Genomic DNA, 72,089 nt, shown 5'->3' on the forward strand with positions numbered 1-72,089 from the left:
ATCAATAGATTTATAATTATCTACTCAGTGGATTTTCTCCACATTCTTCCTTCAGGAACACACTCATCACTGAATGTAGTATTTTGAATGTTGTCTACTTGATCAGGGAGCTGTGGATAGTAACTAATGACAACTGAAAAAACAAACAGAGCAAAAGTAATTTAATAGCTGGGCAGTCAGAAACAGTTGATCACTGGACTCTCCACTAAATGCAAAGACAATACAGAGTGAAGCAGATTTTTCATACAAAAAACAAGTAACCAAAAAAGACTAATGAATTATAGAAATTTAATGTTATTATAAGATATTATATTATGATGCAATATTATAACATAGTATTACCAATACCATTCATCACAATTAAACAGACTCAAATGTGAAACATAAAGCAAGTGGTAGAGAAAAAAGCATTCATCTTCCTAAATATATGACTTTACCAGAAAGATGAGTGTTTATTGCTTCTTCAGTGTCCTGAGAAGAATGAAAAACAGAGAAGAATTATCAGAAGTAAAAATGACGAGGACAAAAATAAAATAACAAATAAAATAAAATATAAACATAATAAAAATAAAATAACAAAAATAAAATCACCTAATGCATTGTGATCTATAGAAGGAGCAGGTTTTTTCCATTTGTCCAAATGTCTTTTTCTTGATCTTAGTTGCAGCAGAAGTGACCAGAACACTTGGAAGAGATCTTCTTAGGCTAGCTGAAATCCACCAATTCGCTAAAAACTCTTAATGCAGGTAGACTTCATCTCCAGGATGGAAATCATTCAGTGAAAAGTGTGGGCAGAGGTCCCAAACATGCGGCAGAGGTCCCAAACATGAGACAGAGGTCCCAAACATGCTAGCCACGTCAGGACTCTCTGTCCATTGTGCCCTGCTTATCTCTACCTTCACCTATTTGCTTAAATATGCTTTAACCTTGCTTCCAAATCCAATAATAAACCTCTTTCATCAATCTTAAAAAAAAAAAGAAAGAAAAGTGTGGAGGGCCAGTTCATACTGCAGCTCCTGCACAGATATTTCTTTGTTGCTCTGCTGAAGTTTCTATATCTAAGAGGCGATAGCATTTTCAACAATGTTCTCAGAACCTGTAACTTTAACATCACTTCTCTAAATATGAAGGGGGATTTCAGGAGCATTATGGGTTGCTGTCTCACCCTATTGTTTATATCTCAAAGTTACCATTTCCTAAGATTACCAAATTATTAAATGGAAAAAATACATGTTTAACTACATAAATATGCTTATGTCTGTAAAGAGATATATGATTGTTTGGACTGTGTGTCAATTCTGCAATGCACTTCCCTTGACATTTACCTCAAAGGTTCTCTCTACTCGTTATAGAAACTACTCACACACCATATCCATATAAAATATTTCCACATCCTCAGACACTAGGGCTATCTATGTCTTTCACACTAGTTTATATCTACCCCCTTCATGTCATTATTTGTAGTGATCCTGTTCCATACTTATTTGACCTAAACACCCACCTATGTACAAATTTTACTTGAAAAACTGAAAGTTCCTTTAGCATCTTTCTGACTTTCTATCCAAAGGAGTTCCATAAAGCGTAGCCAACGTTGGATGCCTCACAAATGTTCATCACTGCTCATGCACCAGAGAGGATCAGCAACTTCAATCATGTGTCACCGCCCTTTTCCTTCCAACAAGAATGAAAATTAAGTCAATCATATTTTTACAGAAGTAAAGGGCTAATTATTTACTACTTTCCAGTGTCTCCACTCAGAATTGTGAGCCCAAGGCTACCCAGGAAAGAGCTATCTTGCTGAGAAGCAGACTCTTTCCTACTATATCCATCTATTTCAAATTCAGTCCCTCTTATATCCAGCCCACATTCCCCAAATCTCACTTTATGCCTTTGGGAATTTCACTTTGGTTATTAATAAGCTTCCACCCCAAAATCATTCTGCATAAATACCTTGTACTGACAAGTATACTTCAATATATTTTTACCCTCATCAAGACAGCATAAGCTCCATAAGGACAATTCTGTCTCTCTTGTCTTTACATTCGCAGCACCTGGATTAATAAATGGTCATAAAGACCCATGACCTGGAACTTGTCTAGGGAGGATTTTAGGCAGAAAAGTGTTGAGTCATAATATATAGGAATCCCAGCTCAATTATATGTTGGCCCCAAGGACTCTCAAGACATCCTTGTCAAGAGAAAACATTCAGGATAGGTACAATGGCTGATGGAAACACCAACAGAAAGGTCAGTTCTACTATGTCTGTCTACTATGACTGGCCATTCCAGGGTTAAAAGGTGCTGCATTATAGTGTTTTACAGGAGATGCTGTAACTGAGGCCTTTAAATACCTGGAAGTGAAATACAAAAAAGTCTACAGTATTTGGTGACAGATTCATGACTTCAACTAATTTAGAGTGAGAAAGACATGAGTTCATATTTTACCTTGGACATTTATTAGCTCTGTGAATCTAGGCAACTAATTTAACCTCTGGAGATGATATAGAACTTTTCTTCCATTTTTGTGACAATTACATGATATGTGTAAAGTGCTATACAAAATGGAAAGTGCTGTATAAATGATAGTCATTGTTGTTGTCATTGCTGTTGTTCTTTTTTTATGTTATTCATCCTAAGAAAGCAGAAGATGAGGCTTTGTTTTTAATATGTTTCTTCTAAGGAACAAATTGTGTGTGCTCATTTGCTTATCCAATCTGTCATTCTTTTTTTAATTTTCTTAAATTTTTATTATCTTTTCATTTAAAATTCTGAGGGTTAGGTTTCTATTTTCCTCCATTTATTTTACTGTTTTACACAAATTTAATTTTAAGTATTCCAATATAAATACAGAATAATATATCATCAGTTATTTTACCTTAATCTGCTTTAATGTACTCCACTTTTTATCAGTTCCCTTTGCCTCATCCTCAAAACCTACTCCTACAAAATTAACAAATGGGAGCCATTTTTGAATATGGTATAGAAATGTTGTGGGATATTATTGTTCTATAAAAAAATAATCAGCAGGATAATTTCAGAAAGGCCAGGAAAGATTTACATGAACCGATGTCAAGTGAAGTGAATAGAGTCAAGAGAATGTTACATACAACAACAAGAGTATACAATGACAATTCTGATGGACATGGCTTCCTTCAACCGCAAAGTGATTCAGGCCAGTTCCAATGGTCTTCAGATGGAGAGAGACATCAGCAACTAGAGAGATGACTGGGGGGACTAAGTGTGGATCATATGACATTTTCACTTTTTGCTATTTGCTAGTATTTAATTTTCTCATATTGTTCCCTTTTTATCTGATTTTACTTATCATTTTTCATGATACTTGTAGAAACATGTACTGAAGAATTGCACATGTTTAAGTGAGAGTAGTGCATTAACCTGCAAAATGATAGGGCATAGAAGCTCATTCAGAAACATATTTTTGTGTTCGCCAGTAAAGTATAACCTCCATAAAGGAGTGTCCTTTCTCAATGCATTCCCATCATCTCCAAAGAGGAGATGACAAATTGCAACCTGGTCATTGAGTATGATCTGGGTCTTGTCTAGGTGGGATGCGCCCCATCTAATGGAATTCTGAGCCAGAAAAGTATTGAGTAATGAGGGGCAAGGCAAGCCAGAATAGTCAGTGATGTCCTGATTGACTCCTGAGATGTCCTGGTCAAGGCTCTATTGTCAGGGTATGTGCAATGACTGACCATAGAGCAATTGGAGCAGCAAAGACTAAGGCTGGCCAATCCTTGATTGAAAAGTGTGCCCATTATAGCCCAAAGAAATACTAAAGAAGGGAAAGGGACCTGTATGTGCCAAAATGTTTGTAGCAGCCCTATTTGTAGTGGCTAGAAACTGGAAAATGAATGGATGCCCATCCATTGGAGAATGGCTGGGTAAATTGTGGTATATGAATGTTATGGAATATTATTGTTCTGTAAGAAATGACCAGCAGGATGAATACAGAGAGGACTGGCGAGACTTACATGAACTGATGCTAAGTGAGATGAGCAGAACCAGGAGATCATTATACACTTCGACAACGATATTGTATGAGGACATATTTTGATGGAAGTGGATTTCTTTGACAAAGAGACCTAACTAAGTTTCAATTGATAAATGACTGACAAAAGCAGCTACACCCAAAGAACGAACACTGGGAAACGAATGTGAACTATCTGCATTTTTGTTTTTCTTCCCGGGTTATTTATACCTTCTGAATCCAATTCTCCCTATGCAACAAGAGATCTGTTCGGTTCTGCAAACATATATTGTATCTAGGATATACTGCAACATATCCAACATATAAAGGACTGCTTGTCATCCAGGGGAGGGGGTGAAGGGAGGGAGGGGGAAAAAATCGGAAAAGAAACGAGTGCAAGGGATAATGTTGTCGATATAAAGTAATCATTAAATAAAAATTAAAAAAAAGAAAGAAAAGTGTGCCCACTGTGGTATCCTACAGGAGGTGCAGTCACTGAGCCATTTATATACATGGAAATAAAGGGCAACAGATTCCTACATTATTTGCTTGATTTATGATTTTAACTTACTGAAAATCAGAAAAGGCTGAGTTCAAAACTTCACTTTTATAGTTATAAGCTGTGTGAGCTGAGACCAAAAAATTAACTCTGTGCCTCAGTTTTCTCATCTGTCAAATGGGGACAACATAGACTCTGCATTCTAGGCTGCTCAAATATGTTGAGAACATATTTGTAAAACATTTGCCAAAATGAAAGTAGTATAGAAATGATATCCATCGTTATTGCTTTGTTGTTGTGCTTGTATTGTGGATGACAAGGTTCACACCAAGACAGCAGGAAACAACAGAGACAGAAGTCATACTATGCATGGAACATGTACTCACCCTCCACCTGAGCCAAGGGTCTGAGGTCAGGTGCTGGGGCTGTGGTGTTAAGCCTTTGAGCCCAATCTTGGTAATTTCAGGGAGAGGCTACTTAAGGGAGATGCTGGTCGTTTCATGAAATAGTGAGGCATTTGTGGAGACCCCATATGCCCTTCAGTTATCTTTAACACTAAATAGTCATAAGTTTCCTTGCCAGGCTCCATTTACCATAAGCCACCCTGATTCCCTCAGAACTCAGCCTTGAAGGACCATGGTCCCTTTCATCAGTATAAGAGCGGAAACTGTGGGGCCTGCGTTAAAGGGGCGTGAGGAAGCAGGGCTGGCCACCACATCCTGGGCCAGCCTCCATTTGGCCTGCCTTTTCCGCTCTGCACAGTTAGGCTACACAGCCCAAGACAGAGCTAATGACCCACCATGGACTCCACAGTGACTTTTCTGATCTCCATTGGTGAGTCTCAAGGGTCAAACGTGGGCAGGGAGGGATATTGTGAAAAGACCCTGGACAGTTGACCTGACATAAAGGGAGTTAACTGAAGGAGGACCCAGAAGCACCGAGAGTGAAGCAGGACCTAGTTTCTGTTCAAATGGCTCTTCCTTCATAGTCTGACCAAGGCAGAATTAGAAGTTATGGGGCTTTACAAGAGCCAGGGATGGAGTCAGAGTGGGATGGAGGGAACCATCGGTCACCAGAGTTTCTCTTACAGGACTGTGCCTACACTGGGAAGCTAGGACACAAATGGGTGAGTCCTGCCCCCAACATCCCACTGTTCTTTTTTCATGTTTTATCCCAAAATAACTCAGGAATTTACTCACGGGGTAGAAGCTTCAGAGGCAAGAGGTGAAAGATTTATGGGCTAAGAGAAATCCCGAAAAATCTGGAACCTTCTTGCTTCACAGGCACTCTTCCCAGGCCCTTCCTTTGGGCTGACCCAAGTCCTGTGGTCCATAAAGAAGCAAATGTGACCCTCCGGTGCCAGGGCCGACCAGGGAGTGACAGATTCCAGCTATGGATGGATGGAGAGCTCAGAGAGGAGAGAAATGACTCATGGTCACAGGCAGACTTTGTGCTCAGGAGGGTGGATGACTTCAATGATGCGAGAAGCTACAGGTGCCGCTCTGGGCAGGGGACCTTGTGGTCAGAGCTCAGTGACCCCCTGGCCCTGGTGGTGGTGACAGGTGAGAGGGGGCTAGTATAAAACCATCCTTGAGCACAAGGAGTAACACCTGAAAAAGGAGACCCAGGTCCCTCTTTATAGAGTCAAGTTATAAATGGGGCAAACTCTCAGTTTTCCTATCTTCCTCCCCTTACCAGCCACAACTTGCAATGTTTTAAAAAACCCATTGTTCGTGACCTCACAGTTTGGATTTTGAAATCTTTCTCCTCAGTAACTCTATGGGGAGGAGAGTTCTTTTCTTTTCTCTTGTAGATATAGAGAAACTGAGGCCTGAAGAGGAGGTAAAGTGACTTGAACAAGGCAGAAGGTTCTTTAGTGTCAAGGTCAGGATTTAAATCCATGTCTCCTACCTCCAAATCCAGAGATTTTCCCCTACCTGCCCAGTGTTGCCTGATAATGCAGCCATGAGAGCCATGCTGCTCCTCCCTCAGAGGATGCACAGCAGCCTTTTGGAGAAGGGGTGCACAGCTTTTCTATGGCCCAACCTGCCAACAGCCGGCCTGTTCAGTTTTGTCTCCCATTTTCTCTTCTGTCCTCCCTACATTCCCACCAGCCTGGACAGATAGCCCACCCACATCCCATCATGTCCCATCACACTTTGCAAACACAGTTGTCTCTGCCTGTGATACCTTTACTGCATTCACCCTCATTTTCCTCCACATGCTTAAACAGGTCTAACTCTGGATGCCCCAGGATATGGTCCCTGATGGTATCATGTGGCAACATGCTGGCCCAGTATGCTGCCTTCAGTTCTCTCTCGTGCCCACTCTAGCACTGGGGCCATTCCCAGCACTCCAGGCTGCCGTCCATCTGGCTGTGTTAGAAGGCAACCTCTTGAAGGAGGAAAGTGCCTAATATTGGGAGTCTGAGAGAGGGGGCTCACAATCTGCTCCCCCCAATCCGGGCTGGGTGACTGTGGCCCAATTCCTGACTTTGTGCACCTCGGGCTACCACTTCCAAAGCGTGAAGCTCATGGGCACAATTCTATAATAGGGTCATTTGAGCTCAAACCCCTGTGACTGGGAGCTCTTTGAAAGTCTTTCTGATGACCTGGGAGCCGAGTTACTGAGCAATTAACAGGCCGACAGGACTGGACACAGAGGCATGGCCAGGAATCCGCAGCCCAACCTTCCCTTTCTCAGCTCTGTTTCAGGCAATGATATGAAGGATTGACGGTGAAAGCTCCGGTCTCTAACTTCCTTTCTCCTTTCACAGAACTCCTCCCCAGACCCAGCATTTCAGTCTCACCTCGCTCCATAATATCTGCAAGCACAACAGTGAACATCTGCTGCTCCTTCCAATCACTGTCATCCTCTCAGAGCTACAGTTTTGCCCTCCTGGAGGCAAAGAGCCTGGAGCCCTTACAGCTACAGAACATTACAGGAAAACAGGCTGCTTTCTCACTTCCATCTGTGAGGACCGAGGACAGTGGGAGCTACAGCTGTATTTACTACAGGAAGACACCCCCCTACAGGGGGTCATATCCCAGCCATGCCCTGGAGCTGACTGTGTTGGGTGACTACATGAAAACCCCCTAATTCTCCAATTCCATCCCCACGTAGGAGGGCCCACAGAGCTATGGGGACAGCATAAAATCCAGGGGTAATTGAAGGGATAGTTTGGGGGAGAGGAAACCCTAGAACCTTCTCTGGTTCTATATAGACTCAGCTTGGGGCCTCAAGAAAATAAAGGTGTTCCCAGCTCAAACAGGCTCCAGACCAGAAAGTGAAAACCGGGGCAAAATTTCAGCCACACCCTTCAATGGGGGGTGAAGGGAGGAGGCCTAGAAATGACATCTCATCTTGACCTCTGTCACTCTCTTCTCCTCAGGACCACTCCCCAAGCCCACTCTGTGGACCCACACTGACCTTGTGGTGATACCAAGGACCAACATCACTCTGTGGTGCTCCAGACCCAGGCTATCTTCTCTTCAAGAGGTGACTTTCATTCTGTGGAAGTCTGGGACCCAGGAACCCTTACAACAGCAGCCCACAGCAGATCTCTGGACTGACTTCTCCCTCTCCTCTCTGAGCCCTGAGGACACTGGGAGCTACAGGTGTGCTTACAGGACAGTCTCTGGGACAGAATCAGAGCCCAGTGATGCCCTGGAGCTGGTGGTGCCAGGTGAGGGGTGTGGGGGCCCCAGAATAATTCTGACTATGATCCCCCTGCTCTCTGCCCAAAGAGGGGTGACACTGGGACAAAGCCACGGTCCCTACACAGCCAGCTCTGCCCTGGGGCAAGCTGACTCAGGGGTCTTGGAAGACATGAGATATGCCTGTTGTGATTTAAAATATTCAGGAAAAGCTAAAGATGGAACCAGAGTTGGGGTTTAGGGGAACAGTCACAAAATCCAGAACTTAAAGGGTGTTGGAGGCTCTTGAAAAAAAATCCTCCCATTACAAATGAGCAAATGAGGTCCTGAGGGAGAAAAGGATTTGTCCAAGATCACAAAAAGAGTGAGAGACAGAGACCAGAGATAGGTCTTTGCTTTCTCCCACCTGGACCCTGATCTGAGGTCGGAATTTAGGCTGAGCTCTGGGGCTGTCTGTGATAGCCCAGAGAAGGAGGGAAGGGCCATGATCTTCCCTGTCAGGAGGCATCAGATGCATGAGATCACAGGCCAGGTGAGTTCCCTCCAGTTTCACAGGCTCCTCACATCCCTGGCAAGCTCCATTTAGATATCTGTACAAAAGATTTAAATAAAGGTCATGGGTCAGGGATAGAAGCTGGGCTGGGAGTTTGGAAGACTCATCTTCCTATATTCAAATCTGACCTCCATGCCATTAGTACCTGTGTGACCCAGAACACATCATTTCACTCTGTTGGTCTCAGTTTCCTCATCTGCAACATGAGTTAGAGAACTGGCAAAGCTTTTTCTCCAATATCTTTGCCAAGAAAACTTTAAATGGGGTCCTAACAATTGAATACGATTGAAAAACAACTGAATAACCAGATTGAGACTCGGATAGGCACAGTGAATGAACCATGGCAACATGGGGACTGGGAGGAAGGGCAGGGTGCCTTTGGTGTCCTGATCTCCAGCCTCTTCCCCCACCCCACCTTGTTCCCCTCACAGGATCTCTGCCCAAGCCTTCCCTCTCAGCCCTCCCAGGCCAGGTGTTGGAGCCTAGGAAACATGTGACTCTCCAGTGCAGGCAGCCCCCTCGGTCAGCACTCTGGAGAGCGACATTCACTCTGCTGAAGGTGGGCAGCCCTCCACCCCTGCAGAACCAGAGTCCAGCTGGGACTTCAGCTGACTTCCCCCTCCTGTCTGTGAGGGCCCAGGATGTTGGCAACTACACCTGTGTCTACTATAGTAGGACATCTCCATACCAGGTCTCTGAGCCCAGTGATGCCCTAGAGATCTGGGTGACAGGTAAAGGTTGTTCATGTTCCAAGGGCATAAAATAGAGGGGTGGGAGGTAGGATTGAGAGATAGCCAAGAAATTCTGGGAAGACATATTTGGGGCTCATTTTATCATCCTGAAGTAGGGGTTCAGACAAAAATGGGTGTCTCTTAGGAAACAGAGAGAAAAGGTGGGAAAATGGACCTGCTCAGGTACTGCACCACTCTCAGGGGACAAGAATGGAAGGAGAAACTACCTCTTTATTCCTGGATAGCTCCAAAGAACACCTAAAGTTTAATATCTCTGGCGGTTCAGGGAAACAGACTTAGAGGAATGAATAGTCAGAGTTAGTGGAAGCAAGAGCCGATGGTCAGGGAATTATTCAGAGCTCTCAATAGTCTTACTCCCCTTCCATCCTCCATCATCACAACTATGGGGTGGGGAGGGATTTCAGGATCTCTACTCTCTCTTTGTGTTTCCAGATGAGCTCCCCAAGCCTTCCCTCTCAGCCTCACCTGGACTAGAGGTGGTCTCAGGAACCAATGTGACCTTCCTTTGCTGGGGACCTTCATGGGCTACTAAATTTGTTCTGTACAAGGAGGGAGTTGAAGAAATCCTGCACGGCATGGGAGCCCATGAAGATCGGGGTCAGTTCCTCTTGACTCGTGTGACCCCCAAGGACTCTGGCAAATACAGCTGCAGCTATCATCTGGGCATCAATGAAAGTCTCTGGAAGCAGCCTAGTGATGCCCTGGAGCTTCTAGTGAGAGGTGAGAGCAGGATAATGGGAAGATATCAATAAGCACTCCATTCCTCTGGTCCTACAAAGAAAGGAAAGCATGGCCTTGGTTCTGGCTCGGAAATACAGGGTAAAGTCTGCAAAGACTTTGACATTGTCCTCATTTCCAGGCCAGTGAAGACTCAGTGTGTGAGCTGAGACATAAGGCTTTTTTCCTTATTCCTTTTCACACACACACACACACACACACACACACACACACACCTTTATTCTGGCTTCTGTTTATCTCACTCTGATTCCAAGAGATAAACCCTCTCTGAACAGGATTTGTAGCAAACTGTTTAATGATGGTGATGGGAGGTTGTAGAGGGGATAAGAGGAAAAAGTCACAGATGACTATGTGGGAAGGATGAGCATTCCTTAGCAAAATTATTTATTATGATTCTTCTCTCCACCCTAATTCATGTTCAGAGTCAAGTAACAACCTCCTCATCATCCTCAGATATGTTTCCTATCTCCTCCTCCTGTGCCTTCTATGGCTTGCATTCCTCTGCCATGGATCCATCCTTATGGGTGAGTTTGGGGAAGACAAGAAAAAACATAAATGGATGAGGACCAGATCTCTTTTTCTTCCTTTGAGGATCTGACTTTATTTTTCTTCCCATGTCTCTCACCAGGGCCTCTGCAAGGATACAGCCCTCAGAGGTAAGGAAACTTGACTGCTCTACCCATTACTTCCTGTTCCTTCTTTTCCATGTAACCTGAACTCTGAACTGGAAAGGGATTCTGGTAAAGAGAGGAAGCTGACAGAACTTCCCAGAGTGAACTCCATCTCCTTATGCTATTTCTTCCCTTTCTCCCTACTGTAGCTGTTTGCGTTGCTCTTATCTTCCTTGGAGGACCTGCCTGCCTAATCATCCTGAGGCACCCAGAGAGGAAAGCCCATGTAAGTTATCTTGTAAGGAAGGTGGTAGGGTGCTGAATTGGGGGAATAGAAATGGTAGAAGGGAATACTGGCCCTGGGATATTAGGAATGACCCTCTACCTCGAATATAGAAGTGGCCGAGAAGCAACAAAGGGAACTACTGGTGAATTAATTCCCTCTTCCTTAGTTTTTTGCCTCCTCCATTACAATGCCTCTAAAAGAGAATTTCTTTAATTATTAGGAATATTTACATAGTACTTTCATAACTGCAGTTCCCTAGCATTTATTTCCTTCATAATTCTTTGCCGTATATTCCATGTATCTAAAGGTATGAGGTTGAGAAAGCATCTATAGCTTTTACCAGATGAGCCATCAAAACTTTCATGACATTAATAAATTAAGAACTGCAGAGGGATCACTCTTCATTCCCTCTTGTATTTCTCCTTCAGGTGCCCATGGCTGAAGAACCTCAGGGAGTGACATACACTCAGCTGAACATAAGAACCTTGAGTAAGAGGAAAACTGACCCCAAAAAGACTCCCACAGAAGACACGCTCTATGCCAGTTTATATTTATACTGAACATTTGGGCACCTTTTCACAAAGGAATTCTCCACTTCTGCTTTTCTTCCATATCTTCTCCTCTCCCTCACCCTTATTTCATCTGTTCCCTAATGTACCTTTCCCAAATTCCCATTATGGAGGAGCCATGATAACTATTAAGAATGTCCACTGGGGCATAGACTTGGGCAACCCCAGTGCATCAGTCTAAAGGTGGTTGAGAAGGGAGGATGGGAAGAGAATCTGGAATTAAAATTTTAAGAAACACCTTATTGAAATTTTGAAATGGCAACAAAGACAGTGAATTTTATTTTTGTTCATTGTTGGTGGGTTAAAAAAATTAATAATAATAAGTATTATCATTATTACTATTTTCCCCTCCTGTAACAAGTAAACACCTTGCTTTGTGGCCAATGTTAGATAAAAGAGAGAATAAAAAGCTTTTATAGTGGTGGGGAAAGTGGTGGCTACATGGGAATGACCTTACTATCATCAGTACTGGCTCAAAGAGGGAATAGCATACACATTCAATTGGGCATAAAATTCTATCTTATCCTATAGAAAATTGGAGAAGAGGATAAGAGAAGAAAAGGGAATAATAGAAAGGAGGGAAAACTGGGGAAGAGTTAGTCAGATTCAAAAAGATTCTTTCATCAGATTATCTGAAGAAAGCAAACAGAGAATAGAATAAAATGGGATCCAAATTTGAGGGAAATACTGTTTTCCAAAGTAATTGTCAAAAAAAATTTTTTTTGAAGCAAGTTTCCTGATAAAGGCTTCATGTCTCAAACATATAAAAAACTGAGTCCATTTTATAAACTTCAGAGCCATTCCTCAATTGACAAATGATTAAAAAATACGAACAGCCACAGATGCTTTAAGTCACTATTTATTAAAGAAATGCAAATTAAAACAATTCTGAGGTACTCCCTCATATTTATGAGACTGACTAATAGGACAGAATAGGAAAATGACAAGTGGTAGAGGACATGTAGCAAAAATGAAACATTAGTGCTCTATTGGCAGAGCTGTGTCTCGATTCAACCATTCTATAGAGTAACTTGGAACTATGCCCAAAAGGCTACAAAAACATACATATCCTTTGAGCTAAAAAATACCACTTCTAAACCTGTATTGGAAAAAAGTAGGAAAAATCAAAAAGAAGGATTTAGGATGAAAATTGCTGTCCATCCCCAGAGAAAGAACTGGTGCTGTCTAAATACAGAATAAAGCAGACATTTTTATTTAATTGACATTTCTTGAGGGGCTTTTTTGGTCCTTTACAACATGATTGCCTTTTACAACATGATTATTGTGGAAATATTTTGCATGACTACACACGTGTATCCTCTATTGAATTATCTGGCCTGGGAAAGCAAAGTTGAACTTGGAGGAAAGGAAAAATAATTGGAACTCAAGGTTTTAAAAATAAATGTTTATAATTGTTTTACAAATAAGTAGGGAAATAAAATACTAAATGAAAGGGAAAAGGAATAGGAAAATATTAATCAAATTTTTATTCTCTTCAAAGAATCAGCTTCCAGATTTATTAATCATTCCTATAGATAGTTTTGTTTCACTTTATTTGTTTCTCCTCTAGTTTTTATGTCTCCTCTTTTGTGGTTATTTGATATTTATTTCTTGAGTTTTTAATGTTTTGTGATTATATGCAGTTAATTAACCCTTCTCTTTCCTATTGTATTAAGATATCTTTGAAGAGACATGACTTTTCCCAAGCAGACTTCTTTAGCTGTGTCTCAATAACTATGGCATGGCTTTTCATCACCTTCTTTTATGTAATTATTACGTCTTTAATTTCTTCTTTGACTCCTCATTATTTAGGATTTCATTGTTAAGCCTTTATATGAATTTGGGTCTTTCCTAATACATGGACCAATTTATCATTTCTATTGCTATGGTCAATAAATAATTCATTTTATTGCTTCTGAATTTTTGCTACAGTTTGTGATATCTCTGTGAATTTGTACAATTCATTCAATACCAAGAGAACAAGAGACAACAAAATACCCTGTTGTTTCTTTGTTATTATCTATATATTCTTATATTAATATTTCTTTTAGGAATTTAACTGCTAAGACAATTGGGAAAATATTTTAATATTCATTTGTGTTTATTGTCTATAAGCTTCTTTTAGGGTAATGTGCTTTCTCTATTTAATGCTCTTTGTGTTATAAGCATTTGTTTTTGATAATTTTTAAGGCATAACCACAGTTCCTGCTTTTTTAATTTCACTTAATGCATAATAAATTTTTCATTCCTTTATGTTTATTCTGTTTATAGATGAGAGGGTTGTTAATGTGTTTCCTCTAAAAAGACAAATTGTGGGTGGGTGTTTACTTGCCCAATCTGTAATTCTTTTTTGATTTTCTTAAGTTTTTATTATCTCCACATTTAAAATTCTGAGATTTAATTTATATTTTCCTCCATTTGTTTTATTTTTTGCTCAAGTGGAATTTTAACATTTTCAAAAATAAATACAGACTTAAGTATATTCAGTTATTTTACTTAAATTTATTTTAATGCATTTCACTTTTTAACAGTTTTCTTCACCTCAGTTTCAACATCTACCTCAATACATTTAGCAAATGGTAGTCTCTTATCCTTGAATGTGATGGGTGAAGTCTTCTCAGTGTCACTAGGATAAATTTGTTCAAACTCGAGGCCTCAGTATCATGTACCAAAAATCTGACTTAGAAACGTGAACTCCAAATTTCCATCCCCTAACTGCTATTGTGAAATGTTGCCACATCAGCAGTAGTTATACCAAATAATATTATGAATGCTTTTATGATTTTGTTCCCTTATTCTTTGTATCTGGGATAGTTTAGATTACAAACCAGTCTCTCCCCAACCCCAGTCACTTTAATTGAGTGCCAATGGTGGGTGGGGGATCTTCAAGGTAGGGGTATAAAATTTGGTATTTTCCTTCTGTAACTTTCCTCTCCTTGCTTGACTGCTTGTTGGGAGGGAGACACCCTTTCTCAAGAGATAGAAATAAAATTACATTTTGCTTCTATTTTGAGAAATCTTTGATTTATTTGAGCCAGCTATCTTTGTACCACACATAAGCAAAACTTATGACTTCCCTTTTCTTCCTTTTATTTAGTTATTTAATTTCCCCCCTCTCTTTTCCTCTCAGATAAGTAATTAAGGTGTGGTCCATTCCTCTGCTGACTTTCAACTTCTTTTTTAGTACTTCAAGTATTATTTTCTGGAAATTACTCTAAAATACGATACATTTCTCTCTTTCTCTTTATCACTAATTAATATTTCTGTCTTTTGCTCTTGGCCACAAGATACCATAATACCAGATTTGGACTTTCTTTCACATTCTACAACTATCCTGGAAATAGTAGTGATAGTGATGATAAGTGACAGCCATGATTGGAACTCAGGACTCCCTGAGAAGCACTGAGGAAGGAAAGCATCAAGACTCTTCAATGCCCAGGAAGAAAATTTACAAAATAACTAAAGAAAATTCCTCAAATGGAAAAATTTCTATATTTCTAGTCACTGGAAACACTATTACACCTTTTGGGATATGGGTTCTCTAAACTTGCACCTATTTTACATTGGACCCTATTAATACAGATGAGAGGATTTGTCAAAGATATTTGAGGGAGTGATATATGTGCCAAATATTAATATTCTTTCACATGAACAAAAACTCTTTCCATAAAGTTAATTTACGTGGCTATTTGAAAGCCACTGATAATATGAAGACACACTGATGGGGACTCATGAACAATAGAACTCCAAACTATACCTCTGCACTTGTTATGTCTCTCACTCAAAAGCTCTGGTTATATTTACAGACTTGGAATATTCCTTCCTCTCTTCTTTTTTTTTTAATTTTATTTTATTTAATAATAACTTTGTATTGACAGAATCCATGCCAGGGTAATTTTTTACAACATTATCTCTTGCACTCGCTTATGTTTCATTTTTTCCCCTCCTCTCTTCTTTCAATTTTAGAATCACCTTCTTCTCCTCTGAGATTCACAATAACCAAATAATTTTCTCAACCAAAATTAGTTGTCCTTCTGTACTACTTACCAAAGCATTAACCTTCTTCATTGAATTTCATTCTGACCATCTTTTTTTCCTTTTCCTAATTATTCCAGTTCAGAAATACTCAGGTAAAAGTTGAGCAGATATTCCTAGCCCACTCACCTGCAAAGATGAATTTGGTACATTGGACATTTTCAAGCATCTATATAGTATTGACTGGGTTTGATACATTACTTCTTTTTTTCTATTTTTCCTTTAAAATATCATTGATTTTATGGGAAGATGCTTAAGAAGTTTCAAAGGTATACTGAAAGAAATTCTGAAGACGAAAAAACTCAAAAAGATTAATAAAAATCTATGTTAACAATAAAGATACCAAGCTAAATATATCTCACTTCTTTTAGTCTGCCTCCAAAGAAATGATATTCCATTTTCTAGCACTGAATATGTTATTGATATTTCCTCATTGGTAAACATGAAGATATTGGAATAAGAGCATCAGTGAGCTTGTTTCTACCAGGAGATTTATGATCAACAATCATTCAGATCATCTCACATAGAATTTTTCCTCATTTCTTCATGTTGTTCCTACAGGATCACAATCCCCACTAAGCAAAATACTTTGATTATAGCATGGAATAAGTAGAGCACAGTAGCGCTATCACAGCCTAGGTTTGGAATACCTTTTCTTAAAATTCATGTGACTGATCTCAATAATGTTTGGAACTGTTGTGTCACCACATTGTTCACATCTCAAATTTTTCATTCACTAAAACCACAAGATGGTTAGATGAAAAATGGACTTTGATGTATGTGAATGTGTACATATATATCTGTATCTACATAGAGATAGTCCATCTCCCATATTTATAATGCTTTCCCCCCTGACCATTGTTTAACAGATCTTCAATTCATTCAGGAATCTATTCACATATCACTGCGATATCACATATCTCTCTACCCACAAACATATATTTATTTTATATTGAGCCTGTATATATTTATTCTGCATAAACATACCCCAAACATCTGTTGTCTGACATGAGGGAATGGAAGGTCTTTGTTATCACTCCCAAGTTTTTTCAGTTTTCATATTGAAATTGTTCTGTCTTTGAATCCCCAGGAGGTAACTTAAAGCCTGGTCAATGTTTAAGATTGATTGTGCATTGGACAGGATCAGTGACTCTCTCATCCATGTTGCAAATGTGTATTCATCTTTTTTTCCATCTACAGTGAATGAAAATTTGCCAATCTTACTTTTTACTGAGCTAACTATGTACTACCCATAAGGGTACCCATATGCCTGCACTCAGGATTCTGAACCATGCACTGCCCAGGTCAAACCTCTCTACTCTCTGGACTTTCTTCTACCCTGCTTAATTGTCTTAACTTCAGAGCCCTTGAGGAGCAGCCCTCTATCCATGACTTTTTCTTTGTGCCCTCTGGAAGTCCTATTCTGGCTTTAACAAACATTTATTAAGAGAGAGTGATGCCTTACCCTGCAAAGTCATCAGCTCCCCTTTCCGAGGCATGAAGCTCATGGGCAGAATCTTCTAATGGGGCTGTTTGAGCTGAGCCCCTGTGATCACTGGGACTGTGAACCCCTGGTGGTAGCAGGGATGGTGCATTCCCTTAACCTTCCAGCTCTCCCATCATGTAGCAGAAGATGGTTCATATATGATGAGTGGGGGCAGGAGAACCAGAGAATGTGTAATTCCTCATAAATCAATCCAGAGGGAGCGCCTGTCCTCCTTAGTAGTGTTCTGCCCTCCCCATCCTGAGCCACACAGCCCTGCCAGCTCTGCTCTCATTTCACTAAGGGATGGACAAGCAGTAACAGGACAAGGATCAGTCACCATGTAGCAGTATGAGAAATGGGTAGGGCCTTTTCTCAGAAATTGTTTCTCTCTACCCACACCCAAACCAACCCACTTATGTGTGGTGTTCTCTTCTTTTTTATAACATAATGGTTCTCTGTGTGAGCAGGTTTCTTGGGGAGGTTTCTTGGAGGCAGCCTTAGTTTCCATTCCAAGTAATAGTCATTTCAAATGCAGCCAGCTGATAAAATGCAAACATTTGTTTTCTCCTTCCTTGGACCTGGGTAGCTTTCTTAGAGGCCTCAGCTTTCCTTGGTTCCGAGAGCTCTCATTGCTAATCTTTTGCCTCTGCCAGCTTCAGCTTCTCTTCTTCCAAATATCTCCAGCCGGCACCAAGGTGAAAGTTGGAATGAATCTGACTCCACCTCCGAGACTGGGCTTCTTCTGAACTGCCCTGACTGGCTCACTGAAGCTCTATTTATGCTGGGTCTAAAAGGTTGACTCCTCCTCCAAGGGAGGGATTAAGGGAGGTGTGAATTCACAAAGTTACAAAGTTCTCTTTGTGAATCTCCCATACTTGTGAACTCCAATGAGTACTTAAATACATTAGTGAGCTAGAGGATTTGCTAAGTACCATGCTAAATTAGGCAACTGACTTATCACTTTGTAAGGATTCTAACACTCATGGAATTATTTTTTTTAAAAGAGCATTCCAAACCACAAAGAAAGATCTGAATTTGTCAGTGATAGTGCATTAAGATCCTGCCTTGGTCCAGCAGCCCAGCTGTAGGGCCAAGGCTGGGTACTTTGGAGTAGGTGAGAAGGGTGAGGAGGGAGAGGGTGATCACCTCTAACCATGTCACTTCTCCTCCCATACAAAGGTGTACATTCACAACCTTCCTGGACCTAGAACACATTTCTGGTGACCCCGGGAGCCAAGTTACTGAGCAATGAATAGGCCTACAGGACTGGTCCAGACACATGGCCAGGGACCCTCAGCCCACCCTACCCCTTCTCAGGCAATAATGTGAGGGGCTGATGTGAGAGATTAGATCTCTTACTTCCTCCTTTCATAGGAGCCCTGCCCAAACCTAGCATTTCAAACTGAACTGGTTCCATAAAAACCCGAGGGAAAAGAGTAACCATTTAGAGCCAAATGCCATCATGTCACCCTCTCGGGACTACTGTTGTGCCCTCCTGGAAGCAAAGAGTCTGGAGCCCTTATAGCTATAGAGCCTTACAGAAAACAGCCATTTGCTCACTTCCATCTGTGAGGGTCAAAGACACTGGGAGCTTAGCTGTATTCACTACAGGAAGACATCCCCCTATACAGGGTCATACCACAGCCAACCCTTGAAGATGACTGTATTTGGGGAGTAGATACGGAAATTCCCTAAGTCTCCAATTTTATCCTCTACAAAGGAAAGCCCACAGAACTATGAGGACAGCATAAAAGCCAGGGATTGTTAAAAAGGATGATTTGATGGAGGGGGAGACCTAGGACTCTCTTGTTCTAGATCTCTTAAACTCAGATTTGTGTCTCATGATAATAAGGGTATTCCCAAATCAAGCAGACCCCAGACAAGAAAGTGAAAACAAAGGCAAAATTTCTGCTACATCTTTCTTGGGGGCTAAAGGGAGTAGGCCTAGAAATAACATCAGACTCTAAACTCTAGAGCTCTTTATTCCTCAGGACAATTCCCCAAAGCCACTCTGTGGGCCCAATCTGGCCTTGTGATAGTCCCAGGACCAACATCACTCTGTGGTGCTGAAGGCCCAGACTATCTTAAAGAAGTGAATTTCACTCTGTGGAAGGCTGAGATTCAGAAACCCTTACAGCCACAGACCTCAGCAGATTTCTGGACTGACTTCTCCTTCTCCTGTATGAGACCTGAGGAGACACTAGGAACTACAGCCATACTTACAAGGACAGATCATCCTCTAGTGGAGAATCAGAGTCCAGTGATTCCCTGGAGCTGGGGATGCTGGGTGATGGGTGTGGGGGACACAGAATAGTGCTAAGAATAACCCCTCTGTGCTCTGCCAGAAAGGAGCTTCACAAAGACAAGGGAATGGTATCTATGCAAGCATTTCTGCCTTGGATCTATCCTTAATCAGGGGCATAGGAAGACAAAGATATTTCTGTTGTGATCTAGACTATTGGGTAAAAACTTATGGTGGGGCTGTTAGGGCTTAGGGAAAAAATCACAGAGACCCAGAGCTGAAAGAGGCCTTGGAGGTTCTTGAGGCCCAAACCCTCCTTTTATCAATGAGCAAATGAGGAACTGAGAAGAGAAGCCTTGTCTGGGGTCACAGCAAGACTGAGGGACAGAGCCTGGAGAGAAGTCTGAGCCTTCTCACTCCTGAATTATGACCTAAGCCCTGGTTTTAGGCTAAGCCTGGGCCTGTCTATGATAGCCCAGATTAGGAAGGAGGGGCAATGATTTTTCTTCTTTGAGTCATCACATGTATGAGACCATAGGTTGGGTGGTCTCCCCTGAATGTGACAGTCTCCTTAGATTTATGGCTAGCTCCAGCTAGAAAGTTTCAAGAGATATTCAAGTTGAACTTCTCATGTAAGAGGACTTAAATGAAACTCAGGACTTAGAAGATAGAAGCTGGGCTTGGAAGTTGAAAGACTCATATTTCTGAATTCAAATATAGCCTCCATATCATTACTACCTGTACAGCCTGAACTCATTATTTAACTCAATTGGTCTCATTTTTTTCATCTCTAAAATGAACTATGGAAGAACACGGCAAAGCTCTACAATCTTTCCCAAGAAAATAGTAAATGAGGTCCTAACAACCGGATATGAGTGAAAAACAACTGAACAACCAAACTTAGACTCCAACAGACCAAATGATTAAACCACTGTCAGAGAAGAACTGAGAGGCAGAGAAGGAATTTGACCCAGGTGTCTTCACCCCCACCATATATTCTTCCCTTCAGAGGGTTTCTTCTCAAGCCATCCCTCTCAGCATTACCATTCCTAGTGATGGGGCCTAGGAAGCATGTGACTCTCCAATGCAGGCAGCTCCCTTATTCAGCACTCTGGAGAGCGACATTCACTATGCAGAAGGCGGGCAGTCCTCAGTCCCTGCAGAGCCAAAGCCCAACTGGGACCTCAATTAACTCTCCCCTTCTCGCTGTGAGCTGCGAGGATCCTGGCAGGATACTGGTAACTATAGCTGTGTCTACTATAGGAAGATGGCTCCATATCAGGTGTCTGAACCCAGTATAGTCCTAGAGATCTGGATGACAGGTGAGGGTGTGTTCAAGTTCTCAAAGCATACAATGGAGGGAGGGAATTAGGATAGAGAGGCTTCCTGAAAATCTGGGAGGACATATTTTCCAGGCTCATTTGAACAGTATGAACTAGAAGTTGAGATAAGTACTGCATGTCCTTTCAGAAGCAAAGGGAAAGTTAGAATGATAGATCAGCTCAAGTGCTGCACCAAAGGCAATAAATGGGCACAGTCAGAGGAAGCAGGAGCTGATAGTCAGGGAGTTCCTTGGAGACCTCTACAATCTTGCTCTCCATCCACCCCCCCCCATCACAACACTTAAGGGAACCTTGATCCTATTTGGGTTTCCAGATGCACTTCCCAAGTCTTCCCTCTCAGCCTGGACCGGCCTAGAGGTAGGCTCAGACACCAAGATGACCTTCCTATGCTAGGGAAATTCATGGGCTACATACAGGTTTGTTCTGAACAAGGGGAGAAGTTGAGAAAATCCTGCATCAGGCTGGAAATCCATGAAGATACAGCCCAGTTCTTCTTAACTCATGTGATCCCCAAGCACTCAGGCAATTACAACTACAGCTATGAATTTGGTTCCAATAGAAATCTCTGGAAACAGCCCAGTGATACCCTGGAGCTTCTAGTAAGAAGTGAAAGGAAGGCAACAGGAGGGTGCCAATAACCACTCCATTCCTCAGCCCTACAAGAAAATGAAAGCATGGCCTTGGTTCTGCCCAAAAGAGACAATGTAAGAGTGTACAAAGACTTTGACATTGTTCTCAGCTCCAGGCCAATGGAGACCCAGTGTGTGAGCTGAGACATGAAGAATTTCCACTTGCTTCCTTACCCACACATTTTTTTTTCTTATTTTAAGAAATTGTCACAGCTATTTCTCTTTTTTTATAATAACTTTATATTGACAGAACCCATGCCAGGGTAATTTTTTTACAACATTATCCCTTGCACTCGCTTCTGTTCCGATTTTTCCCCTCCCTCCCTCCACTCCTCCCCTAGATGGCAAGCAGTCCTATATATGTTAGATATGTTGCAGTATATACTAGATACAATATATGTGTGCAGAACCGAACAGTTCTCTTGTTGCACAGGGAGAATTGGATTCAGAAAGTAAAAATAATCCAGGAAGAAAAACAAAAATGCAAATAGTTCACATTCATTTCCCAGTGTTCTTTCTTTGGATGTAGCTGCTTCTGTCCATCATTTATCAATTGAAACTGAGTTAGGTCTCTTTGTCAAAGAAATCCACTTCCATCCGAATACATCCTTATACAATATCGTTGTTGAAGTATGTAATGATTCCTGGTTCTGCTCATTTCACTTAGCATCAGTTCATGTAAGTCTCTCCAAGCCTCTCTGTATTCATCCTGCTGGTCATTTCTTACAGAACAATAATATTCCATAACATTCATATACCACAATTTACCCAGCCATTCTCCAATTGATGGGCATCCATTCATTTTCCAGTTTCTAGCCACTACAAAGAGGGCTGCCACAAACATTTTGGAACATAGAGGTCCCTTTCCCTTCGTTACTTACCCACACATTTATACTCTAGTTTCTTTTTTTCTCACTCCTATTGACAGGAACAGTCAACATATCTGTTCAATGTCAAAGATGTCTGAAAATATATGCAATATCTATCAATTGATAGCTCCATTCGCTTTGAATCAGCAAGATGGGAGTGTCTATTCGTATCATTTTCGTTGTCTCTCAGTGACTGATTTCTATTTTATTGATCGTCTCTATTTTTAACCAATAGCAGATGATTCCATAATTACTGCTGTGTAACATAATTTGAAGACTGGAAGTGCTATTCTCCCTTCACTTTTATCTCTTTTTACCAGTTCATTGGTAAAAAATTAACTTTTTTTATTTTTCTCAGAGAATTTTACTATTTTTTGTTAAGGTCTTTAACATGAAAAATATTAATCAACTTTGAAAGTAATGTCACTATTTTGGCACATATTAAAACTGTTTAGTCATGAGCACTAAACAGTCCTCCAGATATTTATATTTTTATATTTTAAGGAGAATATTGTAATTGAAATTATCATAAAAGATTTTTATATAAAAATTGGTAGTTTATCCCCAGATATTTTATGTGCTTTGGAGTTATTTGAAAAGATACCATTTTTATTGCTTCTTGAGTTTTGATATTAATTAGAAAAGTAGTAGATTTTTGTGAGTTTTTTTAACATGAAGTGTTTCTTAAATTGTCTTAATATCGTGGCTGGTTCCCCAGGATTTAAGTAAACTCCTTACATTATCAGCACATGTTGATAGTTCTATAATCTCTTTACCTAAACTTATGCCTTTAATTTTGGTCTCTTTCATGCCATCTATTGGTAATAATTCCACACCTGTATCAAATAAAACTAAGAAGAATAAATATTCATCCTTAATTTTTATATTTAATAGGAAAGTTTCCTCATTGTATATGATATATGCATTTTTTTACAGATAGACATTTCATGATATTAAAAAAAAAACTTCTGCTAATCTTTGGAGAGTTTTTAGAACACAAAAGTGCTGTATTCTAACCAAGGTATTTTCCATGTCTATTGAGTTAAATCATATAATTTTGGACTTTTTTTATTTGTTTTTCAAACAATCATAATGTTTGTTTTTTTAATGTCGAACTATCATTCCATCTCAAATATAAATTCAACTTGAACACAACAAATGATTTCTTGGGGAAATTGCTACAGTCCATTTATCACACTTTTATTTAAAAATTTAAAATTAAATATTATTATTGATATTAGTTAATATTCTCTTCTTATGTATATTTCCCTGGTTAAGATATAAAAATTGTATGTTTTCCATGAAAGGAAGCTACTAGGGAATTTTTGTCAAATTTGAGAATAATTTGAGAATTAAGTAGACTAATTATTTCAAAAAGCTTGAACATTTCCTGTGAATCCCTTAGGACCAGAGAGTTCCTTCCCCTAACATCTGCTGCTTTGGCAATTCCTTCTTATTTAATGCCATTTATTTTTCTGAGATTGGATGATTTAAGATATTTATTGGATCATCTGTCAATTTGGCTACTTTTTGTTGTAGATGATAACTTCCTATTTGTTCCTATTTGTTCTCAGCTTTTTTAACATGTAACTACAAATAATAGATTCAGAAAAAAATTATTTATTCTATTTCAAGGTGATTTCATATTGTTATTTCAATTGACATTTTATTAATTTGATTTTCTACCATCTTCCCTTTAACCAATTTGACTAAGAATTCAGCAGGTTTATTGGTATTTCAAAGAACAGATTTCAGTTTTATTTATCATTTCTATGGGGTTTTTTTATTTCCAATTCATTTCTCCTCTAATTATTGTTTCATCTTTTGTGGTTGTTTTATACTTCTTTGTTTGTGGCCTCTTGAAGTTACAACGAATATTCAGTCAAACTTTCTCTTTCTTATTTCCTTAATGTATACTCATAGATATGTTTTCTAGCATGCAGACTATTTTAGACACATCTAGTTTATTTGGCATATATTCATCATTAAAATTTTCTTTCATATAAATAGTGTTTCTTTTATTTGTTCTTTGACTCATTCATTATTTAGAATTCCATTATGTAATTTTTATTTTGGCTTATGTCTTCTGTTTGAGATACCTCAACCAATTACCATTTTATTGTCATCGTATTTTTGACTTCTGTATTTTTGCTTTTTTTTTCAGTTCTCTGAGAATTAACATATATCAATTTTATTGACTGGTTATTGTCCTTCATTCTTAAAGAAGACCAAAATTGCATCACTATGTTGGGTTCAAGGCATAGTTTGTCTTTCTATGTCTGTTCAGACCAAGATGAACTCAGAAGTTATTACAACAGACTGGGTACAAAAAGTTCGTGTTAACACTTAGAAAATGAAGTTGTCCCTAAATTTTAGCATTTATGATATTTTATAGATCACAGAGCCTTCTTTGATGTGGACATACAATGCTAGAGGCCCACTGTTTCCCATGTCTCACGATGAATTCAAAAATTCCTCAGAGAAACCTTAAGAAGTGTCTCAGGCATACTGGAAGAAACTCTGAGCATACATAAATTAAAACATATTAATAGAAATATATCTTTAAAAATAAAGATTAATGTTGCCTCACCAGTCTTTTATAAATCAGGCTGAATATAACCAATTATTTTTTCCTATCTTCATGTGGAATGGTCTTCCCTTATTTAACATTTAGCATATCACTTAAATTCCCTGGGCCAGAATTTCCTGAGCTGCAAAATGAGGGGACTGGAATAGATCATCACTGAGCTCCTTCCTATCAATAGATTTATTATTATGTACTGTGGATTTTCTCCACATTCTTCCTTCAGGAACACATTCATCACTGAATGTAGTGTTTTGAATGTTGTCTACTTGATTAGGGAGCTGTGGATAGTAACTAATGACAACTGAGAAAACAAACAGAGCAAAAGTAATTTAATAGCTGGGCAGTCAGAAACAGCTGATCACTGGACTCTCCACTAAATGCAAAGACAATACAGAGTGAAGCAGATTTTTCATACAAAAAAAAGTAACCAAAAAAGACTAATGAATTATAGAAATTTAATGTTATTATAAGATATTATATTATGATGTAATATTATAACATAGTATTTAATATGTAATAATATAGAAGGCCAGTATTGAATAAGTCCATGTACAAGAAGAATCAGATCCAGATGTTACTAGAGATGTGCTTTCTGTAAGGACTCACTTCAAAGCACTGTCTCCTGTAACTATGAATGAAAGACATGCTCGAGGTAAATTTAAGATAATCTTGGTGAAGAATGCATGTGACAATATAGGGCATCACGAACTATATTATTTATAACTCTGTTATGAGTTATAAGCAGTAACAATGTTACTGCTTGTCACTGCCATTTATGACTCTGGTAATATTACTGCTAATGACTGTTTAAAGTTAATATCAAACTGAAATGTCCAAGTGTGCTATATATGTTAACCCTGGGATGTACACAATGCTGCTGTATACACTGCCATCTGGAGACATCTGGTGTTAATGCAACACTAATTTAAAGAGTATATAATCTCTGGATCGCAGATCACTAGACAGATTGATTAGACAAATCCCACCTGGCTCGTACATCTTCATTTCATATCCACACTCATTCTATTCACTGAGCTGTACTCCTACATAATTATAATGATAAAAACTCAATTAACCAGGATACAAAACAGGATATAAAATTTGGTAATCTACTGGATTGTGATAATTTAAATACCTTGTTTATTTTATAGATGTCAAATTTGATGTGAATTATGAAATCCTAATTTTAGTAAAAAGTTTTGAACCTTCATATAGTTGATGTCATTGTAACAGAAAAGAAGTACTTCTTTCATCAAAATGTTATTTGATTGAGTACAAACTGCATGTTGATTTAAATTGTGGGGAAAAATTGAAAATAGAGTATCTTCCTATTAGCACTGAGAAGTAATGTTATCAATTTTTCATCCCCATTTATAACATATAAAGAATAAATGCCTACTTCTACTTTGAAAAAAATTAGGTAATCTGGTTTTTAAAAAAAGGATTGGGGATTTTCTAAGTTGAGAAATAGAGAGAATGAATGTTGGTCAATTTAGCAACAGTACAGGAAGGTTTTGAGGTCATCTATTCATAAAATGGAAAGATCTTGATTAACTGCATGCACTAGCATATATAAAATGGACATGGTTTATACAATATAGTTTCCCATAGTGGAATAACAGAATAACAGTTGGAGAAGAATACATATAATAGCACAACACAAAGTCAGATTTCATTAGATAAAATCTGATTGTTTCTCTTGATTTCCATACCGAATAGACTCCATTTGGGCCATGGTTTTCATTTTATCTCATTAATGCTTAATTTTGATTAAGGGGAATTGATATAACTCTGGCCTAGTTCCAGTTAATCATTTAACAATAAAGCAAATCAATAGGATTTCTCATATCTAGAGAATCAGAATACGAATTGTGTAATAAGACCAGTAGTTTCATTTTCTCCCACAACTTAGGGCAATAGTAAATGCATAACACAGAAGTAAAAATCATACATAAAGCAAGAACAGCCGGTGTGCCTAGGTTGGGGAATAACTCATTTCAGTGAGACTAAGTTAAACAAGAGGGGGGATTCTACCAAGGGTATTTTGGGTCAGATAGTGGTGTCTCTATTATAATAAGTTGAATTTCACAAAGACTCATCATCATTTCCCCTGACTGGTTAATAAAACAATCCTACATATTCAGAGGTCCTCAAACTTTTTAAGTAGAGGGCCAGTTCACTGTCCCTCAGACTGGTGGAGGGCCGGACTATAGTAAAAACAAAAACTTTGTTTTGTGGGCCTTTAACTAAAGAAACTTCATAGCCCTGGGGAGGGGGTTAAATATCCTCAGCTGCTACATCTGGCCTGTGGGCCATAGTTTGAGGACTCCTGTACCATTATGGGGAAGGGAACATAGTTCTTATCTCCATAGATGAAAAAAAGACTCAGGGCTACTAGACTCCATGGAAGATTGGTGGGAGCTGAATTTGGTCCAGCAAAACAGTTGAGATGTTGACATAATCTAGCTAGGCCAGGTAGCTTGCTAAGGAAACATACTTGTGCTCATGTTCTGCCCTATGTTGTGTGAGAAAATGACAGCTACTGGTCTTGTTACACCATTCTTATTCTGATTCTCTAGATATGAGAAATCCTATTGATTTGGTTTATAGAGAAGTGATTAACTGGAACTAGGCCAGAGTGATATTAATTCCCCTTAATCAAAATTTAAAATTAATGAGATAAAAAGAAAAACATGCCTCAAATGGAGTTGATTCAGTGTGGAAATCAAGAGAACCAATCAGATTTTATCTAATGAACACTGAGTTTGTGGTGTGTTATTTTATGTATTCTCTTCCAACTTGTTATTCTGTTATTGCACCATGGGAAACTATATTTTATAAACCGTGTACATTTTATAAATATGTAGGCATGTAATTAATCTAGTTCTTTCCATTTTGTGAATAGAGCACTCCAACACCTTCTTGTACTGTTCCCAAATTGACCAAAGTTTATTCTCTCCAATTCTAAACTTTGAAAACTTCTAATCTTTCCTTCAAATAAAAAAAACTTTATCTAACTTATTTCAAAGGTAACATACTTGTGCTCTTGTTCTATATAATTGTTGTAGAAACCAGGTCTAACATAATGAAGAGGTTTCCCTTAGTTATACTACGCATTGCAATGCTGTGGATCTAATCACATACTTTACCATAATCAAAGGTATTACAGGGGTCATAGTCTGGAGATTATATAAAAGAAAAGGTGAGAGAAGCGCAGAGTATTATTCTCTGTGATGGATACAACATCCCATAAGTTATTAGGTCACTCCTTGGTATAAATGATGACATACCCAATACCCATAAGGTTCAATAACTTCAAGTGATGTAATGTCTGCCTGTTTCACCATGCATTTTAATAATAGCACTGACTCTTTTCCAGTATTCATGAAAGTAAATGGGGAAGGAAAGTACAATGGATAATAGTGAAACTAAGCAATAACAAGAAAGTCCAGATTTAGAACATGTGATAATGATGGTTCTCAGGCATATAATGAAAGGTATAACAAATAGTTACAAAGTAAAAGGAAACCATTCTGCCATGTGTGACAAAATCCTCAACCAGAAAAATCCGATGAAGGAAGGAAATTACTTTCCAGGTCCTCCATCTTCAAGTCCTCCCAAGAATAACAAAAAATACCAGAATCAAAACAATATTAACAAAGGTTACCAATACCATTTGTCACAATTAAACAGACTCAAATGTGAAAGATAAAGCAAGTGGTAGAGAAAAAAGCATTCATCTTCTTATATATATGAGTTTACCAGAAAGATGAGTGTTTATTGCTTCGTCAGTGTCCTGGGAAGAATGAAAAACAGGGAAGAATTATCAGAAGTAAAAATGACGAGGACAAAAATAAAATAACAAATAAAATAAAATATAAACATAATAAAAATAAAACAACAAAAATAAAATGACCTAATGCATTGTGATCTATAAAAGGAGCAGGTTTTTCCATTTGTCCAAATGTCTTTTTCTTGATCTTAGTTGCAGCAGAAGTGGTCAGAACACTTGGAAGAGATCTTCCTAGGCTGGCTGAAATCCACTGATTCACTAAAAATTCTTAATGCAGGTAGACTTCATCTCCAGGATGGAAATCATTCAGTGTAAAGTATAGACAGAGGTCCCAACCATGTGGCAGAGGTCCCAAACATGCGGCAGAGATCCCAAACATGAGGCAGAGGTCCCAAACATGCTAGCCATGTCAGGACTCTCTGTCCATTGTGCCCTGCTTATCTCTACCTTCACCTATTTGCTTAAATATGCTTTAACCTTGCTTCCAAACCCAATAATAAACCTCTTTCATCAATCTAAAAAAAAAAAAAAGAAAAGTGTGGAGGGCCAGTTCATACTGAAGCTCCTGCACAGATCGTTCTTTGTAGCTCTGCTGAAGTTCCTATATCTAAGAGGCGATAGCATTTTCAACAGTGTTCTCAGAACCTGTAACTTTAGCATCACTTCTCTAAATATGAAGGGGGATTTCAGGCGCGTATGGGCTTGCTGTCTCACCATATTGTTTATAGCTCAAACTTTCCATTCCCTAAAATTACCAAATCATTAAATGGAAAAAAATACATGTTTGACTACATAAATATGCTTATGTCTGTAAAGAGATATATAATTGTTTGCACTGTGTGTCAATTCTGCAATGCACTTCCCCTGACCTTTACCTCAAAGGTTCTCTCTACTCATTATAGAAACTACTCACATACCATATCCGTATAAAATATTTCCACATCCTCAGACACTAGGGCTATCTATGTCTTTCACACTAGTTTATATCTACCCCCTTCATGTGATCCTGTTTTATACTTATTTGACCTAAACATCCATCTATGTACAAGTTTTACTTGGAAAACTGGAAGCTCCTTTAGCATCTTTCTGACTTTCTAGCCAAAGGAGTTCCATAAAGCGTAGCCAACGTTGGATGCCTCACAAATGTTCATCACTGCTCATGCACCAGAGAGGATCAGCAACTTCAATCATGTGTCACCGCCCTTTTCCTTCCAACAAGAATGAAAATTAAGTCAATCACATTTTTACAGAAATAAAGGGCTAATTAGTTACTACTTTCCAGTGTCTCCACTCAGAATTGTAAGCCCAAGGCTACCAGGAAAGAGCTATCTTGCTGAGAAGCAGACTCTCTCTTACTATATCCATCTATTTCAAATTCAGTCCCTCTTATATCCAGCCCACATTCCCCAAATCTCACTTTATGCCTTTGGGAATCCCACTTTGGTTATTAACAAGCTTCCATTCAAGGAAGCTCTATCTTCCACCCCAAAATCATTCTGCATAAATACCTTGTACTGACAAGTATACTTCAATATATTTTTACCCTCATCAAGACAGCATAAGCTCCATAAGGACAATTCTGTCTCTCTTGTCTTTACATTCACAGCACCTGAATTAATAAATTGTCATAAAGATGACCTGGGAATTATCTAGGGAGAATTTTAGGCAGAAAAGTGTTAAATCATAATATATAGGAATCCCAGCTCAATTATATGTTGGCTCGAAGGACTCTCAAGACAACTTTGTCAAGAGAAAACATTCAGGATAGGTACAATGGCTGATGGAAACACCAACAGAGAGGTCAATTGCTGTCTACTGTGGCTGGCCCTTCCAGGGTTAAAAGGTGCTGCATTGTAGTATTTTACAGGAGATGCTGTAACTGAGGCCTTTAAATACCTAGAAGTGAAATACAAAAAATTCTACAATATTTGGTGACAGATTCATGACTTCAACTAATTTAGAGTCAGAAAGACATGAGTTCATATTTTACCTTGGACATTTATTAGCTCTGTGAATCTAGGCAACTAATTTCACCTCTGGAGATGATATAGAACTTTTCTTCTATTTTTTGTGACAATTACATGATACGTGTAAAGAGCTATACAAAATGAAAAGTGCTGTATAAATGATAGTCATTGTTGTTGTCATTGCTGTTGTTCTTTTTTTATGTTATTCATCCTAGGAAAGCAGAAGATGAGGCTGTGTTTTTAATATGTTTTCTTCTAAGGAACAAATTGTGTGTGCTCGTTTGCTTATCCGATCTGTCACTCTTTTTTTAATTTTCTTAAATTTTTACTATCTTTCCATTTAAAATTCTGAGGGCTAGATTTCTATTTTCCTCCATTTATTTTACTATTTTACACAAGTATAATTTTAAGTATTCCAAATATAAATACAGAATTAGGTATCTTCAGTTATTTTACCTTAATCTGCTGGAATGAACTCCACTTTTTATCAGTTCCCTTTGCCTCATCCTCAGAACCTATTCCTACAAAATTAACAAATGGGAATCATTTTTGAATATGGTATAGAAATGTTGTGGGATATTATTGTTCTATAAAAACTGATCAGCAGGATAATTTCAGAAAGGCCAGGGAAGACTTACATGAATCGATGTCAAATGAAGTAAGTAGAGCCAAGAGAATGTTATATACAGTAAAAAAAGTATACGATGACAATTCTGATGGACATGGCTTCCTTCAACAGCAAAGTGATTCAGGCCAGTTCCAATGGTCTTCAGATGGAGAGAGACATCTGCAACTGGAGAGATGACTGAGGGGACTAAGTGTGGATCACATGGCATTTTCACTTTTTGCTATTTGCTAGTATTTAATTTTCTCACATTGTTCCCTTTTTATCTGATTTTACTTATCATTTTTCATGATACTTGTAGAAACGTGTACTGAAGAATTGCACATGTTTAAATGAAAGTAGTGCATTAACCTGCAAAATCATAGGGCATAGAAGCTCATTCGGAAACATAGTTTTGTGCTCACCAGTAAAGTATAACCTCCATAAAGGAGTGTCCTTTCTCAATGCATTCCCAGCATCTCCAAAGGGGAGATGACAAATTGCAACCTGGTCATTGAGTTTGATCTGGGTCTTGTCTAGGTGGGATGCGCCCGATCTAATGGAATGCTGAGCCAGAACACTATTGAGTAACGATGGGCAAGGCAAGCCAGAATAGTCAGTGATATCCTGACTGACTCCGGAGATGTCCTGGTCAAGGCTCTATTGTCAGGGTATGTGCAATGGCTGACTATAGAGCAATCGGAGCAGCCAAGACTAAGGCTGGCCAATCCTTGACTGAAAAGTGTGCCCACTGTGGTATCCTACAGGAGGTGCAGTCACTGAGCCATTTATATACATGGAAATAAAGGGCAACAGATTCCTACATTATTTGCTTGATTTATGATTTTAACTTACTGAAAATCAGAAAAGGCTGAGTTCAAAACTTCACTTATATAGTTATAAGCTGTGTGAGCTGAGACCAAAAAATTAACTCTGTGCCTCAGTTTTCTCATCTGTCAAATGGGGACAACATAGATTCTGCATTCTAGGCTGTTCAAATATGTTAAGAATATATTTGTAAAACATTTGCCCAAATGAAAGTACTATAGAAATGATATCCATCGTTATTGCTTTGTTATTGTGCTTGTGTTGTGGATGACAACGTTCACACCAAGAAAGCAGGAAATGACACAGAGACAAAAGACATACCATGCATGGAACATGTGCTCACCCTCCATCTGAGCCACGGGGCTGAGGTCAGGTGCTGGGGCTGTGGTGTTAAGCCTTTGTGCCCAATCTTGGTGATTTCAGGGAGAGGCTACTTAAAGGGGATGCTGGTCCTTTCATGGAACAGCAAGGCGTTTGTGGAGACCCCATACCCACTTCAGTTATCTTTAATCCATTTCCCAAGTCCTTGCCAGGCTCCATTTACCATAAGCCACCCTGATCCCCTCAGAACTCAGCCTTGAAGGACCATGGTCCCTTTCATCAGTATAAGAGCGGAAACTGTGGGACCTGGGTTAAGGGGGCGTGAGGCAGCAGGACCGGCTACCACATCCTGGGCCAGCCTCTATTTGACCTACCTTTTCCGCTCTGCACAGTTTAGGCTACATACCCCAGAACAAAGCTCCACATGGACTCCACAGTGACTTTCCTGATCTCTATTGGTGAGTCTCCAGGGTCAAACCTGGGCAGGGAGGGATATTGTGAAAAGACCCTGGGCGGTTGACCTGACAGACAGGGAGATAACCTAAAGAGGACCCAGAAGCACTGGGAGTGAAGCAGGACCCACTTTCTGTTCAAATGGCTCTTCCTTCATAGTCTGACCAAGGCAGAATTAGAAGTTCAGAGGCTTTACAAGAGCCGGGGATAGAGTCAGAGTGGAATGGAGGGAACCATCGGTGACCGGAGTTTCTCTTACAGGACTGTGCCTACACTGGGAAGCTAGGACACAAATGGGTGAGTCCTGCCCCCAACATCCCACTGTTTTTTTTTCATGTTTTGTCCGAAAATAACTCAGGAATTTACTCACGGGGTAGAAGCTTCAGAGGCAAGAGGTGAAAGATTTATGGGCAAAAAGAAATCCCAAGAAATCTGGAACCTTCATCCTTCACAGGCACTCTTCCCAGGCCCTTCCTTTGGGCTGACCCAAGTCCTGTGGTCCATAAAGAAGCAAATGTGACCCTCCGGTGCCAGGGCCGACCAGGGAGTGACAGATTCCAGCTCTGGATGGATGGAGAGCTCAGAGAGGAGAGAAATGACTCATGGTCACAGGCAGACTTTGTGCTCAGGAGGGTGGATGACTTCAATGATGCGAGAAGCTACAGGTGCCGCTCTGGGCAGGGGACCTTGTGGTCAGAGCTCAGTGACCCCCTGGCCCTGGTGGTGGTGCCAGGTGAGGGGTGTGGGGGCCCCAGAATAATTCTGACTATGATCCCCCTGCTCTCTGCCCAAACAGGGGTGACACTGGGACAAAGCCACGGTCCCTACACAGCCAGCTCTGCCCTGGGGCAAGCTGACTCAGGGGTCTTGGAAGACATGAGATATGCCTGTTGTGAACTAAAATATTCAGGAAAAGCTAAAGATGGTACCAGAGTTGGGGTTTAGGGGAACAGTCACAAAATCCAGAACTTAAAGGGTCTTAGAGGCTCTTGAGGAAAAATCCTCTCATTACTAATGAGCAAATGAGGTCCTGAGGGAGAAAAGGATTTGTCCAAGATCACAAAACGAGTGAGAGACAGAGACCAGAGATAGGTCTTTGCTTTCTCCCACCTGGACCCTGATCTGAGGTCGGAATTTAGGCTGAGCTCTGGGGCTGTCTGTGATAGCCCCGAGAAGGAGGGAAGGGCCATGATCTTCCCTGTCAGGAGGCATCAGATGCATGAGATCACAGGCCAGGTGAGTTCCCTCCAGTTTCACAGGCTCCTCACATCCCTGGCAAGCTCCAGCTAGATATCTGTACAAAAGACTTAAATGAAGGTCATGGGTCAGGGATAGAAGCTGGGTGGGAGATTGGAAGACTCATCTTCCTATATTCAAATCTGACCTCCATGCCATTAGTACCTGTGTGACCCAGAACACATCATTTCACTCTGTTGGTCTCAGTTTCCTCATCTGCAACATGAGTTAGAGAACTGGCAAAGCTTTTTCTCCAATATCTTTGCCGAGAAAACTTTAAATGGGGTCCTAACCATTGGACGTGATTGAAAAACAACTGAAAACCAGAATGAGACTCAGACAGGCACAGTGAATGAACTATGGCAACATGGGGACTGGGAGGCATGGCAGGGACTTGACTTTGGTGTCCTGATCTCCAGCCTCTTCCCCAACACCACCTTGTTCCCCTCTCAGGATCTCTGCCCAAGCCTTCTCTCTCAGCCCTCCCAGGCCTGGTGGTGGAGCCTGGGAAGCATGTGACTCTCCAGTGCAGGCAGCCCCCTCGGTCAGCACTCTGGAGAGCGACATTCACTCTGCTGAAGGTGGGCAGCCCTCAACCCCTGCAGAGCCAGAGCCCAGCTGGGACTTCAGCTGACTTCCCCCTCCTGTCTGTGAGGGCCCAGGATGTTGGCAACTACACCTGTGTCTACTATAGTAGGACGTCTCCATACCAGGTCTCTGAGCCCAGTGATGCCCTGGAGCTGACTGTGTTGGGTGACTACATGAAAACCCCCTAATTCTCCAATTCCATCCCCACGTAGGAGGGCCCACAGAGCTATGGGGACAGCATAAAATCCAGGGGTAATTGAAGGGATAGTTTGGGGGAGAGGAAACCCTAGAACCTTCTCTGGTTCTATATAGACTCAGCTTGGGGTCTCAAGAAAATAAAGGTGTTCCCAGCTCAAACAGGCTCCAGACCAGAAAGTGAAAACCGGGGCAAAATTTCAGCCACACCCTTCAATGGGGGGTGAAGGGAGGAGGCCTAGAAATGACATCTCATCTTGACCTCTGTCACCCTCTTCTCCTCAGGACCACTCCCCAAGCCCACTCTGTGGACCCACGCTGACCTTGTGGTGACCCCAAGGACCAACATCACTCTGTGGTGCTCCAGGCCCAGGCTATCTTCTCTTCAAGAGGTGACTTTCACTCTGTGGAAGTCTGGGACCCAGGAACCCTTACAACAGCAGCCCACAGCAGATCTCTGGACTGACTTCTCCCTCTCCTCTCTGAGCCCTGAGGACACTGGGAGCTACAGGTGTGCTTACAGGACAGTCTCTGGGACAGAATCAGAGTCCAGTGATGCCCTGGAGCTGACTGTGTTGGGTGACTACATGAAAACCCCCTAATTCTCCAATTCCATCCCCACATAGGAGGGCCCACAGAGCTAGGGGGACAGCATAAAATCCAGGGGTAATTGAAGGGATAGTTTGGGGGAGAGGAAACCCTAGAACCTTCTCTGGTTCTATATAGACTCAGCTTGGGGCCTCAAGAAAATAAAGGTGTTCCCAGCTCAAACAGGCTCCAGACTAGAAAGTGAAAACCAGGGCAAAATTTCAACCATACCCTTCAATGGGGGGTGAAGGGAGGAGGCCTAGAAATGACATCTCATCTTGACCTCTGTCACTCTCTTCTCCTCAGGACCACTCCCCAAGCCCACTCTGTGGACCCACACTGACCTTGTGGTGACCCCAAGGACCAACATCATTCTGTGGTGCTCCAGGCCCAGGCTATCTTCTCTTCAAGAGGTGACTTTCACTCTGTGGAAGTCTGGGACCCAGGAACCCTTACAACAGCAGCCCACAGCAGATCTCTGGACTGACTTCTCCCTCTCCTCTCTGAGCCCTGAGGACACTGGGAGCTACAGGTGTGCTTACAGGACAGTCTCTGGGACAGAATCAGAGTCCAGTGATGCTGTGGAGCTGGTGGTGCCAGGTGAGGGGTGTGGGGGCCCCAGAATAATTCTGACTATGATCCCCCTGCTCTCTGCCCAAACAGGGGTGACACTGGGACAAAGCCACGGTCCCTACACAGCCAGCTCTGCCCTGGGGCAAGCTGACTCAGGGGTCTTGGAAGACATGAGATATGCCTGTTGTGAACTAAAATATTCAGGAAAAGCTAAAGATGGTACCAGAGTTGGGGTTTAGGGGAACAGTCACAAAATCCAGAACTTAAAGGGTCTTAGAGGCTCTTGAGGAAAAATCCTCTCATTACTAATGAGCAAATGAGGTCCTGAGGGAGAAAAGGATTTGTCCAAGATCACAAAACGAGTGAGAGACAGAGACCAGAGATAGGTCTTTGCTTTCTCCCACCTGGACCCTGATCTGAGGTCGGAATTTAGGCTGAGCTCTGGGGCTGTCTGTGATAGCCCCGAGAAGGAGGGAAGGGCCATGATCTTCCCTGTCAGGAGGCATCAGATGCATGAGATCACAGGCCAGGTGAGTTCCCTCCAGTTTCACAGGCTCCTCACATCCCTGGCAAGCTCCAGCTAGATATCTGTACAAAAGACTTAAATGAAGGTCATGGGTCAGGGATAGAAGCTGGGTGGGAGATTGGAAGACTCATCTTCCTATATTCAAATCTGACCTCCATGCCATTAGTACCTGTGTGACCCAGAACACATCATTTCACTCTGTTGGTCTCAGTTTCCTCATCTGCAACATGAGTTAGAGAACTGGCAAAGCTTTTTCTCCAATATCTTTGCCGAGAAAACTTTAAATGGGGTCCTAACCATTGGACGTGATTGAAAAACAACTGAAAACCAGAATGAGACTCAGACAGGCACAGTGAATGAACTATGGCAACATGGGGACTGGGAGGCATGGCAGGGACTTGACTTTGGTGTCCTGATCTCCAGCCTCTTCCCCAACACCACCTTGTTCCCCTCTCAGGATCTCTGCCCAAGCCTTCTCTCTCAGCCCTCCCAGGCCTGGTGGTGGAGCCTGGGAAGCATGTGACTCTCCAGTGCAGGCAGCCCCCTCGGTCAGCACTCTGGAGAGCGACATTCACTCTGCTGAAGGTGGGCAGCCCTCAACCCCTGCAGAGCCAGAGCCCAGCTGGGACTTCAGCTGACTTCCCCCTCCTGTCTGTGAGGGCCCAGGATGTTGGCAACTACACCTGTGTCTACTATAGTAGGACGTCTCCATACCAGGTCTCTGAGCCCAGTGATGCCCTGGAGCTGACTGTGTTGGGTGACTACATGAAAACCCCCTAATTCTCCAATTCCATCCCCACATAGGAGGGCCCACAGAGCTATGGGGACAGCATAAAATCCAGGGGTAATTGAAGGGATAGTTTGGGGGAGAGGAGACCCTAGAACCTTCTCTGGTTCTATATAGACTCAGCTTGGGGTCTCAAGAAAATAAAGGTGTTCCCAGCTCAAACAGGCTCCAGACCAGAAAGTGAAAACCGGGGCAAAATTTCAGCCACACCCTTCAATGGGGGGTGAAGGGAGGAGGCCTAGAAATGACATCTCATCTTGACCTCTGTCACTCTCTTCTCCTCAGGACCACTCGCCAAGCCCACTCTGTGGACCCACACTGACCTTGTGGTGACCCCAAGGACCAACATCATTCTGTGGTGCTCCAGGCCCAGGCTATCTTCTCTTCAAGAGGTGACTTTCACTCTGTGGAAGTCTGGGACCCAGGAACCCTTGCAACAGCAGCCCACAGAAGATCTCTGGACTGACTTCTCCCTCTCCTCTCTGAGCCCTGAGGACACTGGGAGCTACAGGTGTGCTTACAGGACAGTCTCTGGGACAGAATCAGAGTCCAGCCATGCCCTGGAGCTGACTGTGTTGGGTGACTACATGAAAACCCCCTAATTCTCCAATTCCATCCCCACATAGGAGGGCTCACAGAGCAATGGGGACACCATAAAATCCAGAGATAATTGAAGGGATGATTTAAGGGAGGAGAGACCCTAGAACCTTCTCTGGTTCTATATAGACTCAGCTTGGGGCCTCAAGAAAATAAAGGTGTTCCCAGCTCAAACAGGCTCCAGACTAGAAAGTGAAAACCAGGGCAAAATTTCAGCCACACCCTTCAATGGGGGGTGAAGGGAGGAGGCCTAGAAATGACATCTCATCTTGACCTCTGTCACTCTCTTCTCCTCAGGACCACTCGCCAAGCCCACTCTGTGGACCCACGCTGACCTTGTGGTGACCCCAAGAACCAACATCACTCTGTGGTGCTCCAGGCCCAGGCTATATTCTCTTCAAGAGGTGACTTTCACTCTCTTGAAGTCTGGGACCCAGAAACCCTTACAACAGCAGCCCACAGAAGATCTCTGGACTGACTTCTCCCTCTCCTCTGTGAGGCCTGAGGACACTGGGAGCTACAGGTGTGCTTACAGGACAGTCTCTGGGACAGCATCCAGTGATGCCCTGGAGCTGGTGGTGCCAGGTGAGGGGTGTGGGGGCCCCTGACTATGATCCTCCTGTTCTCTGCCCAAACAGGGGTGACACTGGGACAAAGCCACGGTCCCTACACAGCCAGCTCTGCCCTGGGGCAAGCTGACTCAGGGGTCTTGGAATATGCCTGTTGTGAACTAAAATATTCAGGAAAAGCTAAAGATGGTACCAGAGTTGGGGTTTAGGGGAACACTCACAAAATCCAGAACTTAAAGGGTCTTAGAGGCTCTTGAGGAAAAATCCTCCCATTACTAATGAGCAAATGAGGTCCTGAGGGAGAAAAGGATTTGTCCAAGATCACAAAACGAGTGAGGGACAGAGACCAGAGACAGGTCTTTGCTTTCTCCCACCCGGACACTGATCTGAGGTCAGAATTTGGGCTGAGCTCTGGGGCTGTCTGTGATAGCCCCGAGAAGGAGGGAAGGGCCATGATGTTCCCTGTCAGGAGGCATCAGATGCATGAGATCACAGGCCGGGTGAGTTCCCTCCAGTTTCACAGGCTCCTCAGATCCCTGGCAAGCTCCAGCTAGATATCTGTACAAAAGACTTAAATGAAGGTCATGGCTCAGGGATAGAAGCTGGGTGGGAGATTGGAAGACTCATCTTCCTATATTCAAATCTGACCTCCATGCCATTAGTACCTGTGTGACCCAGAACACATCATTTCACTCTGTTGGTCTCAGTTTCCTCATCTGCAACATGAGTTGGGGAAATGGCAAAGCTTTTTCTCCAATATCTTTGCCGAGAAAACTTTAAATGGGGTCCTAACAATTGGACATGATTGAAAAACAACTGAAAACCAGACTGAGACTCAGACAGGCACAGTGAATGAACTATGGCAACATGGGGACTGGGAGGCAGGGCAGGGACTTGACTTTGGTGTCCTGATCTCCAGCCTCTTCCCCAACACCACCTTGTTCCCCTCTCAGGATCTCTGCCCAAGCCTTCTCTCTCAGCCCTCCCAGGCCTGGTGGTGGAGCCTGGGAAGCATGTGACTCTCCAGTGCAGGCAGCCCCCTCGGTCAGCACTCTGGAGAGCGACATTCACTCTGCTGAAGGTGGGCAGCCCTCAACCCCTGCAGAGCCAGAGCCCAGCTGGGACTTCAGCTGACTTCCCCCTCCTGTCTGTGAGGGCCCAGGATGTTGGCAACTACACCTGTGTCTACTATAGTAGGACGTCTCCATACCAGGTCTCTGAGCCCAGTGATGCCCTAGAGATCTGGGTGACAGGTAAAAGTTATTTGTGTTCCCAGGGCATAAAATAGAGGGATGGGAGGTAGGATTGAGAGATAGCCAAGAAATTCTGTGAAGACATATTTGGGGCTCATTTTGTCATCATGAAGTAGGGATTTCAAACAAAAATGGGTGTCTCTTAGAAAGCAGAGAAAAGGTGGGAAAATGGACCTGCTCAGGTACTGCAACACTCTCAGAGAACAAATATGAAAGGAGAAATTACCTTTTTATTCCTAAATAGCCCCAAAGAACACCTAAGGTTTAACATCTCTGGCTGTTCAGGAAAACAGACTTAAGGCAAGGAATGATCAGAATCAATGGAAGCAAGAATTCCTCAGATTGGGAATTCTTCAGAGACTTCTACAGTCTTGCTCTCCTTCCATACTCCCTCATCACAACTATGGGGGGTGGGAGGGAAGTTCAGCATCTGTGCTCTCTCTTTGTGCTTCCAGATGAGCTCCCCAAGCCTTCCCTCTCAGCCTCACCAGGACTAGAGGTGGTCTCAGGAACCAATGTGACCTTCCTTTGCTGGGGACCTTCATGGGCTACTAAATTTGTTCTGTACAAGGAGGGAGTTGAAGAAATCCTGCACAACAAGGGAGCCCATGAAGATCGGGGTCAGTTCCTCTTGACTCGTGTGACCCCCAAGGACTCTGGCAAATACAGCTGCAGCTATCATCTGGGCATCAATGAAAGTCTCTGGAAGCAGCCTAGTGATGCCCTGGAGCTTCTAGTGAAAGGTGAGAGCAGGATGATGGGAAGATGTCAATAAGCACTCCATTGCTGAGTCCCTACAAAGAAAGGAAAGCATGGCCTCAGTTCTGACCCAGAGATACAGGATAAGGTCTGCAGAGACATTGACATTGTCCACATTTCCAAGCCAATGGAAACCCAGTATGTGAGCTGAGACATAAGGCTTTCTTCCCTATTCCTTTTCACACACACACACACACACACACACACACACACACACACACACACATTTTTATTCTGGCTTCTGTTTATCTCACTCTGATTCGAAGAGATAAACCCTCTCTAAACAGGATTTGTGCCAAAGTGTTGAATGCTCGTGATGATGGGAGGCTGTGGAGGGATTAAAAGAAAAAAAGTCAGTGATGATTGTGTGGGAAGGGTGAGCATCCTTAGCAAAATTATGTATGGTGACTCTTCTCTCCACCCAAATCCATGTTCAGATTCCAGTAACAACCTCATCATCCTCCTCAGCTGTGTTTCTTTTCTCCTCCTCCTCTGCCTTCTCCTGTTTGCATTCCTCCGCCATGGATCCATTCCTATGGGTGAGTTTGGGGAATAGAGGAGAAAACAGAAATGGCTAAGGACCAGATCTCTTTTTCTTCCTCTGATGTCTTCCCTGACTTTACTTCTTTTCTTCCCATGTCTCTCTCACCAGGGTCTTTGCAAGGATACAGTCCTCAGAGGTAAGGAGACCCAGCTCTTCTTCCCATTGCTTCCTGTTCCTTCCTTCTCATGTTACAACATGAACTCTCTAAACTGGAAAGAGATTCTGGTGAGAAGAGAAAGCTGACAGAACCTCCCAGAGTGAATTCCATCTCCTTATGCTATTTCTTGCCTTTCTCCCTATTGTAGCTGTTTTTGTTGCTCTTGCCTTCCTTGGAGGACCTGCCTGCCTCATCATCCTGAGGCACCCAGAGAGGAAAGCCCATGTAAGTAATCTGGTCAGGAAGAGGCACAGTCCTAGCATGAGGGGAGAAGAGAAATGATAGAAGGGAACACTGGTCCTGGGAGATTAGGAATGATGGAATCTTCCCTCTATCTCAGATACAGAAGTGGCTGTGGACCGACCAAGGGAACTACAGGTGAGTTAATTCCCTCTTCCTGAGTTCTTCTCCTCCTCCGGTACAATGCCTCTAAAATGAGAATCTCTTAAATTATTAGGAATATTTATATAATACTTTGACAACAGTAGTTCCATATCATTTATTTCCTTCATAATTCTTTGAAGTACATTCCATGTATCTAAAAGTATGAAAATAAGAAAGCATCTATAGCTTTTACCAGATGAGCCATCAAAACTTTAATGACATTAATAAATTAAGAACTGCAAAATTATCACTGTTTTCTCCCTCATCCTTTCTCCTTCAGGTCTCCATTGCTGAAGAACCTCAGGGAGTGACATACACTCAGCTGAACATAAAAACCTTGAATAAGAAGAAAACTAACTCCAAAAAATCTCCCACAGAAGACACGCTCTATGCCAGTTTATATTTAGACTGAGAGTTTGGGCACCTTGTTTGTGAAGGAATTCTCCACTTCTGCTCGTCTCCTCTCCCTCATCCTTATTTTATCTGTTCCCTAATGTAGCTTTCCCACATTCCCATTACGGAGGAGCCATGATAACTATTAAGAATATCTCCTGGGCATAAACTTGGGCAAACCCAGTGCATCAGTCTAAAGGTGGCTGAGAATAGAATCTGAAACTTAAAGTTTTAAGAAACACCTTATTGAAATGCTGAAACAGCAGGAAAGACAGTGGATTTTATTTTTGTTCATTGTGGCTAGTAAAAGTAATAATAATAATAAGTATTATCACTATTACTATTTTCTCCTCCTGTAACTATCGTGAACACTTTGCTTTGTGGTCAATGTTGGATAAAAGAGAGAATAAAAAGCTTTTATAGTGGCGTAGAAAGTGGTGCCTACATGGGAATGACCTCACTATCATCAGTACTGGGTCAAAGAGAAAATAACATACACACACAATTGGGTTTAAATTCTATCTTATCCTACAGGAAACTGGAGAAGGGGATAAGAGAAGAAAAGGGAGTAATAGAAAGAAGGGCAGATTGGAGAATTAGATTCAAAAAAATTCTTCCATCAGATTATCTGAAGAAAGAAAACAGAGAACAGAGTAAAATAGGATCCAAATTGGAGTCAAATACTGTTTTCTAAAATAATTGTGAAAAAAAATTTTTTGAAGCAAGTTTCTCTGATAAAGGCCTCATGTCTCAAACATATAAAGAAATGAGTCAAATTTATAAACTTCAAAGCCATTCCTCAATTGACAAAGGATTTAAAAATATGAACAATTTTCAGATGAGTTTAAGCTATCTTTAATCATATGAAAAGATGCTTTAAGTCATTATTTATTAAATAAATGCAAATTAAAACAATTCTGAGGTATTCCCTCATATTTATTAGATTGACTAATAGGACAAAATAGGAAAATGACAAGTGGTGGAGGGCATGTAGCAAAAATAAAACATTAATGCTCTATTGGCAGAGCTGTGACTCTATTCAATGATTCTATAGAGTGACTTGGAACTATGCCCAAAAGGCTACAAAAACATACATATCCTTTGAGCTAAAAATACCACTTCTAGACCCGTATTGGAAAAGAGAGGGAAAAATCAAAAAGAAGGACTTAGGATGAAAATTGCCGTCCATCCCCAGAGAAAGAAGTGGTGGTGTTTGAATATAGAATAAAGCAGACATTTTTATTTAATTAACTTTTCTTGAGGGGCTTTTTTGGTCTATGTTCCCTTCTTTGGTCTATGTTCCATGATTACTGTGGAACTGTTTTGAATGACTACACATGGGTATCCTATATTGAATTGTTTGGCTTGGGAAAGTAGAGTTGAACTTGGAGGAAAGGAAAAATTTGGAAATCAAGGTTTTAAAAATAAATGTTTGTAATTGTTTTACATGTAAGTAAGAAAATAAAATACTAAATGAAAAGGAAAAGGAATAGGAAAAATATTAATCAATTTTTTATTCTCTTCAAAGAATCAGCTATCAGTTTTATTTATCATTCCTATAGATTAGTTTGTTTCTCTTTGTTTCTTCTCTAGTTTTTATGTCTCCTCCTTTGTGGTTATTTGATATTTGTCTATTTCTTAAGTTTTTAGTCCTTTATGATAATATACAGTTAATTAATTCTTCTCCTTCCTATTTTATTAAGATATCTTTGAAGATAAATGACTTTTTCCAAGCAGACTTCTTCAGCTGTATCTCAATAAATATGGCATGGCTTTTCATCACCTTCTTTTGTAAAATTATTACTTCTTTGATTTCTTCTTTGACACCCCCCCCATTTTCTCAACCAAAGTTAGTTGTCCTTCTGTATTACTCACCAAAGCATTAATCTTCAATGATTTGCCTTTTGACCATCTTTTTTTTTCTTTTTTCAATTAATCCAGTTCAAAAATACTTAGGTAAAAGTTGAACAGATATTCCTAGACCACTCCCCTGCAAAGATAAACTCCATGAGTTGGATACATTGCACATATTTTCAAGCATCTACATAATATTGATTGGGTTTGATACATTACTTTTTTTCTCTTTTTCCTTTAAAATATCATTGATTTTATGGGAAGATGCTTAAGAAGTATCAAATGTATACTGAAAGAAATTCTGAAGATGCAAAAACTCAAAAAGATTAAGTGAGTGCAAAGGATAATGTTGTAAAAAATCACCCATGCATATGTTCTGTCAATAAAAAGCTCTAATTTAAAAAAAAAAGAAAATAGTGTCATTGTTTTGCCACATATTAATATTGTTTAATTATGAGCACTGAATATTCCTCCAGATATTTACATTTTATATTTTCAAGAATATTGTAATTGAATTCATTATAAAACATTTTTATGTAAAAACTGGTAGTTTATCACCAGATATTTTATGTGCTTTGGAGATTTTTGAAAAGATACCATTTTTATTGCTTCTTGAGTTTGGGTATTACTTACAAAAGTAGTAGGTTTGGGGAGTTTTTAACATGAAGTTTTTCTTAAATTGTCTTAATATTTTGGCAGGTTCCCCAGGACTTAAGTAAACACATTATCAGCAAATGTAGATAGTGTTATAATCTCTTTACCTAAACATATGCCTTCAATTTTGGTCTTTTCTGCTTTCTATTGGTAATAATTCCACAACTATATCAAATGAAAATAGGAAGAATAAATATCCATGTGTAATTTTTATATTTAATGGGAAAGATTCCCCATTGTATGTGACACGTGCATTTAGTTACAGATAAAAATTTAATGGTATTTAAAAAAAAAACTCCTGCTAATCTTTGCAGAGTTTTTAGTACACATAAATGTTGTACTCTATGCAAGGTTTTTTTTTCATATCTATTGAGATATATCATATAATTCTGGATTTTTTATTTGTTTCTCAAAGGATCGTATTGTTTATTTTCTTATTGTTGAATTATCATTCCATCCCTGATATAAATTCAACTTGAACACAACAAATGACTTCTTCAGGAAATTGCTGTAGTCCATTCATCAGATTTTTATTAACAAATTTAAAATTAAATGTTATTCATGATATTATTTAATACTCTCTTATGCTATATATTTCCCTGGTTGAGTTACAAAAATTATATGTTTCCCATAAAAGGAATCTAATAGGGAATTTTTTTTATCAAATTTTGAGAATAATTTGAGAAGTAGGTATGCTAATTAATCGATAAAGTTGGAACATTCCCTGTGAATCTTTTAAGACCAGAAAGCTCCTCCCCCAAAACTGCTTTGGCAGTTCCTTCTCATTTTATACTATTTGTTTCTCTGATATTGGATGATTTTAAATCTTCATTGAGTCTTCTGCCAATTTAGGTTGTTTATGATTTTGAGGATATTCTTCTGTTTTCTATTTGTTCTCACATTTCTTAACATATAACTGCAAATAATAGATTTAGAAATAATCTTTCTAGTTCTTCTACTGCACAGTGATTTCATGCTGTTATTTCATTTGATGTTTTGTTGATGAGATTTTCTACCTTCTCCTCTTTAACCAGCTTGTCTAATATTTCAGCAGTTTCAAAGAACAGATTTTACTTTTATTTATTGTAATGGGCTGAGGCTCGAGTTGATGCACTGAGGTCCCAAGCACGTGAGGCTAAATAGTAATTGGACCACACTTTATTAATATATATGCTTGGAGAAAGAATGGCCCCCACCAACTCTTTGTGCAAGTCCTGATGTGTTGTATAGAAAATGATGATTTTGGTGGGTGGAGGCAATGGGGCGGAGAGGGAAGTGGAAAGAGAGACTGCTGGCTGGCTTCTTAACACAGCTGCTCACATTGCTATCGTGACCCCCCCTTCACCTCCGATCCCCCTTCACCTCCTATTCCCCTTCACCTTCGATCCTTCTTCACCTCTACTAAGAATAAAGACTGATGATTTTCCCCTAACCTGAATTCCTGGCTCCGGCTGATTTTAAATACGTGGTCATCACAATGTATCATTCCTATAGGTTTTTTGGTTTCCAGTTCATTTCTCCTCTAATTATTGTTTCATCTTTTGTGGTTGTCTTATATTTCTTTATTTGAGGCCTTTCTACTGAATACTCAATCAATCAATTTTTTTCTTTCTTATGTTCTTAATGTATGTTTATAGATATGTTTTGTCTTATGCAGATTATTTTAGATGCATCTAGTTTATTTGGCATTTATTCATCATTAAAATTTTCTTTCATATACCTATTTTTTCCTTTATATGTTCTTTGATTCATTCATTATTTAGAATTTCAGCATGGAGTGTTTATTTTGGTCTATGTTTTCTGTTTGAGATACCTCAACCAATTACAAACAATCCATTTTATTGTCATTGTCTATTATTTATATATTTTTGACTTCTGCATTGTTGCTTTTTATTTTAGTTCTCTGAGAATTAACATATGTCAATTTTGTTGACTATTTGTTGTCCTTCATTCTCAAAGAGCATCAAAATGACATCACTATGTTGGGCTGAAGGAATAATTTGCCCTACTGTGGTGTTCAGAACAACATGAGCTCAGAAGGTACTACAACAGGCTGCAAATAGCCCAAGTGAACACTCAGAGAGTGAAGTTGTTCCTAAATTTTAGCATGTATGAGTCTTTAAAAATTACTGCACACATTACAGAGCCTTCTTTGATGTAGGCACACAATGCAAGGAGATCCTGGCTCACAATCAATTCAAAAATTGCTCAGAAAAACCTTAAGAAGTGTATAGGTATGCTGGAAGAAATTCTGAGCATTTATAAACCAAAACATTAATAGAAATCTATCTCAAAAATAAAGATATTAATGTTTCCTCACCAGTCTTTTATAAACCAGGCTGAATATAAACAATTATTTTCTTCATGTATAATGTCCGGGCTAGCTTTCTGGAGGATCTTGGGACCAGACTTGATCTTAGTGCAGGAGTGCAGGAGGCAGAAGAGGCACCAGGAAGATAGTCAAAAAGGGAATCTGGCATATGAAGTCTTCACTGTGACTATGGCTGAGAGCTGTGGCTGAGAGAGTCTTCTGTTTCTGAGACTCCCTTAAATATCTCAGCACAATTACATCACAACAACACACTGAGTATGTACAAATATCACCATACTAAGTATTCAGCATATGCTTAACTATAAGTACCTTGCTGATCAAGTACACTGTTTCAGAGTTCTGGCCCTCTACCTTCATGTGAAAAGGTCTTCCCTTATCGAACACTGAGCATTTCACTTAACTTTCCTAAGCCAGAGTTTCCTGAGGTTCAAAATGAGGAAACTGGAATAGATCATCACTGAGTTCCTTTCTATTAGTAGTTTTATTATGCTCTGTGCAGTGGATTTTCTCCATATTCTCCACATTTTCTCTTCAGGAACCCACTCATCACTGCATATAGTACTGTGAGTGTTGTCTACTTGATCAGGGAACTATGGATAATAACTAATGACAACTGAGAAAACAAACAGAGCAAAAGTAATTTAATAGCAGGGCAGTCAGAAACAAATGGTCACTGGACTTTCCATTAAATGCAAAGACTAAATACAGAGTGAAACAGGATTTTCATACCAAAAAACAATGAACCAAACAAGACCAATAAATTATAATAACAATGTTATTATAACATAATATTATATTATAATGCAATATTATAACATAGAATTAACATGTAATAATGTAGAGGGCCATTTTTGAATAAGTCCATGTACAGGAAGAATCGGGTCCAAATATTACATGAGACGTGTTTTCTGTAAGGGGTCATAGTTCAAAGCATTGGCTCACTATCTCCTGTAACAATGAATGAAAGACATGCTCGAGATAAATTTAGGATAACCTTGGTAAAGAATGCATATGACAGTAACAAGGCATAATGAACTATATTATTTTCAACTCTGTTATGATGACTACATTGTTACTGCTCCTCACTGCCATTTACGACTCTGGTATTGTTATTGCTAATAACTGTTTAAAGTTAATGTCAAACTGAAATGTCCAAGTGTGCTATATATGTTAACCCTGGGATGTACACAATGCTGCTGTATATACTGCCATCTGGAGACATCTGGTGTTAATGCAAGACTAATTTAAAGAGTATATAATCTCTGGATCGCAGATCAATAGACAGAGTGGTTAGACAAATCCCACCTGACTTGTACATCTTCATTTCATATCCACACTCATTCTATTCACTGGATCTGGACACCTATGTCACTATAATGATAAAAACTCAATTAACCCAGGATATAAAATAGGATATAAAATTTGGTAATCTACTGGACTGTGGTAATTTAAATACTTCATTTATTTTATAGATGTCAAATCTGATGTGAATTATGAAATCCTAAATTTAGCAAAGTTTCATACCTTCATATAATTCAAGTCAATGTAAAAGAAAAGAAGTGCTTCTTTCACCAAAATGTTATTTTATTGAGTGTAAACAACAGGCTGATTTTAAATGGTGAAAAAAATTAAGAGTACCTTCCCATGCATTGATAATTAATGCTGAAAAAAAAAAGATAATTAATGCTGTCAATTTTTCATCCCCATTTATAAAATATAAAGAATAAGTGCCAATTTTTACTTTGAAAAAAGTTAGATAAAAGGTTTTTTTTTTTTTATTTGAAGGAAAGATTAGAAATTTTCAAAGTTTAGAATTGGAGAGAATAAATTTTGGTCGCTTTGGGAACAGTACAAGAAGGTATTAGAGTGTTCTATTCACAAAATGGAAAGAACTAGATTAATTACATGCCTACATATTTATAAAATGTACATAACTATAAAATATAGTTTCCCATAGTGCAATAAGAGAATAACAAGTTGGAAGAGAATACATAAAATAATACACCACAAACTCAGTGTTCATTAGATAAAATCTGATTGGTTCTCTTGATTTCCACACTACATCAACTCTATTTGAGGCATGTTTTTCTTTTTACCTCATTAATTCTACATTTTGATTAAGGGGAATTAATATCACTCTGGCCTAGTTTCAGTTAATTACTTCTCTATAAACCAAATCAATAGGATTTCTCATATCTAGAGAATCAGAATAAGAATGATGTAACAAGACTGGTAGCTGTCATTTTCTCACACAACGTAGGGCAGTAGTAAATACATAGCACAGAAGTAAAAATCATACATGAATCAAGAACAGCCTATTACCTATAACTCATTTGAATAAGACTAAGTAAAACAAGATGGAGGATTCTACCAAGGGTCTTTGGGTCAGGTAGTAGTGTCTCTATTACATTATGTTGAATTCCATGAAGATTCATCATCACTTCCCTTGACTGGTTAATAAAACAATCCTACAGGTTCCAAACCATTAAAGGGAAAGGGAAACACAGACCTTATCTCCATAGATGAAAAATTGACCCAGGGCTACCAGACTCCATCTAAGATTGGTGGGAGCTAAACTTTGTCCAGCAAAACTGTCTAATCCAGTCTAAGCCAGGTAGGTTTGATGTGGAAACATACTTGTGCTCTTGTTCTACATAATTGTTGTACAAACCAGATCGAACACAATGTAGAGGTTTCCCTTAGTTGGACCACAGATTGCAATGCTGTGGATTTAATCACATACTTTACCATAGTCAAAGGTGTTACAGGGGTCATGGTCTGGAAGTATACATAAAGGAAAAGGTGGGAGCAGCACACTATTAGAGGCAAACCCAAAATAAGAGACATTGCAATATACTTTTGTACTACATAGAAAGTGTTTATTTCAATTAAATGTAGTCATTTCCCAGACAAGTAAAAGTCATGACCTAGAGTTAGTCCAGATTAGGATCTTCATATTATGGATTTACAAGTTATACTGAACTAAAGCTAAATCTGCAAAGATTTACTGAATCTTTGTTGTGGGAGAGTAAAACACCTCTCAAACCTCATCTCAAACCAAATCTCATCTCAAGCCATTTTTACTTATGGTATATGAAAGTTATGGGATATTACTGTTTTATAAAAAATGACCATCTGTGTCCCATAAATTAAGTCTTTCCTTGCTATATATGATGACATACTGAACACCCATGAAGCCCAATAAACTTCAGGTGACATAAAGGGTGCCCTACTTCACCATGCAATTTAATAATAGCATCGAATCTTTTCCAGGCTTCATGAAAGTAAATGAGGGAGGAAAAACAATGGTTAAAATAGTGAAACTAAGCAACAACAAGAAAGTCTAGATTTACACCATGGGATAATGATGGTACTCAGGCATATAATACTAGGTATAACAAATAGTTATAAGTAGAGTAAAAAAGAAAGCAGCCTATCATATGTGACAAAATTCTCAACCAGAAAAATCCCATGAAGAAAGGAAATTATTTTCCAGGTCCTCCATCTTCAAGTCTTCCTGAGAACAAAAACCAAGAGAATCAAAACAATATAACAAAGGTTCTGTGTGAAATAGAGAGATAAGGTGAAGAACTTATAGGAATGTATGAATTCCTTTTCTGTATTTTATTTTCATTATTTCTGTGTCTCCCCTATGACCCGTATATGTGTAGGTTCATATTTACTTGAGCCTTGGCCAGGTAGAAACATATTTATTTAACCTGAGCTGATGACATTTATTGGTATTTGACATTTATTGACATTTAGTCTATTAGCTGGACCACAATCTGCTTGATTAAGTCTAAGGCCTGATTTTCTGTTTCTTAGAAATCAGGAGATGTCAGGGAAACAGAAACCTTCCATTCCAATCTCTCCAAATAGCAACAACCAATTAGATGCCTCCCCCTCCCCTTCTCAATGCTCTCTTACTTGTGATATAATTTCTTGCATAAAAGCTATGTATCTTTACTACTTCTTTAGTCCTCCTACCTTGAGCTTTCTCTTTCTTATCTCGTGATGAGACGGCTCATCCTCCGGAGGTTTTCAATAAACAACTTTTCAGCCTTCTACTGAGTGATCTCTGAGTAGTCATTTTGGGTAAGGGTCTTCCTCATCCCTCACAGTTCCCAATACCATTTGTCACAATTAAACTGATTCAAATGTGAAGCACAAAACAAGTGGTAGAGAAAAAAACAATCATCTTCCTAAATATATGAGCTTAGCAGAAAGATGGGTGTTTATTGCTTCTTCAGTGTCCTGGGAAGAGTGAAAAGACAGGGAAGAGTTATCAGAAGTAAAAATGACAGAGACAAAAATAAAATAACAAATAAAATACAATTACATAATAAAATATAAACATAATAAAAATAACTAAAATAAAATCACATAATGCATTGTGATCTAAAGGAGAAGCATGTTTTTCCATTTGTTCAAATGTCTTTTTGATTTCCTGCAGCAGCAGTGGTCAGAACACTTAGAAGAGATCTTCCTTGGCTGCCTGAAATCTACTCATTCACTAAAAACTCTTAATATAGGTAGACTTCATCTCCAGGATGGACATCATGCAGTGAAAAGTCTAGTGGTTAATTCATTTTGCAACTCCAGCTTAGACAGTTCTTTGATGCTTTGTTGAAGTTCCTATATCTAAGAGGTCACAGCATTTTCAACAGTGTTCTCAGAACCTGTAACTTCAGCATCACTTCTCTAGATATGAGGGGGAATTTCAGGAGTGTATGGGGTTGCTGTCTCACCATATTGTTTATATCTCAGACTTTCCATTCCTTAAAATTATCAAATCATTAGAGAAAAAATACATGTTTGAGTACATAAATATGCATATGTCTGTAAAGAGATATATGATAGATTGGACTGTCTGTCAATTCTGCAATGCACTTGCCCTGACCTTTATCTCAGAGGTTCTCTCTACTCATTATAGAAACTACACACACCATGAAATATTGCCACATCCTAAGCCACAAGGGCTATCTATATCTTTCACACTAGCTTATATTTACCCCCCTTCAAGTCATTATTTTGTAGTGATCCTGTTTATACTTATTTAGCCTAAACACCCACTTATGTCCTGGAAGCTCCTTAAGCATCTTTATGACTTTCTATCCAAAGGAGTTACCATAAAGCATAGCCAACATTGGATGCCTCATAAATGATTATCGCTGATTATGCACCAGAGAGGATCAGCAACTTCAATCATGTGTCACTCCCTTTCTCTTTCAACAAGAATGAAAATTAAGCCCATCATATTTTTACATAAGTGAAGGACTAATGGTTTACTACTGCCAAGTGTCTCCACTCAGAATTCTGAGCCTAAGGTTTCCCAGGAAAAGGCTATCTTGCTGAGAATCACACTTCCTCCTACTACATCTATCTATTTCAAATTCAGCCTTTCCTGTGTCCAATCCACATTGCCCAATTCTCAATTTATGCCTTTGGGAATCCCACTTTTATTTTTAACAAGCTTCCATTCAAGGCAGTTCTGCCTTCCACCCCAAAAGCATTTTGCATAAATATCTTGTATTGACAAGTATAATTTATATTTTCATCCTCATCAAGAGAGTGTAAGCTCTCGTGTAAGTAAACAATTTTGTTTCTTTCTTGTATTTACATTCACAGCACCTAGAACAGGGAAGACTGCATAATAGGAGATTAATAAATGGTCATTAAGACCCATGACCTGGGACTTGTCTAGGCAGGAGTCCAGGAAGAAAAGTGTTGAGTCATGATGTGCAGGAATCCCAGAACAATCATATGTTATCCAGAAGGACTCTCAGGACTGGCAAGACTTACATGAACTGATGCTAAGTGAAATGAGCAGAACCAGGAGATCATTATACACTTCGACAACGATATTGTATGAGGACATATTTTGATGGAAGTGGATTTCTTTGACAAAGAGACCTGAGTTTCAATTGATAAATGACGGACAAAAGCAGCTACACCCAAAGAAAGAACACTGGGAAACGAATGTGAACTATCTGCATTTTTGTTTCTCTTCCCGGATTATTTATACCTTCTGAATCCAATTCTCCCTACGCAACAAGAGAACTGTTCGGTTCTGCAAACATATATTGTATCTAGGATATACTGCAACATATCCAACATATAAAGGACTGCTTGCCATCTAGGGGAGGGGGTGGAGGGAGGGAGGGAAAAAAAATCGGAACAGAAATGAGTGTCAATATAAAGTAATTATTAAATAAAAATTTTAAAAAAAAGTTTATCAAGGAAAAAAATAAATATGTATACATAAAAAAAAAGGACTCTCAAGATGTCCTTGTCAAGAGAAAACTTTCAGGTAGGGACAATAACTATTGGAAAATGCTGACAGAGCAAGCAACTGCTACCTACTGTGGCTGACCATTTTAGGGGTGAAAGATGCTGCCATTGTGGTGTTTTACAGGAGATATTGCAACAAAGGCCTTTAAATATCTGGAAGTGAAATCCTACATATTCCTAAAATATTTGGTGACAGATTCATGACTTCAAATTAATTTGAAGAAAAATTTGTCTAAAGTACTATACAAAATGGAAAGTGCCATATAAATGATAGCTATTGGTATTGTCATTGCCAGGTTTTTTATGTTTTTCATCCCAAGAGAGCAGAAGATGAGGCTGTGTTTTTAATATGTTTCTTCTAAGGAACAAATGGTGGGTGCTTGTTTGCTTATCCAATCTGTTGTTCTTTTTTAATTTTCTTAAATTTTTACTACCTTTCCATTTAAAATTCTGAGATGTAGTTTCATATTTTCCTCCATTTATTTTACTATTTTACACAAATGGAATTTTAAGCTTTTCAAATATAAGTACAGAATTATGTATCTTTAGTTATTTTACCTTAATCTATTTGAATGCATGCCACTTTTTCCCAGTTCCCTTTGCTCATCTTCAATATATACTCCAACAAAATTTTTAAAATGAAAACCATTTTTGCATATGATATATGAAAATTGTGGGATATTACTGTTATATAAAAAAATGATCAGCAGGATAATTTCAGAAAGGCCGGGGGAGACTTATGTGAACTGGTGCTTAGTGAAGTGAATAGAACCAAGAGAACATTAGAGACAGCAACAAAATTATACGATGACCAATTCTGATGGACATGGCTACTTTCAACATAGAGATGATTCAGTTCCAATGGTCTTCTGATGGACAGAGACATTTACACCTAGAGGGATGATTGTGGGGACTGAATCTGGATCACAAAAAGGCATTTTTACTTTTTGTTATTTGCTAGTATTTAATTTTCTTTCCTTTTTATTGTTCCCTTTTTATCTGATTTGACTTATCATTTTTCATGATACTTGTAGAAACATGTACTGAAGAACTGCACATGTTTAAGTGAAAGTAGTGTGTTAACCTACAAAATCAGAGTGCATAGAAGCTCATTCTGAAATAGATTTTTGTGCTCACCAGTAAAGTATAACCTCCATAAGCACTCTCCTTTCTCATTGCATTCCCAACAACTGCACAGAAGGCATGACAAAGTAGAAGCTCCATAGCTGGTCATTGAGTATGATCTGGGTCTTGTCTACATAAGATGCGGCCCATTTAATGGAATTCTGAGCCAGAAAAGTATTGAGTAACGATGGGCAAGGGAGGCCAGAAGTGTCAGTGATGTCCTGACTGACTCCTGAGATGTCCTGGTCAGGGCTCTATTGAGAAAATAGATGCAATGGCTGACCATAGAGCAATCGGAGCAGCCAAAACTAAGGCTGGCCAATCTTTGGCTGAAAAGTGTGCCCATTGTAGTATCCTACAGGAGATGCAGTCGTTGAGCCATTTATATACCTGGAGATAAAGGGCAACAGATTCCTACATTATTTGCCTGATTCATGATTTTAACTTCCTGGAAATCAGGAAATACTGAGTTCAAAATTTAACATAAATCATTACAAGCTGTGTGAGCCGAGGCCAAAATCTTAACTCTGCCTCAGTTTTATCATCTGTAAAATGCAGACAATATAGATTCGACTTTCCAAGCTGTTGTGAAGATCAAATGAGAACATATTTGTAAAATATCTGCCAAGATGAAAGTGCTAGAGAAATGATATCCATCATTATTGTTTTGTTGTTGTGCTTGTGATGTGGATAATGATGTTCACACCAAGACAGCAAGAAATGACATTGGGACAGAAGTCATACCATGCATGGAACATGTGCTCATCCTCCATCTGAGCCAAGGGGCTGAGGTCAGTTCTGGGGCTGTGGTGTTAAGCCTTTGCACCCAATCTTGGTGATTTCAGGGGGAGGTTACTTAAGTGGGATATTGTCCTTTCATGGAACAGAGAGGCATTTCTATAGAGCCCAGACCCCCTTCAGTAGTCTTTAACACTAAATATCCATCAGTTTCTTTGCCAGGCTGCATTTACCTTAAGCCACCCTGATCCCCTCAGAACTCAGCCTTGAAGGACCATGGTCCCTTTCATCAGTATAAGAGTGAAAACTGTGTGACCTGGCTTAAGGGGGCATGAGGCAGCAGGGCTGGCCACCACATCCTGTGCCAACCACCACCATTTGGCCTGCCTTTTCCGCTCTGCAAAATTGAGGCTACACAGCCCAGAACAGAGCTAATGACCCACCATGGACTCCACAGTGACTTACCTGATCTCCATTGGTGAGTCTCCAGGGTCAAATCTGGGCAGGGAGGGATATTGTGACAAAACCCTGGGCGGTTGACCTGACAGACAGGGAGATAACTTAAGGAGGACCCAAAAGCACAAGGGGTAAAGCAGGACCCCACATTCTGTTCAAATATCTCCTCCTTCATATTTTGACCAAGGCAGAATTAGAAGTTCAGGGGCTTTACAAGAGCTGGGGATGGAGTCAGAGTGGGATGGAGGGAACCATCGGTCACCGGAGTTTCTCTTACAGGACTGTGCCTACACTGGGAAGCTAGCACACAAATGGGTGAGTCTGGCCCCCAACATCCCACTGTTCTTTTTTCACTTCTTGTCCCAAAAGAACTCAAAAAGCTACTCCCAGGATAGAAGCTTCAGAGTCCAGGTGAAAGATTTATGGGATGAGAGAAATCCCAAAAACTCTGGAATCTTTTTTCCTTTATAGGTACTCTTCCCAAGCCATTTCTTTGGGCCGACCCAAGTCCTGTGGTGCACCAAGGAGCAGATGTGACCCTCAGGTGCCAGGGCCGACCAGGGAGTGACAGATTCCAGCTCTGGGTGGATGGACATCTCAGAGAGGAGAAAAATGACTCTTGGTCATGGGCAGACTTTGTGCTCAGGAGTGTGAATGACTGGAGAGATGCGAGAAGCTACAGGTGCCGCTCTGGGCAGGGGCCCTTGTGGTCAAAGTACAGTGACCCCCTGGCCCTGGTGGTGGTAACAGGTGAGAGAGTGCCATTATTAAACCATCCTTGAGCACTAGAAGACTTGGAAGCAGAGACTGAGGTCCCTCTCTAGAGAATCAATTTATAAATGGGGCAAACTTTCAGTTTTCCTACCTTAGTCCCCTTACCAGCCACAACTTGCAAGGTTTAGCAGATCCATTGCTCGTGACCTCACAATTTGGATTTTGAAATCTTTCTCCTCAGTAGCCCTGTGGGGAGGAGAGCACCTGTACCATGATTACTCTTTTAGATACAGAGAAACTGAGGCCTGAAGAGGAGATAAAGTGACTTGAGTAAGTCAGAAGTTTCTTTAGTGAAAAGGTCAGGATTCAAATCCATGTCTCCCATCTTCAAATCCAGGATCTTCCCCTACCTGCTCAGTGTCACCTGGTGATGCAGCCATGAGATCCATGTTGCTCCTCCCTCAGAGGACATGCAGCAGCCTTTTGGAGAAGGGGCGCACAGCTTTTCTGTGGGCCAACCTGCCAACAGCCGGCCTGTTCAGTTTTGTCTCCCATTTTCCCTTCTGTCCTCCCTAAATTCCCACCAGTCTCGACAGATGGCTTACCCACATCCCATCATGTCCCATCACTGCCTTTGCAAACACAGTTGCCTCTGCCTGTGGCACCTTTACCGCCTCCACTCTCACTTTCCTACACATGCTTAAAGCTCAGGTCACACTCTGTATGCCCCAGGATGTGGTCCCTGATGGTATCACGTGGCAATATCCTGGCCCAGCATGCTGCCTTCAGTTCTCTCTCATGTCCACTCTACCACTGGGGCCATTCCTAGCACTCCAGACTGCCGTCCATCTGGCTGTGTTAGAAGGCAGCCTGTTGGAGGAAAGTGCCCAATATAGTGCCCAAAGTCTGAGAGAGGGGGCTCACAACCTGCCCCCCCCGTTCTTACTGGGTGACTGGGGCCCAATTCCTGACTTTGTGCACCTCCGGCTACCACTTTCTTGGCATGAAGCTCATGGGCATGATTCTCTGATAGGGTCATTTGACCTGAAACCCCCGTGTTCCCTGGGACTCTGAGCCCAGTAATGATAGCAAGGTAATGCCTTCCTATATCCTGTGGGATCCATCACTGAGCAGGAGCTGCCTGATAGATGAAGTCTGATGGCAGGACAATCAGAGATAAAGCAACTACTCAGAGGAGACCAGAGGCAGCCCCGGTCCTCCTATACAAGTGTTTCCCCTGGGCCACACACAGCTCTGCCAGCTCTGTCCCACCTTCACTGAGGATTGGGCAAGGGGGTAGCAGGGCAAGGACCAGTCACATGCTACAGCGTGGGGAAGTGGGTATGGACTTTCCTGAGAAGCTGGGGTCCTTTCTAACCAGCCCCGAGCCCACGCCATCATGGAATTATTAGGAACAAGCTTTCCAAATCACACCGCTGAAAAAAAGATCTGAATTTGCCAGCGATGTTGCATACAGACCCAGCTGGAGGACCAGAACTTGATACCTTCAAGGAGAGAAGGGGGATCTGCCCTTCCATGTCCCTTCCTGTCCCATGGCTCTATACATTCACAGCCTTCCTGGGTCCAGAAAGTCTTTCTGATGACCTGGGAGCTGAGTTACTGAGCAATTAACAGGCCAACAGGAAGGGACACAGAGGCATGACCAGGAACCATCAGCCCACCCTCCCCTTTCTCAGCTCTGTTTCAGACAATGATGGAAGGGCTGATGGTGAGAGCTCCTATCAATAACGTCCTTTCTCCTTTCACAGAATTCCTCCCCAGACCCATAATTTCAGTCTCACCTGGCTCCATATTTTCAAAGACAAGAGTGACCATCTGGTGCCACTTGCCAACACTGTCATCCTTTCAGAGGTCCACTGTTGCCCTCCTGGAGGCAAAGCACCTGGAGCCCTTACAGCTACAGGACACTGCAAGGAGACAGGCTAGCTTCTCACTTCCATCTGTGAGCACCGAGGACAGTGGGAGCTACAGCTGTATTTACTACAGGAAAACACCCCCCTACAAAGGGTCATATCCCAGCCATGCCCTGGAGCTGACTGTGTTGAGTGACTACATGAAAACCCCCTATTTCTCCAATTCCATCCCCACATAGGAGGGCCCACAGAGCTATGGGGACAGCACAAAATCCAGAGAAAATTGAAGGGATGATTTAGGGGAGGGCAGACCCTAGAACCTTCTCTGGTTCTGTATGGACTCAGCTTGGGGCCCTCATGACAACAGAGGTGTTCCCAGCTCAGGCAGGCTCCAGACTAGAAAGTAAAAACCAGGGCAAAATTTCTGCCACATCCTTCAATGGGGGGGGGGTGAAGGAAGGAGGTCTAGACATCTGACCTTGACCTCTGTCACTCTCTTCTACTCAGGACCACTCCCCAAGCCCACTCTGTGGACCCACGCTGACCTTGTGGGGACCTCAAGGACCAACATCACTCTGTGGTGCTCCAGGCCCAGGCTATCTTCTCTTAAAGAGGTAACTTTCACTCTGTGGAAGTCTGGGACCCAGGCACCCTTACAACAGCAGCCCACAGAAGATCTCTGGACTGACTTCTCCCTCTCCTCTGTGAGCCCTGAGGACACTGGGAGCTACAGGTGTGCTTACAGGACAGTCTCTGGGAGAGAATCAGAGCTCAGTGATGCCCTGGAGCTGGTGGTGCCAGGTGAGGTTTGTGGGGGCCCCAGAATAATTCTGACTATGATCCCCCTGCTCTCTGCCCAAACAGGGGTGACACTGGGACAAAGCCACGGTCCCTACACAGCCAGCTCTGCCCTGGGGCAAGCTGACTCAGGGGTCTTGGAAGACATGAGATATGCCTGTTGTGAACTAAAATATTCAGGAAAAGCTAAAGATGGTACCAGAGTTGGGGTTTAGGGGAACACTCACAAAATCCAGAACTTAAAGGGTCTTAGAGGCTCTTGAGGAAAAATCCTCCCATTACTAATGAGCAAATGAGGTCCTGAGGGAGAAAAGGATTTGTCCAAGATCACAAAACGAGTGAGGGACAGAGACCGGAGACAGGTCTTTGCTTTCTCCCACCCGGACACTGATCTGAGGTCGGAATTTGGGCTGAGCTCTGGGGCTGTCTGTGATAGCCCAGAGAAGGAGGGAAGGGCCATGATCTTCCCTGTCAGGAGGCATCAGATGCATGAGATCACAGGCCGGGTGAATTCCCTCCAGTCTCACAGGCTCCTCAGATCCCTGGCAAGCTCCAGCTAGATATCTGTACAAAAGACTTAAATGAAGGTCATGGGTCAGGGATAGAAGCTGGGTGGGAGATTGGAAGACTCATTTTCCTATATTCAAATCTAACCTCCATGCCATTACTACCTGTGTGACCCAGAACACATCATTTCACTCTGTTGGTCTGTTTCCTGATCTGCAATATGAATTGGGGAAATAGAAAAGCTTTTTCTCCAATATCTTTGCCAAGAAAACTTTAAATGGGGTCCTAACCATTGGACATGATTGAAAAACAACTGAAAACAAGACTGAGACTCGGACAGGCACAGTGAAAGAACCATGGTGACATGGGGACTGGGAGGCAGGGCAGGGACTTGACTTTGGTGTCTTGATCTCCAGCCTCTTCCCCCACCCCACCTTGTTCCCCTCTCAGGATCTCTGCCCAAGCCTTCCCTCTCAGCCCTCCCAGGCCTGGTGGTGGAGCCTGGGCAGCATATGACTCTCCAGTGCAGGCAGCCTCTTCGGTCAGCACTCTGGAGAGCGACATTCACTCTGCTGAAGGTGGGCAGCCTTCAACCCCTGCAGAGCCAGAGCCCAGCTGGGACCTCAGCTGACTTCCCCCTCCTGTCTATGAGGGCCCAGAATGTTGGCAACTACACCTGTGTCTACTATAGTAGGATGGCTCCATACCAGGTTTCTGAGCCAAGTGATGCCCTAGAGATCTGGGTGACAGGTAAAGGCTGTTCATGTTCCCTAGGAATAAAATAGAAGGGTGGAACAGTCAAGAAAATCTGTGAAGACATGTTTGGGGATTATTTTATCATCATGCAGTAGAAGTTGGGACAAAAAATGTGCGTCCCTAAGAAAGCAGAGAGAAAAGGTGGAAAAATGGACCTGCTCGGATACTGCACCCTCAAGGGACAGGAATGGAAGGAGAAATTACCTTTTTATTCCTGGATAGCCCCAAAGAATACCTAAGGTTTAACATCTCTCCCTGTTCAGGGAAACAGACTTAGGGCAATGAATGGTCAGAGTCAATGGAAACTGGAGTTGATGGTCAGGGAATTCTTCAGAGACCTCTACACTCTTGCTCCCTTTCCATACTCCCTCATCACAACAATGGGGTGAGGAGGGGTTTGAGGATCTCTGCTCTCTCTTTATGTTTCCAGATGAGCTCCCCAAGCCTTCCCTCTCAGCCTCACCTGGACAAGAGGTGGTCTCAGGAGCCAACGTGACTCTCTTTTGTTCGGGACCCTCATGGGCTACTAGATTTGTTCTGTACAAGAAGGGAGTTGAGAGAATCCTGCACAGCATGGAAGCCCATGAAGATCGGGGCCAGTTCCTCTTGAGTCACGTGACCCCCAGGCACTCTGGCAATTACAGCTGCAGCTATCAGCTGGGCACCAATAAAAATCTCTGGAAACAGCCTAGTGATGCCCTGGAGCTTCTAGTAAGAGGTAAGAGTAGGATAATGGGAAGATGTCAATAAGCATTCCATTCCACAGCTGCTACAAAAAAGGGAAAGCATGGCTTTGGTTCTGGCCAAGAGATACAGGGTAAGGTCTACAGAGACTTTGACATTTGTAATGTTCTGACTAGCTTTCTAGAGATCTTGGGACCAGCCTTGGTCTCAGCAGAATATTCACCATGAGAATAGTCAGGAATAAAGTCCAAAGTCTTTATTGTCTCCATCAGTCTCCCAGTCTGCGTTATCAGTCTCAGTCAGTCAGTCAGTCAGAAGTCTGCACATCTCAGTGTAATTTCCTGCTTTCTAGAGGCCCCAAGTTGGGGTGACAAAATGTACCATTGCATTCTATAGTCTCTTCCAAAGTGGATTAAAATAGTGTCCAGACTAGCTCTATGGAGGATCTCATGACCAACCCGAGTTCTTGGTCTTATTGGAGAAGTGATGAAGGCAGGACAGCCACCATGAAGCTGCTCAACTCTTCCTCTCCCTGGCTAAGTTTGTCCCCTGTTTATATATTCTATTACAATTAAATCAATTTATCATACTGAGTATAAGCCAATCATTGTATCACTAGGGAACTGTCATTTGTTATAAGATTAAATCAATCATATGAAACTAGAGAACTATTAATCACCATGTTAAACTAACCATTGTCTTATCAATTCCAATGAGTTAACACCTTGTTGTAAGAATCCTTGCCTTAAGTATATTTTTCCAAGATTCTGGTCTATTACAGATATTGTCCTCATTTCCATGACAAAGGAGACCCAGTGTGTGAGCCCAGACATCAGTCATTCTTCCTTACTTTCTTTACACACACACACACACACACACACACACACACACACATTTTTATTCTGGCTTCTGTTTATCTCACTCTAATTCAAAGAGATAAACCCTCTCTGAACAGGATTTGTGCCAGTGTTGAGTGCTCGTGGTGATGGGAGACTGTGGAGGGATTAAGAGAAAAAAAGTCAGTTACGACTATGTGGGAAGGGTGAGCATACTTAGCAAAATTATGTATGATGACTCTTCTCTTCACCCAAATCCATTTTTAGATTCCAGTAACAATCTCATCATCATTCTCAGCTGTGTTTCTTTTCTCCTCCTCCTCTGCCTACTCCTGTTTGCATTCCTCTGCCATGGATCCATCTCTACAGGTGAGTTTGGGGGAAAGAGGAGAAAATAGAAATGCATAAGGATGAAATCTCTTTTTCCTTCCTTTGAGATCTTCCTTGACTTTACTTCTTTTCTTCCCATGTCTCTCTCACCAGGGCCTTTGCAAGGATACAGCCCTCAGAGGTAAGGAGACCCAGCTCCTCTTCCCATTGCTTCCTGTTCCTTCCTTCTCATGTAACATGAACTCTCTGAACTGGAAAGAGATTCAGTGAGGAGAGGAAGCTGACAGAACCTCTCAGACTGAACTTCATCTCCTTATGCTATTTCTTCCCTTTCTCCCTACTGTAGCTGTTTTTGTTGTCCTTGTCTTCCTTGGAGGACCTGCCAGCCTCATCATCCTGAGGCACCCAGAGAAGAAAGCCCATGTAAGTTATCTGGTCAGGAAGAGGACACCGTCATAGCATTAATGGGGAATAGATGTGGTAGAAGGGAATACTGGTCCTGGGAGATGAGGAATGATGGAATCTTCCCTCTGTTTCAGATACAGAAATGGCTGAGGAGCGATCAAGGGAACTACAGGTGAGTTAATTCCATCTTCCTTAGTTCTTCTCCTCTGGTAAAATGCCTCTAGAATGAGAATCTCTTAAATTATTAGGAATGTTTATATAATACTTTCATAACTGTAGTTCCATATCATTTATTTCCTTCATAATTCTTTGCAGTACATTTCATGTATCTAAAGGTATGAGGTTGAGAAAGCATTTATAGCTTTTACCAGATGAGCCATCAAAACTTTAATGACATTAATAAATTAAGAATTGCAAAGTAATCATTCTTCATTCCCTCTTGTGTTTCTCCTTCAGGTCCCCATGGCTGAAGAACCTCAGGAAGTGACATACACTCAGTTGAACATAAGAATGTTGAAAAAGAAGAAAACTGACCCTAAAAAGACTCCCACAGAAGCCACACTCTATGCCAGTTTATATTAGACTGAGGGTTTGGGCACTTTTTTGTGAAGGAATTCTCAACTTCTGCTCTTCTTTCATCTCTTCTCCTCTCCCTCACCCTTATTTCACCTGTTCCCTAATGTACCTTTCCCAAATTCCCATTACAAAAGAGCCATGGTAACTATTAAGAATGACCACTGGGGCATAGACTTTAGCAAACCTAGTGCATCAGTCTAAAGGTGGCTGAGAATAGAATATAGAACTTAAAGTTTTAAGAAACACCTTATTGAAATGCTGAAACAGCAGGAAAGACAGTGAATTTTATTTTTGTTCATCGTTGGTGGTAAAAATAATAATAACAATAAGTATTATCATTATTACTATTTTCTTCTCCTGTTATTATTGTGAACACCTTGCTTTGTGGTCAATATTAGATAAAAAAGAGAATAAAAAGCATTTATAGGGGTGGGGAAAGTGGTGGCTACACGGGAATGACCTTACTATCATCAGTACTGGCTCAAAGAGGGAATAATATACACACACAATTGGGTATAAAATTCTATCTTATCCTACAGGAAACTGGAGAATGGGATAAGAGAAGAAAAAGGAGTAATAGAAAGAAGGGCAGATTGGAAAAGAATTAGATTCAAAAAAATTCTTCCATCAGATCATCTGAAGAAAGAAAACAGAGAACAGAATAAAATAGGATCCAAATTGGATGCAAATACTGTTTTCCAAAATAATTGTGAAAAAAAATTTTGAAGCAAGTTTCCCTGATAAAGGTCTCATGTCTCAAACATATAAAGAAATGAGTCAAATTTATAAACTTCAGAGCCATTCCTCAATTGACAATTGATTATAAAGTATGAACAGCCACAGATGACATAGACTAAGCTATCTTTAATCATATGAAAAGATGCTTTAGGTCACTATTTATTAAAGAAATGCAAATTAAAACAATTCTGAAATACTCCCTCATATTTATTAGATTGACTATTAGGACAGAATAGGAAATTGACAAGAGTGGAGAGCAGGTAGGAAAAATGAAACATTAATGCTCTATTGGCAGAGCTGTGACTCGATTCAACCATTCTATAAAGTGACTTGAAACAATGCCCAAAGGGCTACACAAACATACATATCCTTTGAGCTAAAAATAACACTTCTAGACCTGTATTGGAAAAGAGAGGGAAAAATCAAAAAGAAGGACGTGGGATGAAAATCGCTGTCCATCCCCAGAGAAAGAACTGGTGGTGTCTGAATACAGAATAAAACATACATTTTTATTCAATTAACATTTCTTGAGGGGATTTTTTTGGTCTATGTTCCCTTCTTTGGTCTATGTTCTATGATTATTGTGGAACTGTTTTGCATGACTACACATGGGTATCCTATATTAAATTGTTTGGCTTGGGAAAGTAGAGTTGAACTTGGAGGAAAGGAAAAATTTAGAAATCAAGGTTTTAAAAATAAATATTTATAACTGTTTTACATGTAAATAGGAAAAATAAAATACTAAATGAAAAGGAAAAGGAATAGGAAAAATATTAATCAATTTTTTATTCTCTTCAAAGAATCAGCTATCAGTTTTATTTATCATTCCTATAGATTAGTTTGCTTCTCTTAATTTGTTTCTTCTCTAGTTTTTATGTCTCCTTTTTGGTTATTTGATATTTGTTTATTTCTTGGGTTTTTAGTCTTTTATGATAATATACAGTTAATTAGTTCTTCTCCTTCCTATTTTATTAAGATATCTTTGAAGACAAATGACTTTTCCCAAGCAGACCTCTTCAGCTGTATCTCAATAAATAAGGCATGGTTTTTCATCACCTTCTTTTGTATAATTATTACTTCTTTGATTTCTTCTTTGACCCCTCATTATTTAGGATTTCATTGTTAAGTCTTTATATGAGCTTGGGCTTTTTTCCTAATACATGAACCAATTTATCATTTTTATTGTTATGGTCCATAAATAATTCACTTTATTGCTTCTGAAGTTTTGCAAGAGTTTGCAGTATCTCTGTGGATTTATACAATTCATCCAAAAGTGAGAGAACAAGAGACAGCAAAGTTCCCTGTCATTGCTTTGTGATTGCCTATACATTTTATAGTCATATTAATATTTCTTGTAGGAATTTAACTGCTAAGACAATTGGGAAAATATCATTTGAATATTCATTTGTGTTTATTGTCTATGAGCTTCTTCTAGGGTAATGTAGTTTCTCTATATAATGCTCTTTATATTATAAACATTTGTTCCTCACTGGGAAATGAATGTAGATGGAGAAACTAGCAGGGTCTTGTAATAGTCCTGGTATCTCATTGATATTTCAGATTGAGCTCTCAGGCTTTCTCCCGTCCAAACTTACCTATTGTTATGGAGATCACTACTAAACTACTAAACTTCCCAGTCATCTAGGTTCACAACTTATAATCTCACCTTCTCATTTATTCACTGCAATTAAACATTGTTTGATGTAGTTCCTAATTATGCCCAAAACGTTATCAAACTGTGCATACCCTTTGATCCAGCAGTGTTACTTCTGGGCTTATATCCCAAAGAAATACTAAGGAAGGGAAAGGGACCTGTATGTGCCAAAATGTTTGTGGCAGCCCTCTTTGTAGTGGCTAGAAACTGGAAATTGAATGGCTGCCCATCAATTGGAGAATGGCTGGGTAAATTGTGGTATATGAATATTATGGAATATTACTGTTCTGTAAGAAATGACCAGCAGGGTGAATACAGAGAGGCTTGGAGAGACTTACATGAACTGATGCTAAGGGAAATGAGCAGAACCAGGAGATCATTATACACTTCGACAACGATATTGTATGAAGATGTATTCTGATGGAAGTGGATTTCTTTGACAAAGAGACCTAACTCAGTTTCAATTGATAAATGATGGACAGAAGCAGCTACATCCAAAGAAAGAACACTGGGAAATGAATGTGAATTATCTGCATCTTTGTTTTTCTTCCCGGGTTATTTTTACCTTCTGAATCCAATTCTCCCTGTGCAACAAGAGAACTGTTCAGTTCTGCAAACATATATTGTATCTAGGATATATTGCAACATATTTAACATATATAGGACTGTTTGCCATCTAGGGGAGTGAGTGGAGGGAGGGAGGGGAAAAATCGGAACAGAAGTGAGTGCAAGGGATAATGTTGTAAAAAAAATTACCCTGGCATAGATTCTGTCAATAAAAAGTTATTATAAAATAAAATAAAATTTAAAAAATAAATAAATAAACATTTGTTCCTTATATTTTTTAAGGCATGACCACAGTTCCTGCTTCTTTTTTTTTTTTTTTTTGATTCACTTAATGCATAGCAAACTTTTCATTCCTTTGTTTTTATTCTGTTTATAGATAAGAGGGTTAATATGTTTCTTCTAAAAAGTAAATTGTAGGTGGGTGTTTACTTGTCCAATCTGTAATTCTTTTTTGATTATCTTAAGTTTTTATTACTTCCACATTTAAAATTCTGAGGTTTAATTTATATTTTCCTTCATTTGTTTTATTTTTTTACCCAAATAGAATTTTATCATTTTCAAAAATAAATACAGACTTAAGTATCTTCAGTTATTTTACTTAAATTTATTTTAATGCATTTCACTTTTTAACAGTTTTCTTCACCTCAGTTTCAACATCTAACTCAATAGATTTAGCAAATGGTAGATTCTTATCCTTGAATGTGATAGGTAAAGTCTTCTCAGTATCACTAGGATAAATTTCTTCAAACCCAAAGCCTCAATTTCATTTACTAAAAATCATCTGACTTAGAAACAGGAACCCCAAATCCCCATCCCCTAACTGCTATTGTGAGGTGTTTCCACATAAGCAGTAGATATACCAAATAAGGTTGTGAATGCTTTTATGATGTTGTATTCATTAATCTCTGTTTCCTTATTCTTTGTACTTGGGATTGTTTAGATTTTGAACCAGTCTCTCCCCGCCCCCAGTCACTGTAATTGAAGGCCAATGGTGGGTGGGGGATCCTCCAAGTAGGGGTATAAAATTTGGTATTTTCCCTCTGTAACTTTCCTCTCCTTGTTTGGCTGCTTGTTGGGAGGGGAACACCCTTTATCACAAGATAGTAATAAAATTACTTTTTGCTTCTATTTTGAGAAATCTCCTTAATTTATTTGAGCCAGCAATCTTTGTCCCACACATCCTGGATTTTGAGTTTGGCTTATGATTTCCCTTTTCTTCCTTTTATTTAATTATTTAATTTTCCCCCTGTCTTTTCCTCTCAGATAAGTAATTAAGGTGTGACCCATTCCTCTGCTGACTTTCAAGTTCTTTTTTTATTACTTCAAATCTTATTTTCTGGACATTTCTCTAAAATATGATACATTTCTCTTTTTCTCTTTATCATTAAATAATATTTCTGTCTTTTGCTCTTGGACACAACATGCCATAATACCAGATTTGGACTTTTTCACATTCTACAAGTATCCTGTGAATAGTAGTGATCATGATGATAAGTGACAGAGATCAGTGCAAGTCAGGATTCCCCAAGAAGCACTGAGGAAGGAAAGCATCAAGACTCTCCAATGCCCAGGAAGAAAATTTATAAAATAACTAAAGAAAATTCCTAAAATGGAAAAATTTACGTATTTCTAGTAATTAGAAACACAATTACACCTTTTGCAATATGGGTTCTCTAAACTAGCACCTACTTTACATTGAACCCTATTAATACTGACGAGAGAGTTTGTCAGAGATACTTGAGTGATATGTGCCAAATATTAATATTCGTTCACATGAACAAAAACTCTTTCCATAAAGTTAATTTCCCTAGTTATTTGATATCTACTGATAATATAGAGACACACTGATGGGAACTGGTGAACAATAGAACTCCAAACTATACCTCTGCCCTTGTTATGTCTCTCACTCAAATGCTCTGCTTATATTTACAGACTTGGAATATTCCTTCCTCTCTTCTTTCAATTTGAGAATCACCTTCTTCTCCTCTGACATTCACAATAACCAAACAATTTTCTCAACCAAAATTAGTTGTCTTTCTGTACTACTCACCAAAGCATTAACCTTCTTCAATGAATTTCATTCTGACCATCTTTTTTCCTTTTCCCAATTATTCCAGTTCAGAAATACTCAGGTAAAAGTTGAGCAGATATTCCTAACCTACTCCTTTGCAAGGTGAACTCCATGAGTTTGATACGTTGCACATATTTTCAAGCATCTACATAGTATTGACTGGGGTTGACATGTTACTTTTTTTCTCTTTTTCCTTTAAAATATCATTGATTTTATGGGATTTTATGGGGAAATGCTGAAGAAGTATCAAAGGTATACTGAAAGAAATTCTGAAGATGAAAAAACTCAAAAAGATTAATAAAAATCTATATTAACAATAAAGATACCAAGCTAGATATATCTCACTTGTTTTAATCTGTCCTCAGAGAAATGATATTCCATTTTCTAACACTGAATGTTACTGATAGTTCCTCAGCACCAGTTTCCTCATTGATAACATGAAGATAAGATCATCAGTTAGCTTGCTTCCATCAGGAGATCTATGATCAATGATCATTCAGATCACCACACGCAGAATTTTCCCTCATTTCCTCATGTTCTTCCTATAGGATCACAATTCCCACTAAGCATGATACTTTGATTCTGGCATGAAATAAGGAGCAGCTAGGTGGCACGATGGCATGAAATAAGTATGGCACGGTAGCGCTATTTCAGCCTAAGTTTGGAATACCTCTTCTTAAAATCCATGTGACTGGTCTCAGCAATGTTTGGAACTGCTGTTTCACCACATTGTTCACACCTCAAACTTTTCATTCACTAAAACCACAAGATGGTTAGATGAAAAATGGACTTTGATCTATTCATTGTACTGTGATACGTGTGTATGTATACACATACATCTGGATCTACATAGAGATATATATCCCTGTTTGGCCCATCTTCCATATTTATAATGCTCTCCCCCATTAACCTTTGCCTCACAGGGACCTTCCATTCATTGAGGAATCTGTTCACATATCACTAGGAAGATGAAATCTCTACCCACAAACATATTTATTTTATATTGAGCCTGTATATATTTATTCTGCATAAATATACACCAAGTATCTGTTATCTAACATGAGGGAATGGAAGCTCTTTGTTTTCACTCCCAAGTTTGTGATGACCGCATATTTTAAAATCAGCCAGAGTCAGGAATTCAGGTTAAGAGAAAATCTTCGATCTTTATTCTTTGTGGAGGTGAAGGGGGATGGCGATAGCAATGTGAGCAGCCATGACACAAACACACCAGCCTTCTCTCCCCGCCTCTCTTCCTGCCCCTCTGCCTCTACCCACCAAAATCATCCCTACGTCATTTCCTATACAACACATCAGAACTTGCACAAAGAGTGGGCAGGGGCAACTCTTTCTCCAAGCATATATATTAATAGAGTATGGTCCAATTACTATTTAGCCTCATGTGTTTGGGATCCCAATGCATCAACTCGAGCTTCAGCCCATTACACAAGTTCTTTCAATTTTCATATTCAAATCATTCTGTCTTTGAATCCCCAGGAGGTAACTTAAAGCCTGGTCAATGTTTAAGATTGATTGTGCATCAGACACACCCTCTCATCCCTGATTTCACCAGCAACCCTCTCATCCATATTGCAAATGTGTATTCCTCATTTTTTTCCATCTACAATGAATGAAAATTTGCCAATCTTACTTTTTACTGAGCTGAAGAGCTAACTATGCACTATCCAGTGTCTTTACTCAGGATTCTGAACCATGCACTGGCCAGGTCATAGCTCTCTACTCTCTAGACTTTCTTCTATCCTACTTGTTTCAAATTTAGTATGATATACTAAAGTCTCAACCCTCTATCCATGACTTTTTCTTTGTGCCTCTAGAAGTCCTATTCTGGCTTTAACAAACTTTTACTAAGAGAGAATTATCCCTTACCCTGTAAAGTCATCAGTTCCCCTTTCCATGGCATGAAGCTCATAGGCAGAATTCTCTAATGGGGCTATTTGAGCTGAGCCCCTATGATCACTGGGACTGTGAACCCCTAGTGGTAGCAGGGATGGTTCATTCACTTAATCTTTGGGCTCTCTTATCATGGAGCAAAAGATGGCTCATAGATGATGAGTGGGGGCAGGAGAACCAGAGAATATATAATTCCTCATAAATTAATCCAGATAGAGCTCCTGTCCTCCTTACCAGTGTGTGCCCTCACCATCCTGGACCACACAGCCCTGCCAGCTCTGCTCTGGTTTCACTAAGGGATGGACAAGGAGTAGCAGAACAAGGATCAATCACCATGCAGCAGTATGAGAAATGGAAGGGGCCCTTCCTCAGAAACTGTGTTTCTCTCTAGCCACACCCAAGTCCACCCACTCATGGAATTATTTTTTTAAAGAGCTTTCCAAACCACAAAGATAAGAGAAAGATTTGAGTTTGTCAGTGATGATGCATTAAGATCCTGACTTGGTCCAGCAGCCCAGCTGTAGGGCCAAGGCTGGATACCTTGGAGTAGGTGAAAAGAGTGAGGAGGGAGAGGATGATCACCTCTAACCATATCACTTATCCTCCCATAGCTCTGTACATTCACAGCCTTCCTGGACCTAGAACATATTTCTGGTGACCCTGGAAGCCAACTTACTGAGCAATGAACAGGCCTACAGGATTGGTCCAGATACCTGGCAAGGGACACTCAGCCCACCCTACCCCTTCTCAGACAATAATGTGAGGGGCTGATTGAGAGATTAGATCTCTTACTTCCTCCTTTCATAGGAGCCCTGCCCAAACCTAGCATTTCAAACTGAACTGGTTCCATTATAACCCTAGGGAAAAGAGTAACCATTTAGAGCCAAATGCCATCATGTCACCCTCTCAGGACTACTGTTTTGCCCCCCTGGAGGCAAAGAGTCTGGAGTCCTTACAGCTACAGAGCCCTACAGAAAATGCAGCCATTTTCTCACTTCCATCTGTGAGGGTCAAAGACACTGGGAGCTATACCTGTATTTACTACAGGAAGACATCCCCCTGTAAAGGGTCATATCCCAGCCAAGCCTTGAAGATGAATGTGTTTGGGGAATAGATATGGAAACCCTCTAAGTCTCCAATTCTATCCTCCCAGAGCTATGGGAGCAGCATAAAAGCCAGGAATTGTTGAAAGGATGGTTTGCTGGAGAGGGAGACCTAGGATTCTCTTTTGTTTTACATGAACTCAGATTTGGGTCACATGATAATGGGGGTGTTCCCAGCTTATGCAGACCCCAGAGAAGAAAGTGAAAACAAAGGCAAAATTTCTGCTACCTCTTTCTTGGGGGCTAAAGGGAGGGGGCCTAGAAATGACATCAGACATTGAAGTCTAGAACTCCTTTCTCCTCAGGACAACTCCCCCAAGCCACTCTGTTGGTCTAATATAGCCTTGTGATAGCCCCAGGGACTAATATCACTCTGTGGTGCTCAAGGCCCAGACTGTTTTAAAGAAGTGCTTTTCACAGTGTAACTGCTGAGACTCAGGAACTTTTACAGCCATAGACCTCAGCAGATCTCTGGACTGACTTCTCCTTCCCCTCTATGAGACCTGAGGAGACATTGGGAGCTACAGCCATACTTACAAGATCAAGTCATCCTCTGATGGAGAATCAGAGTCCATTGATACCCTGGAGCTGGTGGCGCTGGGTGACAGGTGTGAGGGACACAGAATAGTGCTAAGAATAGCTCTGTGCTCTGCCAGAAAGGACTTCACAAAGACAAGGGAATGATGTCTACACAAGCAATTGTGCCCTGGATCTATCCTGAATCAGGGGCATAGGAAGACATAAGATATTTCTGTTGTAATCTGGACTATTGGGTATAAACTTATGATGGGGCTGTTAGGGCTTAGAATCACAGAGACCCAGAGCTGAAAGAGGCCTTGGAGGTGCTTGAGACCCAAACCCTCCCATTACCAATGAGCAAATGAGGAACTGAGAGGAAAAGCCTTGTCTGGGATCACAGCAAGACTTAGTTAGGGACAGAGCCTGGAGACAAGTCTGAGCCTTCTCACTCCTGAATGATGATCTAAACCCTGGTTTTAGGCTAAGCTGTGATAGCCCAGATTAGGAAGGAGGGGTCTTGACCTTTTCTTCCTTGAGTCATCACATGTATGAGACCATAGACTGGGTGGTCTCCCCTGAATGTGAGAGTCTCCTTAGATTTGTGGCTACCTGCAGCTACAAAGTTTCAAGAGATATTCAAGT

At 40.4% G+C, this 72,089-nt stretch overlaps 2 protein-coding genes across 2 annotated transcripts; both read left to right on the top strand.

Annotated features, from left to right (window-relative positions):
- The first annotated feature begins 5,581 nt into the window (after window positions 1–5,581).
- LOC127557612 (immunoglobulin superfamily member 1-like) lies at window positions 5,582–43,721 on the top strand. The gene is made up of 14 exons (XM_051990921.1): window positions 5,582–5,612; window positions 5,770–6,048; window positions 7,263–7,562; window positions 35,722–36,015; window positions 36,972–37,271; window positions 37,587–37,880; window positions 38,196–38,483; window positions 39,421–39,720; window positions 40,176–40,463; window positions 40,917–41,018; window positions 41,132–41,159; window positions 41,329–41,405; window positions 41,521–41,558; window positions 41,845–43,721. Exons 1-14 carry the CDS (start codon window positions 5,609–5,611, stop codon window positions 41,974–41,976), a joined length of 2,724 nt encoding a protein of 907 aa, XP_051846881.1. The 5' UTR covers window positions 5,582–5,608; the 3' UTR covers window positions 41,977–43,721.
- Window positions 43,722–55,395: 11,674 nt separating this feature from the next.
- LOC127557613 (immunoglobulin superfamily member 1-like) lies at window positions 55,396–62,893 on the top strand. Its single transcript, XM_051990923.1, has 8 exons — window positions 55,396–55,429; window positions 55,879–56,157; window positions 58,503–58,796; window positions 59,751–60,050; window positions 60,487–60,774; window positions 61,844–61,945; window positions 62,253–62,329; window positions 62,768–62,893. Exons 1-8 carry the CDS (start codon window positions 55,396–55,398, stop codon window positions 62,891–62,893), a joined length of 1,500 nt encoding a protein of 499 aa, XP_051846883.1.
- The last annotated feature ends 9,196 nt before the right edge of the window (window positions 62,894–72,089 follow it).

The sequence above is a fragment of the Antechinus flavipes genome, chromosome 3, assembly GCF_016432865.1.
Source record: "Antechinus flavipes isolate AdamAnt ecotype Samford, QLD, Australia chromosome 3, AdamAnt_v2, whole genome shotgun sequence".
Classification (NCBI taxonomy): Eukaryota; Metazoa; Chordata; class Mammalia; order Dasyuromorphia; family Dasyuridae; genus Antechinus; species Antechinus flavipes.

Excerpts from the sequence above, each read along its gene's own strand:
- LOC127557612 (XM_051990921.1), top strand. Across the intron at positions 40,464-40,916 it reads CCTGGAGCTTCTAGTGAAAG|ATTCCAGTAACAACCTCATC; the intron begins GTGAGAGCAGGA and ends ATCCATGTTCAG. Across the intron at positions 41,559-41,844 it reads ACCGACCAAGGGAACTACAG|GTCTCCATTGCTGAAGAACC; the intron begins GTGAGTTAATTC and ends TTTCTCCTTCAG.
- LOC127557613 (XM_051990923.1), top strand. The coding sequence starts at position 55,396 with ATGGACTCCACAGTGACTTACCTGATCTCCATTG. Across the intron at positions 55,430-55,878 it reads GACTTACCTGATCTCCATTG|GTACTCTTCCCAAGCCATTT; the intron begins GTGAGTCTCCAG and ends TTTCCTTTATAG. Across the intron at positions 56,158-58,502 it reads GGCCCTGGTGGTGGTAACAG|GACCACTCCCCAAGCCCACT; the intron begins GTGAGAGAGTGC and ends TCTTCTACTCAG.